Below are 72,089 nucleotides of genomic sequence, written 5' to 3'. Positions count from 1 at the left end.
TCAGCAAGAGAAGTACTACAGTGGGGTCACTCGGTTTACATTTTTCAAGAGCCTGGATACTAGTGCATTTTGGGCAACACAGCCCCATCAGCTTTGACCTAACCGGGCAGTTATCTTCTCTCTCTCTTTCTTTGTTCAAGAAATTTTTAAAATGTATGCAAGCCCCAGGCCAAGCAAAGACGTTTCTCATTTAGAAAGTGGGGTTCAGAAGATAGGGGAGCATTGGATTCAGCAGATCCAACCTTTTTGCTGGCACAACTCTCTTCGGCCTCCTTCAATTCTGGGGTGGAGGTGGAGATGGGGTGAAATTCCAGAGACTCAAAACAATGAGAAAATACTAGGGGAAGAGCAAGCTATATAAATGGGTCAGTCAAAACACACGAAAAAGTTACGTAACGCTGCACCAGATTCATGCAGTTTATATAGTAATACCATGATTATTATGAACAGTACTGTTGCATGAAACTAACACTTCCCATAGGGATGGGAACTGCTTAGTCCTCCCTGCCCACCCACCCACCCCACATTTTTATGTCACTCAAAAATCTCTTCCTCTGCTCGCATTAAACTGCCTTGTTCAATGAGATAAGAAAAGTGATCAGGGTAAGTGACTGGAAAACATCCTTTTTTCCCTTTGTCAGGGTTCCAAATAGCATCCAAAATTAAATCAGAGTCCAAGGCAAAGCATTCCTCCAATTTATTAAGAGAGCCATGTTGGCACAACTCGGAAAACCCGAATCTGAAGACTTCCTGGTTTTTCCACCCAGTTGAAAGTTCAAGATCTTGCCCCCACACCCACAAGTCCATCACATGGTCCAATCTTCCACTGCCATGCTGGCAGCTTCCACCCATCCAGTTCCAGTCAGGTGCAGAGGTTCAAAGATGAAGGATGACCTTGGCTTTCTAGAAAGAAGTTTGTTATGGTTACATATCATCTAACTCAGTACAATCTCCCCTCCCAAATCCCACAATAGAAAATGCATAGTAGAATAATAGGAAGTGTGGCAGGCCAAAGATTAAAAAAAAAGATGGCTGCCGGCTTGACACCCTTGTTTTTCTGATCAATTTGTACTCTCTCACCATTGTTCCTCACCACCTTTTAAGGATGACTTTGTTCCCTACTCTAAAGAGATTTCCCTTTGAACATGTCCTCTGAAGACTGTCCAGGTCAAATCAAGTACTACTATGCTAAAACTATTTTGCAATTTTTCAAAAGTTTTCTTCCCTTAGTGGAAAAAAAAAAGAATTATATTCAAGTCATGCTTGCTTCCACAGCAGATCTATTAAAATTGGAATGCTACAAAATCATTCTCAGGTGTTCTGACAATTTCTTTGAAATATATCTTGGTGATATTTCCATGCTTACTTTTTTGTCGGAGATGTGATTATTGTTTTCCGTTGCACATTGTTCCTTTTCTTTGAATTCTTTCTGGCTACCTAATTTAAAAAAAAAAATCAATGGAAAAGCTTCATGATGTCTTCTTAAAGGATTTAATTGAAATAGTTTTGGGGGCCTTCTGAAAACTGCTGGAGATGGTTACACAATGGATGATGGCACATTCCTAAACTTATAGAAACCTAGGTCAATTCATAATATCAAGTCAAATCTTACCCACTTAGAGTACATTGTGTTTCTGCTTCTATTATAGTACCATAAGTCTTTCAACATGTCCTTCTATATTGGTGTATTTTCATGTGCTATTTGGCGTGTACAAGTAATTGTCAATTTACATCCATAATTAAGACCAGAATTATGGTCATAAGTCATGCTGGTCATTAAGTAGATCACCATGTGACCATGCCTGATTTTAATACCTTTTTTGCGATGGTTGCTAAGTAAATCACTACCGTTGTTAAGCAAATACATTGTATGCAATGAGGGGTTTTTTTGCCAGAAATCTGAAGTAAACAGCACTTTTTGGCAAAGAACATAAATTCAAGCTGGTTGTTGAGCACCAAAACTACAAACACATGACGACAGGGAGGTGGGATAGTTGATGGAACTCTACATTTATATCTTAAGTAGCTCCGGGGAGGTTTGTTGTAAGTTGAAACCTACCTGTGGTCTCTTTTTACGAATGGCACTATTCTGTCTGCTCCCTCTAAGACACAAATGTCAAACTCAATACCCATGGGCCGATCTGGCTCATGGGGTGCTTAGATGTGGCCTGTGGGGCCACCATGGAAACAGCGAAGGACCAGCCCACGGTGCCTCTGCCAGCGAAAACGGAGCTCGGCAGGGCTGTGTGCAGCCCTCATGAACTCTGTTTTTGCTGGCAGAGAGTTGCAGGAGGCTGTCGCAGCCTAAAACAGAGCTCAGGAACCCATTTTCACTGGCAGAGCATTCAGGCACTCCCAACACAAGTGATATTGTGCCATGCCTACCCGGGCCCAAGGTTAACCACAATCCTGATGCGGCCCTCAATGAAATCGAGTTTGATACCCCTGCTCTAAGATAATGCACTTGAATTTTGGCTGTATGATTTTATACATTATATGTGTTCTGACCGAGGCTTCCCAAGTGCATGAAACAAACTCCTTGTCCCGACAAAAACTTCTTTTATTAATTTACTGCTCATTCACAGCTAACAAAGTCTTTCAAGGGAGGATTTACAATCACAGACCTTATCTGCCTTGGAGAGCTGACAGGCTGATATCTGCAGAACTTGACAAGGAGTCTCAGAGAGTCACAAACCAGAGGTGGGTTCCTACCAGTTCGCACCTATTCGGTAGAACCGGTTTGTCAAATCTACCGAACCAGTTAGAAGAGGTTCCATCAGTGGACCCGGAAAGCAGGCCACACCTACAGAAGAAGTTCCAAAAAATTTTGAAACCCACCACTGGCAAGGATCTTGTAACTTGACAGCTTTAAGACTTGCATGCTTCAATGCCAGAGTTTCTGAATAGCTACTTGGACCGACCTAAGTACTAATTCATAATTTCATATCCGGTCACATGGGCGGCAAGCCACTCCCATCCGGTCACATGGGCGGCAAGCCACTCCCACAAAGGAGGCCACACTCACAGAGTAGGTTCCAACAATTTTTGAAACCCACCACTGTCACAAACCAATTAGAGAACTAATTGACTCCTGCAAGCTCCATTCCCCTTTCACTCCTCTTTCATTTCCTCTGGGAGGGGCCATTCATCAGCTGGCCTTACTTCTAAGTCGACCCCTGTTCTTTAGCTGTTCCCTTCATCTGGCAACTCTGTGCATGCACACACTGGGAACAGGCTCCAGCTTTTCGTCTGCCTCATTGATGTCTGACTCTGAAGGCAGCTGATAGCTGGCATACGGATCTGGCCCCCTCTCTGAGCCCTCATTAGTGTTTTCCCCAGACTCTAGGACTGGACCATGTTCCTCCCCAACCTCCCCACTGTCCAAATCGGCTGCCAGCTCTGCTGGCCGCTGGCGGGCCACAACACTATGAGACTACATGACTGAACACAGGTATATATGTCTAATCTGTGCCTAAATGAAAAAGGTGAAAAAGCATAAATTACAGGATGTGTGATGAACTTACAACACAGGTTTGGTCACACTCCCTTGTTCTCTCCTTGAAGATACCTATGTAACTACCGTAGGTGTTTCTCCTTCTCTGCAATAAGTTGTAATTAGTAAACTCTTCCTGTCATTGTATTTCTGTAGCACTCATTTCCTTTACCCATAATCCTTCTTCTGGAGTCACATCTGGAAAAAGGGGGAAACCTTACTTCAAAGTGGCATAAGAAGGATCCAGAAATGCGTAAGGGATGAAGCTGGTGATGCAAAAATTAGGAGCAGCAAAGGCAACCAAGGCCATCAAGAACAGGAGGAATCAACTTAATGGCCACTTCACAACCTTTGGACTTCAACTCCCAGAATTCCTGAGCCAGCTGACTGAGGAATTCTGGGAGTTGAAGTCCACAGGTCATAAAGGGGCCATAGCTGCCCACCCTTAATCAAGTATCCATTGATTTGGAAAGGCAGGGGGGAGGGGAAAGGCAGTGGTCAAACATGTCTGTGGAATACAGCGTCATTGTTTGTCTGCATTAAAAAAAACTTACCTGGCAGACTCTGTCTGCGAGTCTACAATGTAGTAAGCCAAATTCTAAACAAGAGTTTTTAAGTGTCTGGAGAACCACAATTTAAAGCCATGCCAAGGTACATAGCCTAACAAAGAAGTCTCTGACCCTGGAGATGACACCAAACCTAGGCATCAGCTAAATAAAGTGACTTTGCCTGGCATGGTACCAATGCCTAGCTTCAGTTGGTACATCCATCTATAATATGTATATAGCAGAAGATACCCAATACATCCCAGTGATGGTACCTGGGCACAGTATATGCTTTTGCTAACCACTATGTCGTCTGTGCTCCCTTCCTGCCCGCTCTCTCATCCTTTTGTAGTAAATACCCATTAGGAGATATTATCTGCTGCTATGTAGAAAAAAAAACTAATTAGAATTACGTTTAAAGCCAAACTGAGCCTCTGTTCCTTGCTCGTATAATAGTTTAACAGGCCTCCTTTCAGACACACGTTCTGTCAATCTACAAATCTTTTGTTAAGAGTAAATGGATACAAATAGCTGTTTTCCATATGCACAGCAACATCTGTTACTGCCGGGAAAATTTGCATGGCTAAATGTAATTTGTATATTATGTCATTTATCAAAAAAGTGTGTGGGGGGGGGGGAGAAGTGTGGAGAAAGGGAAGAGAAGTGATCAAAAGCTAAGGAGACAAAGAGAAAGGGAAGCGAATGTCCTGGGAAGGAAGGAAGAAATACGCCAACTATCCCAATGTTTTTTTCTGACGGATTTTAATAATGAATGAGGATCAGTGAGGATCACATGTGAAAACTGGTAAAACACTATGGGAAAGGTGAATTCCCACACGAATATTCAGCACAACTTTTTGTTCATGTGTGAATCACACTGTTAAAAGAGACAGACGTCTCACATCAAGGTTCTGGCATCAACAAGTTCTGGTGAGAAATATCCATATTTCTCACTAGAACTTGTTCCTTCTTGTTGCTTAGATCAGAAAATAACCACAAATCAGTCCTGGTTAATAAACTCACCTACAGATATTTGATAAAGGATTTTGCCATTCTTCTAATGAAGGGTTATTCTTTTTCCTCATCCAATTACTAAGCAACTCTGTACTTCTGTGGCATCTGTAAAAACTCTTTAATATGAGCATCTTGAGCAAGAGCATCTGAGGGAGGTCAAAAGAGTCAAGATAGTGGCAGAGACTAGGCAGTTGATGTTCTTGCCCATAAAAATGGTGCCGGTTCCTATCGCCTGTTTGATCAGCCTCTGCTTTTCTGCTGCTTCGGCTGCCATTGAAATGGGGAGGGGGGGGCATGGTATTTGGGAGGGATTTACTACTTGTGCTGGAGGAAGATTCTGGAGTTATACTGCCTGTCTTACTGCGCATGCGGAGGAGGTTTCCCGCCAAGGCCAACGGCACCGACATTCCATCTTTGTGATGCCTTTCGAAGTTATCTCACACCTGACACTTGGGAGAATTATGATTGGACTGTAACTGGGATGCCAAGGGGTAGGGAATGAGTTATTCTATATATCATTCGCTTTCACGCCTAAATAATCAGTCTTCGCTTTGCTACGCTTCTGATCATTTATAATTAGTAAAAGTACACTTGATTTCTAGCAATGGAGTCTCGTGGTTTTCTTTCCTAATTATTCAATGGAGGAGTGCTGACAAATGGGAAAGCACCAGGCTAGAAACTAAAAGACTATGAGTTCAAATCCTGCTTTACCATGAAAGCCATGGGTCTGTGGTTCTTGGGGGGGGGGGGAGAATTAGAGAAGGAAGCAATATTAGGCAAGCTCTGTGCCTTGAGTTATTTATAAAAAATAATAAAGGTGAGATATAAATAACTACATACATACATTCATACATATATACACACATACACGCATGACTGTGGCCGCCATCTTTATTTTTTCACCAAACCCTTCTTGTCAGCAATGCCTCTGATCCTGAGTGGGTTTCAGTACAGAGGAAGGAAAATGTGCGCATACTTCTATGTTTTTTGTTTGCAAGAATAGTTGGGGTATGAGAGAAAGAATGATTGATGTACACAGAATGGAATCAATTCAGGTTATAACTGGGGTACCTTCTTTTACAACCCAAGTATGTGTTCAGTAAACTACATGTATTTTGGAATTGGTGGGGGAAAGGCAACAGTGCATTGGATTGTGGTACGTCGGATTGCAAGGTAATTTTTACAGTAGAGATCCTAGCTGGTGTAAATAACGTGAAGCAAGTATGGAATAAAACTGGGTTGGATTGTGTTTATGGCATTTGGGCTGGTTCTGTCCCTTAGCAATGAATGTTGCCTAATGACAGGCCTATGATGAGGACTGGTAACCTACTCTACAACGTCTCTATTTTACTGATTTGCTTTATAGTGATCAAAGCTATGATGAGCAGATTGGTCACTTTATACATTCATATGGGCACAATTGTATGTTTATGGAAGACTGTGGTTTCCATTCAGGGATGGTTTTCACTTACCTTCCCTACCGGTTGCAAATGTGCATGCTCCCGGCCTTCCGTGCATGCACTTTGCTCAAAAAACATCCCTAAATAGAGCTGGGGCAGGTGAGCAGGCCCACCTGTGATTTCCACTATCGGTTCAGGCGAACTGACCCACGGCAGAATACCACCTCTGTTTCCACTATAACCCATTGGAAAGAAAGTGATTTGATCTTGTGCAATTGGGTAGAATAATACATGAAGAGAAATCAAGGTGATTGTATAATTATAAATGAAAGGGCTAAAATATGTGTCAAGAGGTATGAATACTGTCTAGGAGGTTGTTGTGAGTGCATATGAAAGTAGGAATCAGTAGTTAGGGCAAAGGATGGTAATGGAAGAATCAGAGATGTGTTTTGGGACAGGGGGGATGTGCATGATTCTGAATGAATGCAATCAAAGAAAAATCTTAGTCCGATAGGAAACATGAATAGATGTGTGGAAACAAAATGAGAGTATAGAAAAGGCAATTGGTCCATTTAGAGACCCAAGAGTGAATGAATGAATTAAAGCAGTGATCGGTAAGTAGTTACTTAGGGAAAAATATGTGGTTTAAGCTTCAGCTTACTAATATGGTGCTGGTGAGAAGGAAGGGGCACTCGGGCATGTAATAGGAGACATAGGAAACAAACTCAAGATCAGCCATGAGGGCAGGACTTATGAGAGCAGGACAATGGGTGGAAGCTCATCAGAGGGGAAATTCAACCTGGAAATAAAGAGGAATTTCCTGACAGCAAGAATGATTAATCAGTGGAACAGCCTGCCTCCTGGATATGTGAGTGTTTTATCAGAGGAGGTTTTCCAGAAAAGATTGGATAACCATTTGTCCAGGATGGTATGACTTCTGCTTTGGGCAGGGGATTGAATTAAAAGACCTCCAAGGTCCCTTCCAGCCCTATGAGTCTATGATTATATGAATTTTCAGCAATTGGAAAATAATGATTGGTTTATTTATTTATTTTTTATAAGAAAGACTGCGAGAATTAGTGAAAGGTATGATGAAAGGTTCTGAACATGAGACACAAGACTATTTGTCAAGAGTAGAATCTCAGAAAACAAGGAAAGAAGAAACTAGATTGGCAGTAAAAACAACCACATGAATAGAAAGTATAAGCCTTGTATGGGAAAAAAAGAAGGTACATTAATTGCCGAACAGCATTGTCAGAATTCCAAGTAGTAAGTCAACCCTGAAGCTGACCTGGCTGAATCCATCTTGGAGCTTCAGTGTTGCCAAGTATGATGTAAAGAACAGAGGATATGGAAGCTGCTTAGAATAAAATGAGAAGGATTCTGTTACAGGGTATCGCAAAAATGTGCAGATGGGAAATACGAAGAAAGAAAGATGGTTAATGAAATGCTGAAGTGACAGCAGCTATGGATGAGAAACAATGAATGTAAGAATGAGAGCTGCAAACAGTAAGGATGAGAAATATATTGTATAGTAGGTATCCACTATCCAATATGATGAGCTGCGGTGACACAGTGGTTAGAGTGCAGAACTGCAGGCTACTTCTGCTGGCTGCAGGCTGCCTGCAATTTAGCAGATCGAATCTCAACGGGCTCAAGGTTGACTCAGCCTTCCATCCTTCCGAGGTGGGTAAAATGAGAACCCAAATTGTTGGGGGAAATATGCTGACTCTGTAAACAGCTTAGAGGGGGCTGTAAAAGCACTATGAAGCAGTATATAAGTTTAAGAGCTATTGGTATTGCTTTGTTTCTATCCAGAAGCAAAGAGAGCTACAGACTATGCAAGCAAAGACAATGAGGAATGGTTAATATTAAAAGAGGCAGGAGAAATGGTGACCAATTCTATTGGAAATAAGAACTTGCTTTGGAAATGGAGGATTAAATAAGGAGCTACCAGGAAAAAAAGAGCAATTGAGGATAAAACTGAAATGAGGAAGTGGTAGAAGGATTCCTTGTAAGAGATTGGTGGGGTAACACGAAAGAGTAGAACAGAAATCAGTGCTTTAGTTTTGGACTGAAATCGGCCTAAAGGTTGAAATAATACTTTACTATTCCCTTACACAAGCAGAAAAGTAACAGGAGTAAATGCACAAATTACAGAGGGGTTAGTTGGTTAAATGTACCCAGGGAGTTATTTCACAAGATTCTATTTTAAAGAGTATGCCAAAGAAATAGGTGTGCAAAACTTGAAAGCACTGTACAAACTAGTTGTTCATTCTTCAACAGGCTCTCAAGAATGGTACGGGTGTAAGAAAGTTTATTGTACATTTGTTCGTTTAGAAAAAAAGCATACGACAAAGTGAATGGGCTTGAAATAACATAATTTTAGGTGAATATGGAGTTGGAGCTTGATTGCCAACATGACAGCAATATTATAAGATAGAAATAAAGCATGCATATGAATAAAAGGAATGCTTAATGAATAGTTCCACAGTCAGCAGGAAGTGAAACAAAGATGTATCAGGTCCCTTTGGTTGTTTAATATATTACAGATAAAGAAATGCTTGTAGTGATAGCAGAAGTGGAGCTGGGGACATGAATGGATGTGTACTTTTATACGTAGATAATGCAATATTGTTGTATGAGAACATGAATGATTTGAAATGAATATTAGATAGATTCAGCATCAGAGAGTACAGATCTGAAAATTAATGTATCAGAGGCCAAAGTAGTTTTGTTTGACAGAGAAAATGGAATGAACAATTGCAAGTTATACAAAATGATAAAAATCTAGTGCGGGCTGCTGAATTTGCGTGACTCGGTAGAACATTTACTGCTTCTTTCGTCCCTAGATCACACTTTAAATTGCCAGAATGAAGCCACCTTCTTGGGCTTTGTCATTGGCCAAAAATAAGTCATTATTGGCACGTGTTTCTGGTAGTAGACAACATATCAGTAGGTGAGCTGGGCTCTGTACTGCTCCCCATTCATGCAGCATGTTGTTATCTGCAAAGAGACTCCAATTGAGTATATTGGTTTTATATTTAGATACTCCAACTCTCAACCTATTCAGGTTCCTCCAATAGAATAGAATAGAATAGAACAGAACAGAACAGAACAGAATAGAATTCTTTATTGGCCAAGTGTGATTGGACACACAATAATTTTGACTTTTGTGCATATGCTATCAGTGTACATGAAGAAAAATAAAATACTTTAATGTTATTCCTTGCTTAATGGTCTCCATCTTTTAATTCAATTTTGTTCTTGTGTACATTCTTGAGAACATTTACTAAAGTTAGGGAAGGGGATGGAAGAATGTTAAGCCAAGAAAATCCTGTCTTGGATAATATGTGACCTGTTGTGAGTAATAATGCTTGACACGAGGAGCAAAAATGGCTGTGTGTAAGAGCATGTCCACTTTGTTATATGGAAGTGAGAGTTGAGTATGTCAGAGGAGACATAAAAATAAGTTGAATGCAATGGGAATGGGGGTAGTTAAATGTATATAATAAAACAAAAAGATGTAGAATTAATGAATTTTGAATGAACAAAAGTGGAACACAAGACTGACAGTTACAAAAGGCATATGAGGAGGTTGTATGATTACGTAAGAATACAGGAGGATCAAATCACAAAGCAAATATACAAAGCAAGAATGCACGAGTCAAGAGGAAGGAGATTAAGAACATTCTGTTTGGATTAGTTTGTGATTTTCAAGAAGATGGAGAAGAAATTTAAACTATAAAAGGCAGTGTATAAAGCAAAGGTGTTGTTGAGGGGGGCAGTGTGACTGTCTTTGAATTTGTATCACAGTGTAGACTTTAATCCAGTCCACCAAAGGATTTTTTTGGGTAAATGTACTTAAATGTACTTATTTCGATAACATAACTGTGTGCAAAATGGCACATATTAAAATGAAATTTCAATGCCCGCTTTATATCCACACACATCCACACACACCTTTTCTAAAGCCTTACCTGGTCATGATTTATTAACTGGGGGGAAAAAATACCAAGCTGCTTTTGGAAACATCAGCAGAATAGCTCACTTTGATCTGTACCGCTTATAATTTGTCTCTTTGGCTTCCTCGTTTTTCGCTCACTGACTTTGTCATTGACCATTATTTACCCTGGGTCCTATGTCACATCATTAAGCCTTCCCATTTGCTGATCCTTCACAATGCTCCCTAAAGCCAACTCATTATTTCTCCACATTTTCCTCCATCTTCACAGGTTTCAAATATGAAGCCTGAATAAAAGCCAATACCTCCAGAGTATAAATTGGCAAAAAAAAAACCAAAAACAACTGGCTTGCTAGAACCGAGGTCTCAAACACAAATGAATATGGGGGCCCACCTTCCATAAAATTTGCTAAATAGTGGACCACTTTCATACAAATGCAAACATGCAGCAAATGTTAAAAAAAGAATTGAAAAAGAAATTTGTTATTTAGAACATACAGGATAAAATTAGTTAACATTGTGTCTCTGTTGAGACAACCAACCCCATTTCGCTTTGGCCGGTGATTAAGTAATTTATTGTCCAAATCAGGATACTTTGTAGAGTGCTGGAGGTGCTTAAAAACCCTAAATGATAAAAAATATCAAAATTAATTTTTCTTTTTCCTGTGTTTCCCACTGGCCTCATTTTCTATTCAACAGCACCTCTGGCAGTTAAAGGTGTGGTTCTTTGTATCACTGGAGAGTGGACAAACCAGTGGTGAGATTCAATTTTTTTTTTACTGCTGGTTCTGTGAGGCTTGGTGGGTGTAGCTTGGTGGGAGTGGCAGGGGAAGTGTTAGGAATATAATTCTAACGGTTGGGTTGGCAATATATAGATCATGTAACAATGTTGTCCCTGTTTCTTTAAAGCATACTGTAAAATGTGATTGGTTGCTGTTTTCCTCAATCGGCCATAAGAGGGAGCCAGAATGACTGTTAGTTCTCTCTCTGTTTGTTAAATGTTCGGCTGATCTGATCTGTGTGCTGTGAGCTATTGTAAGTTTTGCAACTGTTAGCAAACTTTATGTACTGATTATATGATTACTGGACTATGTTATTTGGATTATCTCTTATCTCTGAAAGACATTGATGACTGACTGTCTTATCCATGTATGACTTGGATTATTTGAGGGGCTCTGATACTTCTATTTCCATGAAAGTAAAAGCCTATTTAAACTGCAGTGTCTCTGTATGCTGGTTTGTGTGTTCCTCAACACAACTCTCACAATGCTTCGCTGAACGTACTCACTCTCCCAACAGGGAATTTACCTAACAGGAAGGATACTGCAAAATCTCCATTCCCTCCCAATCATCTGGGACTCAGGAGGCAGAGAATAGATGGGAGCAGGGCCAATCAGAGGTGGAATTTACCAGTTCTCCGAACTACTCAAAAGTTCCACTACCGGTTCTCCAGAACTGGTCAGAGCCTGCTGAATACCACCTCTGGGACAAACATTTTGATTCAGGAATGAGAAGCAAAAGGCATTGAAACTGATATTTGTTATGCATTGAATGTATATAATTCTGTTAAGCCAGGGGTGAAATTCAGCAGGTTCTGACAGGTCCTGGAGAACCAGTAGTGGAAATTTTGAGTAGTTTAGGGAACCGGCAAATACCATCTCTGGCTGGCCCTAGAGTGGGGCTAGCCACTCTATCCATGCCCCAGGAGTGGGGTGGGAATGGGGATTTTGCAGTATCCTTTACCTGCTAGGCCCACCAAGCCACGCCCATAGAACCAGTAGTAAAAAAAATGAATTTCACCACTGTGTTAAGTCCTGCTAAAGTGAAACGAAGCTTTAGATGACCCTCACTGTTATTCCAACTGTTTTGGAGGGAAACTTTGAAGATTCATATTTAGGTGGGTTTTTCAAGCATTATGATTGGTTAAGACCCTGTGGGCCCATAGTATAAATTTCAGGCATTTGCCTGCAGTTCCTCAGTTCCAATTTTGAGTCAATAAATCGTGTTGTAGCTATGCTGGTCTGGTTCTTGCCTACTGAAGCCCACTATACAAATATGAATATGAATCTTCAAAGTTTCCTTCCAAAACAGTTGGAGCTAACAGTGAGGGCCATCTAAAGGTTACTTTCACTTGAGCAGGGCTTAACACAAGTATATACATTCAATACATAACAGTATTGGTGAGAGGACCAAGTAAAGGTGATGTCAAGCGACCTTTTCCCCACTATTACCTTGCTTACAATATCCCTGGGCAGCTGTTGTGATTTTATTTTCCATGGCATGGTTTGTACAGCACAAGCTTTGCTTCTCTCCCCCGGCACCAGCTTGCATGGCATTAGCTTCACTATGCAAGTTGATGCTGTGAGACAGAATTGGAGCCAGTGCTGTGCAAGCCAGCACTATGAGAGAGAAGCCAGTGCTGCAGGAAAGGGTGCCTGGAATCCAAAAATCTGGGATAAATGAAACAAAGCAAGGACATCTTTAGCATCTGTTCTTTTGCCTTAGTTGGCAGAAAGCTGCTATGAGAAAAGTTTGTGGTGGCGTAGTGGTTAGAATGCATTATTGCAGGGTAATTCTGCTGACAGCCAACTGCCAGCAGTTCGATCCTGACCAGCTCAAGGTTGACTCAACCTTCCATCCTTCTGAGGTTGGTAAAATGAGAATCCAGATTATTGGGGACAATATGCTGACTTTGGGAAACGCTTAGAGAGGTCTGTAAAGCACTGTGAAGTGGTATATAAGTCTAAAGTCCTTCGGGATTGGGCGGCATATAAATTTTAACAATAAATAAATAAAGTGCTATTGCTGTTGTTTGTGAAATGGAAGCTTGCAGTGAGTACTCATCAGCCTGCTTTAAGCAATGCAGGTGTGATTGAATTATTTACTGCTGAACAGTCCCTCCAATTTCAAATTAACCATTAAATGTGAGTTGGTGATGTGATGGTTGTGGTGACATGAGTGACACCATGTGTCACTGAGCCAAAAAAATATAAAGATGATAAACCAGTTAAGAACTGGTTTGAGTGACCAAGAATGAAATAGATGACCTGGGACAGCAATCACACGAGAAAGGTTGATGAACTGATTAAGGACAACTGGTGGATCACTCAAGAAGAAATTGTTGTCAAGCTTGGCATTTCTCATGTGGCATCACATTATTGATTTTCTTCAATATTGGAAGCTTTATGCTGCTGACACAGAGATGAAAGCTTCAAGAGTTGAAATTTGCCCAGAATTTTTTCACACTACAAGAGTGTAGGGGAGGAATTTCTTCAAAGCCTTGTGACACCTGATGAAACACGGACTCATCATTGTGACTCAGAAATGAAGTGTCCATCCAAGGAACATTATCATAAAGATTTACCTGCAGGGGACAAAATAATCAAACCCCAGGCTTTACAGAAATGTTCATAGTTACAGATTTTTGAGGCATAGATGGGTTATTCTATTTATCTCCTTGAGCCTGGCACCTCTATCAACTCAGAGCACTCTATTGCAACACTCAAAATTTTGAAGCAACAATTAAGCAGTGCCTGGAAGCAAAAGAAGAACATTTTCATGGCGCATGACAGTGCTAGGCCTCACAGCACTGTGCCATTCAAGAAGTCATTGCTGTTAGGTAACGCTCCCCATTGGGAGAGCGAGTACGTTTAGCAAAGCGTTGTGAGAGTTGTGTTGGAGAACACACAAACCAGCATACAGAGACACTGCAGTTTAAATAGGCTTTTACTTTCGTGGAAATAGAGGTATCAGAGTCCATCAAACAGTCCAAGTCATACACGGATAAGACAGTCAGTCATCAATGTCTTTCAGTTAAGGGATAATCCAAATAACATAGTCCAGTATCATATAATCACATCGGTACTCAAAGTTTGCTAACAGTTGCAAAACTTACAATAGTTCACGGCACTTTCAGCTTCCAAAAACACTCAGATCAGATCAGCCCAGCATCTAACGAAACAGAGAACTAACAGTCATTCTAGCTCCCTCTTATGGCCAACTGAGGAAAACAGCAACCAATCACATTTTATAGTATGATTTAAAGAAACAGGTATAGCATTGTTACATGATTTACATAGTGCCAACCCAACCGTTAGACTATATTCCTAACAATTGCAAAGTTGAATGTCACCATCTTTCTCCATCCAATACACAGTCCAAATTTTGTTCTATGTAATTTCTACATTTTTTTCATGAGTACTTTTGTGGAATCTGTTTCACTACAATCGAGTTAATGTTGTAAGCTAGAGCCACCTTGTGGTGAGATGGGCAGTGAGCATGTTTAATAAATAAAAATTAATGAATAAAATAAATTACCGTATTTTTCAGAGTATAAGACGCACCCTTTTCCCTCAAAAAAAAGGGTGAAAATCTGGATGCATCCTATACACTGAATACAGCATTTTTGGCCCCCTGAAACCCTGCCCCCTTTGCAAAAATGGTCGTGCATAGCCTTTAGGAGGCTTCCAGAGTGCTCCTGGGGCTGGGGAGGTCAAAAGTGAGTGAAAAACAGACTGTTTTTTGCTCATTTGGGGGGGCACCCCCAGAAGCACACCCTTTTTTGACAAAAAAATGGCCTGTTTTCATGAAAAATGGGCCATTTTTGGGAGGTCTACAGAGTGCAAAAACTTTTTTAAAAAATTTGCCTCTTCAAAATCTTGGTGCGTCTTATACTCCAAAAAATACCGTAATACTGAAAGAACTGGCATTATCTAGTTGAAGGGACAGAGTATGAAGTTCTTTCCCATTGGCTTGAAAAAGCTTTCCAATCATTGGCAGAAGGAGTGCAAAAAGTGATAGGCAATATGTAGAGAAGTCCATGCAGGCTGCACGGAGATGGAGATGAATTATTTTTCATTCAATGCTTATATATATTTATTTGTCTATATGCTTGCAAGTCAGGCCTCTCAAAAACAATTTCAGTCAGTCATTGCTCAGTCTGAGGTAGCCAATAAGAGTGAATGCTAGCAAATTGGACATAAATAGGAGCAAATAGAAAATAGGAGGGAGGGAGGAGTATTAGGTATGTTTGCCTTCTTGAGTTCGGCGGGATATAAGTAAATAAAGGCGGGATATAAGTAAATAAAATAATCAGTGCTTTCTTTATCAGTTTTAGTTGCTAAGCATGCTGCCCTCAGGAATTCTGGTGGTTAATGAATTAACAAAACATTTCCCCCTCACTCATAAAAAGATAAATGTGTTTCTGTACCCTGTTCCTCAACCCATTTCACCTCAGGTGTCTACATAGTGATTTACAAAATATTCTTGCTGATATCTGGGAGCTTCAAAGAGAATTTTGATTTTTAAGACGTTAACAAAAGCACTGAGAACCTTCAACAGTTTTCTGTTCGATGTGGTGCTGTATCGGTGTTATAGAGAGAAGATGTGTAAGTGACATACTAATGTTCTGTGAAATGCGTTATCCCAGAAAATCTTGAGAGTGTTTTATAGCACCAAATCCTATGAGAATGGCAAAATTACATTTTTCTCCTAGCTGGACTGAATGAAACACTAGCTAGATGAAGGGCCTGGATAATGGGAAAACCCACTACAAGCCCCAAATACAAGGTGAACTTGTTGGAATATGAATTTCATTGGTCTCTGGAGTGAGGAAGAGAAAATGCAAAGGGATTTGCAAGGATAGTGAAATCCTGAAACGCAGAGGTTTGCAATGCATCAATAGTGATTTGCAGACATCATGCAAGCTATGTATGTGCACAGTCAAAGCAACATAGAAAAAAATAGCCCTTGGCAATACTCCATAGCAGTGGTTCTCTACTTTTTTTTCACCACTGACCCCCTTTAAATACATTTTCTGGCCACAGACCATGCCACGAACCCCCAAGACAATTCAAGATTGAAATCATAATGTTTCTTCAAGACTTCATGGACCCACTGTCACAATATCACGGCACCCCAGAATCTATGGACCACAGGTCTGGAGTGGGTTGCTGCCGGCATTACTGCAGATTTGGTGCACACACAATGTTGTGCTCAGGCACTCGCAGTTGCCCATAAATAGGTCTGCACATGCACAGAACATTAAAAAATAGGGGAAAACATGCTGCGCTGACCAAGGAACTGGTTTGGAGGCGTGGCAGGCCTGGGTTGCTGCCAATTCCAGCGACTAAGGCCGGCAAACCACAACCGGTTCGGTCGAACCGGTCCGAACCGATAGGAACCCACCTCTGCCACAGGTTGAGAACCACTATTCTATAGTATAATGAAGCTTTGGCCCTTCAGAAATTGTGAATTACAATTCCAAATAGTGAATCAATGGTGAGGGATACTGGAAGTGGCTTTCAGCAACAGGTCCCTGAAATCTCTATAGACCCACATGTTCCCTGCTACCCCGACAGCAGTGATGGCTAACTTTTTTGTTGTCACGTGCTCATAATACAATGTGTGTGCATTTCTCCCCCCCATGCGCCCCACCCCTTTGTACATGTGACCCCTGTGTGTCCTATTTTGGGCCTAGCAGGCCTCCCTGAAGCCTCCTGGGTCCAAAAATAGGGCCTAGGGATGCACCACATCCCCATGCTCCCCCTGCCCTCCGCACATGTGCGTGCAACCCTCCACCCCGTGCACATGCATGCACTTCTCCCAAATCCCAAATCCCCCCCCCCAGCAGAGACCCCAAAGTCAGCTGGCCAGTGGGAGGGACGTTTGTATAGACAGTGGAGCTGAGATGAGGCAACAGCTCGCATGCCTGCATGCCATAGGTTCGCCGTCATGGCGCTATACCATATGGCCCCTCCTTCTGATTATCTCATTTTCTTACCTCTTTGATTTCCATTGTCTTTCCTTTCGTTTCCCTGTCTTTTTATGTCTCCATATCAAGGTAGGGAAATGTAATGTTCCCTGACTATAATTTCTAGCACAATTCAACCAACATGGCCAATGGTGAAGGATGTTTAGAACTTTGGTTCAGTGGCATCTGGAAGGACAAAGATTACTAGCTGTGCTCTGTATCTGATATCTCTTCCCTAACATTAGCTGCATTGTTTTGTCTTAATCTTTTTTTTCTTAAATCCTGGCCAAATTGCCAGATTTTCTTTGCTTAGAGAAGCTAGACACAAATTCCTTTGTTCTGTGCACTTGATGAAACATCACACTAGCTCAGGCAGTATTGTCAGTTTCGCCATGAAAACATAATAGAGAGAAATCATAGCCTTTTCCAGCATGCATTACAAATGGCTTTATGATCTCGCTTCCCAATCCATTCACAAGCTAAGTTAGGTGAAGAGGAAGTAATGACTTGCTCAAGGACACCTGTGAGCTTTATTGAATGGAAAATGGAAATATGATATGAGCCATTTTGATATCTAAATCGAAATGGCCATTTCACTGGTTTGGCTGCATTTATTTCTAATTCTGTTCCCTTCTATTCACTAATTCCATCACTGAACTGACAGCATAATTCAAGAGTTCAGGGAGAGCCTAGGATAATTAGTTGCTCTCCTGAAGTAAAATATCTAATGGTACTTCTCATAGTTTGGAAATAAACAAAAGGTTGACAAATTGATGGATCACGGGCCGCATCACTCCACTATCCACCCTAGAGTCATTCTACTGAATCTAATTTTCTCTTTTATCTGCTCCAGTCATAGAATCCGAGAACATAAGGTTTGAAAAGGACCCCGTTTCCAAAACAGTGCTAATCTAATGCTGCCCTGGTCACATCATACCAGGAATACAGTGTTAAGTTCTGGTCATTCCAGCACAAGACATTTTGCTGAGGGCTGCAAGAAAAAGAAAAGAGCAGTGAAGATGATGAAGGCTTGGAGGTTGTGAAGAAATTGTGAACGTTTAGCCTAAAGAAGGTTGCAGGGAGACAGGATAGCAATTTTCAAATTCTTGAAGATCTGTCAGAGGCATAACAGAATAACAGAGTTGGAAGGGACCTTGGAGGTCTTATAATCCAACTCCCTGCTCAACCAGGAAACATTATACCATTTCCGACAAATGGTTGTCCAATCTCTTCTTTAAAACGTCCAGTGTTGGAACACCCACAACTTCTGGAGGCAAGTTTATGATTAATTATTCTGTCAGGAAATTTCTCCTTAGATCCAGGTTGCTTTTCTCCTCAACTAGTTTCCATCCATTGCTTCTTGTCCTTCCTCCAGGTGATTTGAAGAATAGGTAACCCCCTCTTCTTTGTGGCAGCCCCTGAGATATTAGAATACTGCTATCATATCAGCACTAATCCTTCTTTTCATTAAGATAGATATATTCAATTCCTGCAATCGTTCTTCATTTGTTTTATCCTCCAGTCCCCTAATCAAATTTGTAGCTCTTCTCTGCACTCTTTCTAGAGTCTTAATGCCTTTTTTATATTGTGGTGACCAAAATTGCAATATTCCAAGTATGGTCTTATCAAGGCATTATAAAAACAGCATTAACACTTCACGTGATCTTGATTCTATCCCTCTATTAATGAACTCTAGGGTTGCATTGGCTCCCCCCCCCCTGCTAGGAATGAGAGCATGAATTCGTTCTCCACAGTTCTCAAGAGTAGGACTAGAAGCTACAGGAGTAGGACTAGAAGCTACAAGAGTAGGACTAGAAGCTACAGGTTTTACAGAGAAAGATCCTCCAAATAAGGAAGAATTTCCTGACTATGAGAGTTATAAAGTAGAGGAACAATCAGCTTTGTGGAGTTGTGGGTGCTTCATCAAGTGGAGGTTTTTATCACAAGACTAGTTGATAACTCGGCGTTGCCCGGTATTTATTTATAGGCAGGAAATGTCTGGAACAAACGCAATTTCTAATGTTGGATTCTCCCCCTTACTAGAGGGAGCCCCCTTGTGGAGTTCTGTGAAGCTGTTACCATGACAACTCCACTGCACTGTACAGTAGAATCCAATTTACGGCAGTACAGTAGAAGCTATTTTAAGGCGAGGGGAACCTTTGCCTTACTATCTTTTTCAACTTTCCAGTCCCACCCATAGTCCTGAAATTTCCTTCTGGTTTTCCATCTGAGTACAATCAGATCCCGAGATTTAATTTGGAGATTAACAGTTAAGTGCTGCAACTACAGTGAAACATACTCATCGTTTCAATCTCTGTGAGACCTAGAAATACGGTAAAACTACACATTGTTTTAGTTCATATTCATATTCCCTGGCATCACAGCTCTGTTCCTTTTCAGGGTCAAAACAAAATTTTGCTAGAATTATGACAGCCTCTCTCAAACTTCAGGCTTCTAGTTGTGTGGGATCACAACTCCCATCATTCCCAGTTAGCCAGACTAGCTCCTCAGCTGACTAAGAAGGAGGCCGCTTAGAAATTTTAGTACATCTGTAAATTGCGAGAAGTGATATTAGATTCTGCAGTCTCTACTAGCAACTGCTAGCCTGCTATTAACTAAGGAACGGTTTGTTTCTACCCAAGCAATCAAGCAGAAAAGGGAAAACACACACATATGCACGCACCTATCATATATATAAACCGTGCAGGTTGATGGCCCCATCAGTCATAAATGTCACCTCCGCCTGGTGTGAAATGTAGGGGCCCAGAAGCAAACATACCTGTGTTTTGTTTGTATGAAAAATAAAATTGATTGCTGACTGGCATATGGTGAAGAGACATGCATTTTATCAGTTTTGGCAAATAGCTGCAGCTCAGCCCTGCAAGGGGAATGAAGAAGCGCAGTCGTGAAAATTGTACACATCTGAAGGCTAGCATCGGAATCTGATTTTATAATGGGGCTCTCCAGAGCAAGGAAGATGGGGTAGCATTCTCCCCTTTGACATTCGAGTCCTCAGAAGGCAAGCCTGGGATTTTATCATAATAGGCAGCTTAGATACTTAGATTGAAAGATCTATATCGGTCTCCCAGGAAAACTACTGATCTTCCTATCTTTCCTTCCCCTACCCCACATACCTCCTTTAGGTTAAACAAATAAGAAAATTAATTGCAAGGCAATGGCGTTTTGAAAAACCCTGCCAGACACACAGATCAGCATTGAGAGCTTGGGCCCCCGGTGCACAAAAGGAACTTTCAAAGGCGTGGGAAGAAGAACACCGTTCTTAGTTAGGAGTAATCCTGCTGTTGTTGTTTTTTTAATATAAATTTTTATTTTTATTACATAGACAACACATACACACAACAATAAAAAAAACAAAGAAAACAAAAAAAACATCATCACATACAGCATGTCGTTTGGTTACAGGTGTTTTAACATCCATATTCTCGAATAACATTTACCATCTCAGATTTTTCATCTAGTATAACTAAATACTTCACTTTCATTGTACAGTATATGTTCAGTTACAATTAGTATTATTTTTTTTCCAGTAAATCATAATTCCCTTACATTCTTGATTGTCTATTTGATAACAGTATACCTTTATATAATCCCCATGTGATAGGAAAAAATTTTTTTTTTACCAACCATTTATATTTGTATATCACTATTTTCAATTATGCATAATTCCACCAATCAACTATCAGGTATGCTTATGTTCATTATTATCCTTGTAAATCATACATTCAAACAGAAATCTTATTCCTTCATTTTTCAACAAAATATTCTAAATAGTCACTACATATATATACCAATTTTCAATTATTCCCTTATTAAAATTATTTATCAACAAGATATCATTGTAATATGTTCTTAACGTTATACATTATATCACCAATCCTCTATTACTATTACTCTATAGGAGTAATCCTGCTGTTTTGAGGCACAGCTGTGGTGGCGCAGTGATTAGAGAGCAGTATTACAGGTTAGTTCTGCCGACTGCCAGGGATTTGATTCTCACTGGCTCAAGGTTGACTCAGCCTTCCATCCTTCTAAGGCCGTGATGGCAAACCTATGTCAGGCGTGCCAGTGGTGGCACGCAAAGCCCTCTCTGTGGGCACGCTTGCCGTTGCCAGCTGCTATTCTGGTTTGTGGCATGCGGATGCGTGCTGGGCAGCTGATCTTTGCACATGCCAAAGTCCAGGAAAGGAATTAAAAATGTAGATATAATTTCCTGAGATCCCCATTCTTGCCAAAGGGGATGCCATTCGAATCCAGGCATGAAGCGCATAGGGCAATGATGGCAAGGATTTTCAGCACCGAGTGCCCAAACCAGAATGCACACATGAGCTGGAACTCCAGAAACTCAAAGGCCAGCTGGCCAGTGCGCATACATGCGCTGGCCACCTAGTCTTTGGGTTCTCAGGGCTCCGGCATGTGCAAAGAAAAGGTAGCCGGTGAACATGCATGCTCTGGAAACCAGAAGATCAGGTGGCCAGTGCATGCATGTGCACCGGCCAGCTCGTCTTCGAGTTTCTGGGGCTCTGATGCGCATGTGCGTTCTGGTTTGGGCACTGTGCCAAAAGGTTTCACCATTACTGTTCTAAGGTCAATAAAGTGAGAACTCAGGCTGTTGGGCCAATATGCTGACTCTGTAAACTTCTTAGAGAGGGCTGTAAAGCATTATGAAGTGGTATATACATCTAAGTGCATTACTATTGCTCTTCTGAGTGCATGGCTCACAGGAGCTCTGATTCTTCAGCTTACCTTCCCACTTTCCAGGCTAATGTCACTGACTTCCTTGCATTCAAACCTGTGGTGACTGGTCTGTTAAGAGTTTCCAAAAGATTGTCCAATTGTCCTTGCTTTAATGTGGCCTTCCTATTGTACATCCCATTTGTTCTCAATCTAAGGCCATCTAGATGGGTTGACTTGTCCATCGTCCCCAGCCAATATTACAAACTCCTGAAATGAGTTGATAAGAGCTACCATTGGATATACAGGTAGTCTTCTACAGGTAGGCCATATTTTTTTTTCACACTTACTTTTTTTTGTTCTCTATATACAATTATAGGTATACATTCACATAGTTATTATTCTTTTTTTACATTCATGGTTCTTATACATTTGTCATTCTATTTATATAATTATAATATTCTATTTGGGTGGCTTTGTTTACCATCCCTCGCCTGTTTTGACACCACCTTCTTCTCCCTTTCTTTTCTCCCTCCCTCCCTTCTCTACTTCCTTCCTTCCTCCTTTCCCTTCCTTCTTCCCTTACCTCTCCCCTCCTCCTCTCTTCTTCTTCCCCTTCCTACCCTCTCTCCTTCTCTCTTTCTCTCCTTCTCCCTTCCTTATGGCCAAAATTGAGCCCAACATTTCTGTTGTTAAGTGAAACATTTATTAAGATGTGGAGACTCTAGAAAGAGTGCAGAGGAGAGCAACAAAGATGATTAGGGGACTGGAGACTAAAACATGTGAAGAACATGTGAAGAACATGTGAAGAACATGTGAAGAACGGACTGAGTATGTCTAGTTTAATGAAAAGGACTAGGAGAGACATGATAGCAGTGTTCCAATATCTCAGGGCTTGCCACAAAGAAGAGGGAGTCAAACTATTCTCCAAGGCACCTGAGGGTAGAACAAGAAGCAATGGGTGGAAACTAATCAAGGAGAGAAGCAACTTAGAACTGAGGAGAAATTTCCTGACAGTTAGAACAATTAATCAGTGGAACAACTTGCCTCCAGAAGTTGTGAATGCCCCAACACTGGAAGTCTTTAAGAAGATGTTGGATAGCCATTTGTCTGAAATGGTATAGGGTTTCCTGCCTAGGCAGGGGGTTGGACTATAAGGCCTCCAAGGTCCCTTCTGACTCAGTTATTCTATTCTTCTATTCTAAGTGACTTTTGCCACATTTCACAATTGTTCTTGCCATAGTTCTTAAGTGAATCACTGCACTTAAGTTAGTAACACGGTTGTTAAGTGAATCCCCTTGACTTTGCTTGTCAGATGGTCACAGAAAGTGGTCACATGAACCCATGGCACTGCAGCCGTTGTAAATATGAATCAGTTGCCAAGCTTCTGGATTTTGTTCACATGACCACAGGGATGCTGCAACGGTCATAAGGGTGAAAAATAGTCATAAGACACTTTTTTCAATCCCGTTGTAACTTCAAACAGTCACTAAATGGACTGTTGTTGTTGAGGACTACCTGTATTGGAAAGGCTGGAGTAAGGTGCTAGTACAGTGTTTCTCAACCTTGGCTACTTGAAGATGTCTGGACTTCAACTCCCAGAATTCCCCAGCCAGCATTCGCTGGCTGGGGAATTCTGGGAGTTGAAGTCCAGATATCTTCAAGTGGCCAAGGTTGAGAAACACTGTGCTAGTATCTCCAGAGCCATTTTGTCAGCCCTCTTCATTTCCTCTCTTCGGAGTCAACGGGGCAAAAACACTGACCCCCAAAGAAGCATCTGAGAGTCTCGAGTCTCACATAGCATTATCCTCCTTCCTTCTTAACTGGCCTTCCTCTTCAGGGACAATAATATGCCCTCCTTTCCCTTGAAAACAAGGAGATTCCCAGCCCCGTCCTGACCTTCCTCGGCACATCTGAACCATCGGCAGCCAAGCAAGCCACGGTCCCAGTTTTGGCTTCTGCAGATCATGGAGCAGGAAGGGAGAGGTGGGGAAGCTGGGTACGATCAATGAAGTCCAAGGGATGAGCTCTACAATTCGTCCTCAAGCGCTCGACTGAAGGATTCAAACCTTGACTTTGGCTCAAAATAACGGGAACCCCCACCCCACTCGCCTCCCCTCTGATGGAATCCTACAAAGACCCCACCCCACCCCAAATAGACCCGGGACCCCTATTCCCGCGCACAAGCTCAAATCCGCGACTACTTTTCTCTCTGACTAGTCCGTGTGACTTTTAAAACTTCTCTTCGCGTTTACTCGGGACGCGAGCCCCGACCCTACGACTCCCCCGTCTCTTTCGCTCGTTCGCGTCCCACCAATCTCCCTTCCTCCACCACCACCCTAAAAAAGGCGGAGGAGTTACAGGGGGACCCACCCCTCCTTCCCGTCCTGGAGGCGGGGGCAGGCGCGTCTGGGATGCGCTGGGCCGGCGGGACCAACTGTGGCAGCCTCAAAAGCCAAAGCCGTCGAGCCGAGGGGACTCCCCAAAGCCTCGCAGCGCGGCCTTAAGAAGGAAGGGCGCAACGTTGAGGAACATGACCTTTCGAATGAGGCAACTCACGCGGTTTCCAACAGTGAGTCCTTCCTTTCTCTCTCTTATCTCCCTTGTGCGGCCCTGGAGTCCTTCGTCCTGTAACTAGAAGAGTCCCTGAATCCCATTCTTCGCTCCTAATCCCTAGATTCTTAATCCTATCTCCTGCCCCATCAAAGCCTCCCCTTCCTTTTCCCTTCCAGTGACTTGTTGCAGGCATGAAGTTTAACAGGTGGTTCTTTCTTCTGGGAGAGGGGAGGGAAAGGACCCAGTTGAGGAGAAGGATGTATAGGTGCCCCAAGAGGAAGAAAAGCGGTGAAATTTCACCCATCTTAACAGGCAGATGTCTGGAATTCCCACCCACATTTCCATCCTCCTCAATTCACACAAGTTCAGGTGAGCTGTCAAATTCTTTGGTTCAGTATCTTGATCCTGGGTGTGCTTCATCGGCTTCACTGCTTCTCTTTTCAAAGGAAGGAGCCCCGTTCATAGGAAAGTTAAAGAGTCTTAAAAACTCTAATACTTTTCCCCCATGTAATAGGAGCAAAAATGGAATTATAAAGCTAAATAATACATCACCAGCATAATATTCCTTCCCTAGTTATTACTTTTAAATAACCATATATAAAAACATTCTCTTCTATTTTTTTTTTCTGTCGTTTTTGATGTGTTTTGTCTTTGCTTGCTCTTTTTTTTTTAAAAAAAAGTTCATAATAAGGCAAAAGCAGAATTGTTCCACAATGTCTTACAATCAGGAGCACAATTAATCACTTTTTCTGGGAGCACTGAATCCATGTTAGGAAATGACATGGCTTTTTATTATTGCTTTATAATATTGTAATAAGGGACGCGGGGGCTCAGTGGCTAAGACGCTGAGCTTGTTGATCAGAAGGGTCAGCAGTTTGGCGGTTCAAATCCCTAGTGCTGCATAACGGGGTGAGTTCCTGTTATTTGTCCCAGCTTCTGCCAACCTAGCAGTTCGAAAGCATATAAAAGTGCAAGTTAGAAAAATAGGAACCACCTTTGGTGGAAGGTAACAGCGTTCCGTACACCTTCAGCATTTAGTCATGTTGGCCACAGGACCATGGAAATGTCTTCGAACAGCGCTGGCTCTTCAGCTTTGAAGTGGTGATGAGTACTGCCCCCTAGAGTCGAGAACGACTAGCACATATGTGCGAGGGAACCTTTATCTTTTTTAATATTGTAATTAATATTTTCATCCTTAAAAAGAATCCGAAGGCAGGATAGTTCCATTTCTTGCCTATCCAAATTTTTCTTGGTGGGAACATTACAGAGATATTCTCACACATGATAGACAATTAGACTATACATATAAATGATATTACGATAGAGAACATATAAATAACAGCCATTATTTATTTATTTATTATTTGTTTGTTTGTTTGCCAGATCACAAACCTTATCACAACATAATGTTTTTGTCGTGGATGTTAAAATTAGCATGTATATGAATGCAGTTCTGCCCATTTTATTATATAGAAGTGAAAGCTTGGTGTGTCAGGTAAAGCACAGAAGTTGAATCTAGTGGGAATGAGATATTTAAGACTTGCATGTGTTATGCAACAAGGGGAAATGGGACCAAAAATGAATGGGTGATGAATAGTAGCAGATTGAATGTGAGTGTGAGTGACTGGTGCAAAAGAAGCAACATGAAATAACTCTTAAGGCTAAAATGTAACCTTCTTGACTTTCCCTAAATTCAAGATAATGCAACAAGAAATTATTCTGAGAAAATTAATAGTCACATTTTTCCTTCAAAATATATTTAATAATAAGGAATGGAATGGAATAGAATTTTCTTTATTGGCCAAGTGTAATTAGACACACAAGGAATCTGAAATCAACATTCTCAAAAAGACAGTAAACAGAAAGAATATGTGCTTGTGTCACATGTGTCTAAAGTATAGATGTGGGTAATTGTGTGGAACAAAGTGTGTAGAATCAGAGAGGTGGCATGAAATAAAGTACATGAGTTCTGTGGAGTAATTATACAAAGGCAAGCTGGCCATATAGAAACACCTTAACCAAATCTAGACCTCTGACATATTTTTCTAATACACTGTACATTTTCTAAATCCTTTGCAGAAGGTCAGGGGTGGGGAATTTAAGGTTCTCCAGATGTTGTTGGACTACAACTCCAATAATCTCAGATGACTGAAAATGTATTTAGTGTAATGGGAACTTGCAGGCTGAATATGGTGGTCTTTCTCATTTAATGTCCTTTGTGCTGTTAGAGCCATAACACAGTGTGTTTCCTTTTTCACAGTAATAGTATAGTATATGAAACCAGCTATTGTAGCTAATTCAATGATTTGGAGGGGAGTGCTCAGAAAGTTAACTACCTTAGGCCAAAAACTAACTTAAACCAAGCCAATTAAGCATTTAGTAAATTGATTATTGGGTATGTATCTACTGTTCCTCTTCAGACACGTTCAAAGCTACAAAGCTATTTTAAGGAACTTTGGGATCTGCAACCAATGCTTAGGACTCCATGGCCCTCTGGCCTCAAACATCATGCAGTTTGCCATAAATTCTAATTCTCCCTGCTCAAACTTCCTACTCTTTGCTCGAATCTTGGTCCAGGTCCATGTAAATAAAAATATAAATATAAAGAGGAAGTGGCCTGCCTTTGTCATCTTCTGAAATTGACTTCCCAGTCTAACACACCTCCCTGGAAGAATAGCCTATGTATTGCTCCAAGAGGTGCTACCAGGAAGGAAAAAAGGCAGCAAGTAACATTTGGCTCTTTTTCCTTTCCTGACTTTTCAAGTGGCAGATCTGCAAAAAGACAGAGAAAGGTGAAAACATTGGCATCCCTAGCTTCTGTATCCAAAACCTTCCACTGGACACCTTTCTAGGATTTTGTGAGAAAGAACCTCCTTTAAGGGACGCAGTGGCTCAGTAGTTAAGACACTGAGCTTGTCTATCAGAAAGGTCAGCAGTTCAGGGGTTCAAATCCCTAGCGCCACGTAACAGAGTGAGCTCCTGTTACTTGTCCCAGCTTCGACCAATTCGAAAGCATGTAAAAAATGCAAGTAGAAAAATAGGAACCATGTTTGATGGGAAGGTAACAGCATTTTGTGCACCTTCGGCATTTAGTCATGCCGGCCAGATGACCATGGACAGTGCTGGCTCTTCGGCTTTGAAATGGAGATGAGCACCGCCCCCTAGAGTCAGGAACGACTAGCACATATGTGTGAGGGGAACCTTTATCTTTAACCACCTTTTGTTACTGGATTTCATGTTGATTCAAAGGACAGTACTATTCATCCTGTCCCTTAAGTATAACTTAGAAGGATTCAGAACAGCTGCTAATTTTCTCTGTGTCTTTCCAAAGACTATTTAATTATTTTCTTATTTGATAGCCCAAATCTTAGAACTCTTTGCTGCCTGCCTCCACCTGGATGGAAAGCTTGTGTATATTTAATGCTGTGTACTTTGTTCCCTAACCCTAGACATCTGCAGCTGGCGTGCACACACGATTGGCAAGAGGGGAGATTTGATGTGTTATTTACCTTGTTATATCTGATGCCTCTAAGGGGTTTTACTACACTCCAGAAATAAATCAACACACAGCAGGTTTTTAGCCTCCCGCTCACACACACCAGCCTTTCCACTTTAAAAACCAGCTTAAGGTTTTAAGGATTTTTTTTAATATGTTCCCAATGTTTTGTCATCTAACTGATCCACAGCCCTATCTCATTTTCAGGATTTCAATGACAGAATGGAAAACGAACAACCCACTCCCCCCATTTTTCCATCCCTCAAAACGATTGTCTCCTTTTCCATCAAAAATTCATGACAGGGATTTTGTTTATAAAAATGAATAAACCCTAATAAATTATATATGCCTCTGAGGCCTTGATATAAATACAATTTCTCTTCTCATGGGCTAAAGAAAAAAGAATGAAAATGGCCCTATTTAATACATGCAAATATGCACAAACACATAACGCAAACAGCTTTTTTTTCATTCCCTGCAAAGTGGATATTGAATACACGAATAACGGATTTTTCTTCAAGGGTCCTTTCCCACCCATCCCCATCATAGATATTTTTTTTTACTTCAGCCTATCTGAGGAGAAATCTTTGTTCAAACATTGGTCCTTGACTTTGAAACCCCTGCCTCCAAAACAGACTATCCTTTTCCACAAATTAAATTGCAATTAAATTACAATATCAGAATTCAGCACTGGGAAGACCATTCTGTCACTGCTGCAGAGAACAGCCTATTTTATTCTCAATACCCTGTGCATATAGAGGACCAACATGTTGAGAGAAGAATTTAAGTTCTCGCTGATACATTAATTTTCTCTGTTAAAGAAGGACTTCTTCCCTTTATGAGAAGCAGTTGTGTGTGTAACTAAGAAAATGTCTCTGTGTGTTTGTGTAAAACACCCTGAGCACAATTTCAAAGAGGCACGGTTTTGTCATCTGCTACATCAACAGAAGAAAAGCAAGAGGTTCTGACACCCTACCATTGGGCATCCTGTTCAAGACTTAGCCAACTGTCAGGGCTTAAAGCAGCGGGAATGGAAGTAATAGGAAGTATAGCAATAGCATTTACACTTATATACCACTTCACAGTGCTTTACAGTTCTGTAAGCAGTTTTCAGAGTCAGCGAATTGCCCCCGATAATCTGGGTCCTCATTTTACCGACCTCGGAAGAATGGAAGGCTGAGTCAACCTTGAGCCAAATTGCAGGCAGCCAGCAATCAGCAGAGGTAGCCTTCAATACTACACTCTAACCACTGTGCCACCAAGGCTCTCATACAGGATGTAGGAAGCTGATAAAGGCAATCCTTGGTTACACTTCCCAACAATAATAAGGCCCTATAGCTTTCCCTCTTTAATTTGGCCCAACATTAGTATAACAGAGGAAAAATAATAAGGTGATGTAGGAGTTCCTTGGAATGGCAGGAAGGAAGGGAGGGAGGGAGGGAGGGGCCAATTACAATAAATTGGGGTTTTGAATGGAGGGTAGACGTGTACTAAAACATTTGCTTTGGTTGCAACTTTATATTATTTTCAGGACCTTGGATAGAGTTTGCCCCTCTCAGTGCCCTATCCTTCCTCTTTCCCCAGTGACATTCCTCTCCCATTTAATCATTTGCACCTCTTGCTCTAGGATCCATAGCCTTACTGTTTTCTTTTCTGGAGTTCACTAGAGTATGGCTACAGCCTAGGAAACTGTCCAGTCTCTTCTAACGATGTTTATGTTTAAATAATGTGTCATCCCACCTGACAGATATAATTCAAGGAAATGGTTTAAGTAATGGCAAGCTTTGATACTGCTCCTTCTGAATACCAGCTGGGTCTTTTTGCTTGCTTGTTTAAGGCAATGTATTATCTTCTGGTTCAAAGGTTAATACATCATGAAGACTAGGCAGGATGAGACAAGGAACCTTGTGGTCCTATCTAATGTTAGCCAAATAGGTGTTAGTAATGCAGACCAAATGATCTAGAAGGGGTAGCCATCCTTGTTTCCAAGGGTTTCATGGCTTTTTTTCAGCATCCTCTTCAGGATTTTGCCTTTAAGGGCATAGAGCTTTTTCTGAAAGGTTGGGATAAAGGCAGAAGTTCTGTTTGTATACCAGCTGCTCTGTTGCCTAGGGACATCTTGGCTAAATTGATTCAGAGCCTTTCAGGGGCTACCAGAGCTTTGATCTGTTGTTCAAAACGCAGACATATTTCAACAGCATGGCAGAAGGGTTGGGATGGAAGCAATGTGCTTTAGAACAACAGTCCCCAACCTTTTTGGCACCAAACACTAGTGTTGGAAGAAAAATTGTCTTCCAAGGATTGGGAGTGGATGGTTTCATGCACAACCTACGTACATCTTGTGCATAGCCAGGTAAAGCTTTGCTGGGCCATACAAGGGACTCACTTGTCAATTATGGGGCCCAGTTCCTAACAGGTCATGGAGTGGTACTGGTCCATGCCCCAGAGGTCAGGGACCCCCTACTCTAGAAGATTCATAGGAAGACAAGCTGAGTTTGGATTCCAGATAACAGATATTTGAGAAATTTGATTATCCATATAGCTTTAAAAATAAGTAATTGCAATGTACTCTTTATGAAATAGCCATTGAAAATCCACACATAGCAACTAGTAACCAATTTTGCATTGATTCCTGAGGCTATTGTATTAATTGTAAAAAACAAACAAACATAATCCCCTATCTCTTCAACCATTTAGTCCAACAAGATTGAGTGAAACTCAGAATGCTTTTATTTGTTGTTTGGGACATTTTTTGTACCATTCTGGATTCAGTAAGCAAAAGGGCTTCAGAAGATTCAGGGCATGGTGCTTTATATTACTAAGTTAAGCCCAAATGTTGTCTCTAGAATACCCTAGAGCAAAATTTTGCATGCAGCATTTTGGAATGAGTAGCAGGTACTGGTATCTGAGGACAGGTCAAGAACAAAAAATGGAAAAGAGGCTAATGGGGGGGGGGGGGAGAGAAATGACTACTATTTCTTTCACAGCCAAAAATGATCCATACACATTTCACTTCATCAGATAGGCCCATCCCTATCTCCAAGGTACCCCAAATTTCCACATAATTTTATGCCAAACGTTCTCACTTGAGATCTTTTAAATTCCATGGTTTAATTACAGAACATCTGTTTAACATGCAGTCAATTTTGGCAATACTGCGGATGAGAAGCTAGTGAGTTCTACCATTCTGCACAGCACTAGCAAAGTTTTTAAAAGGCATTGTTGAATTCCTACCCCCCCCCCCAAACTAAAAAATTGGGAGGGGTCATGTTTACCTGAACAAGGTGCCAGAAAATAAGGGGATTCATCCTGAAAAAGAGGGGTGCTTGGAAATCACACAAATGGTTAATTGAAAGCATCTTTCTTTCTTTCTTTTTTAACTGAGGCAAATGGGGCAATGTAGGCTGCTGAAGAGATTCCTGACACACCATCCATTATCTATCATCAGCTGTTTTTGCACCATCCGTGCAAATCAGCATTTTCACCTTGCAACAGCTTCTCCTGCTGTTGTGTGGTCGCACTTCCTAGGGTGCCCAACTGCCTCAGCCTGCGATTAATGCCAACTCCACATCAAATCCCCACCAAGCCAAGTCCCCAAATATATTTAAAATCCCACCAAATTACAACCTCAGAATTCTGCTGGTGGAAAAGAAATAGAGTAGAAAATAGCCATCTCGATAAACTGAAGCTAGAAAAGAGGGGCTGCTATATAATTTGGTGGCTGTTGATTTTGAGGGCTTCCAACATTGTATCTAGCAAGGGAAAGAAAAGTCTCACCATCTAGACTCACCAAGATGGAAGTCAGAGTTATAGTTTACCTTGCATCCTTTGTATCCATCATTGCTTGGATTGTTTCACAACGTTGTCCCCATTCTCTTAATAGGATAAGAGTAACTGCCTTACTCCAAGCTACACCAGTATCCACCTACTCCAGGGTTGAGGATGTATGTGTGTGCTGATAACTAGTGACTGTGGCTAGTTACAGACACAGTTTCTTTTTCTCATCCATGATTTGTCTTTGATCATCATCCTAATGGCTGCCATTGTAACTTCTGGCACATATAATAATGGAAGTGGGAAGGGTTAGGAAAAATCTCGGCTTCCTTGAAGACTCCGGAAGGCTAAAATCGGCCCTACAAGCAAACCAGAAATACGTTCCTGAATTTCCGGTTTGCCCATAGGGCCGGTTTTTTGCATTCCAGAGGCTTCAAGGAAGCCTCCCGGGAACGGAAAATGGTCTCAAAACAAGGCTGAAGTCAGCTGTCCAGCACGCACATACGCACTGGCTATTTGACAGGGCAATGCCTCACGTGCCCTGACAAATGGCTCTGCATGCCACCTGTGACATGCGTGCCATAGGTTCGCCATCACATATATATGGTTTCCTACCTGAGCAGGGGGCTCAGAAGACCTCCAAGGTCCCTTCCAACTCAATTCTGATTCTGATTCAATACAATGGCACAGTTTCTCCATTATCAGCAATGGTAATGCCCTGTGCTGCTGCTCTCACCACTACCACCCAACCTGATGACAATACCCCAATTCACAAACTACTAACCCAGACAAACAAGCTAGCAGTAAACAGCAGCCTATTCAAGGAACCACCAAGAACACTCCCACCAACACTGACAGGGCAAGCCACTTGTATCTAAACCAAAGCAAACCCCACTCCCTTCTAGTACTGATGATGTTACCTAGTTGGGTTATGAAACATCTGGGGGGGACGAGCTCAGAGAGCACCAAGGACTCCATTGATGACATTGTCTAAGATATCATCCAGTGGTGGGTTTCAAAAATTGTTCGAACCTACTCTGTGGGTGTGGCCTCCCTTGTGGGAGTGGCTTGCCGCTCATGTGACCGGATATGAAGATGCCGACAACACTTATCAGAACCACCTTAAATTACCTCACACACAGCACTGGCATGCATAAGAATATGATGTAAACTTGTTTTTTAAAAGGCATCTTTGGTTTGCGTTAAAACAACTCCAACACACGCAATGTTCTGATTGCACCACAAACGCAGTAGTCATCCTTACCTTTCACAGAGGCACTGAGTTTTATAAATATAAGCATGAAAGTGTAGAATAATCATATCCAAGGACCAGTGGTGGGTTTCAAAAATTTTTGGAACCTCTTCTGTAGGTGTGGCCTGCTTTCCGGGTCCACTGGTGGAACCTCTTCTAACCGGTTTGGTAGATTTGACGAACCGGTTCTACCGAATAGGTGCGAACTTGTAGGAACCCACCTCTGATATCATCCCACACCATGTCCTAAATAATAATGTTTCCTATAAATGGCCAATTGGTGGTTGGTTCCCTTTAGTGTCCTAGAGGCAAACAAGAACCTGTCTTTTAGGTTCCTTTAGGGCAGCAAATCAGTCTATTAATTTATAATGAATATAATTTATATTTATGTAATTTACAGTATTAATTAAGCAGCCTTCATGTTTCACTAGCTTACGCTCTTTGGTTTCAAGATGCTTTCCAGATCTGCAGTTCAAGGGAATTGTGATGAAGGGGGAGGGGATATCCATTCACCTCCGTCCTAGGGAACAAGCAAATGTTGTGGGAGAGAGGCCAAAAGCAAAGCAAAACAAAAGCTCCTTCTTTGCTCTGTATGGTTTCCACCGCTGCTGCCATAAAGCCACGAGAGCCTCCTTCCAGGTAACAGCTTTAGTTAGTTAATTCATATGTTTATTCCCAGCGACTCAACCATCCTCAGATGTTTCCCCAGTATTAATAACCCAGAAGATGCCAGCAGCAGATGGTGAAATACGTCTGTAAACCCTGATGCTCCACAGAGGTGCCAGCAGTTCCTGGGACTGTGGCGTCATTCTTGATTATCCGGTGTATTGTGGCTAGCGGCCACTGCCAGGTCTACCTGGCACAGGGCCGACGCACAGTGCAAAGAAGAAAAATGAGCATCTCCCAATAACTTTAACCTTCTGAATACACTCAACATCTGCCGAAACTAGGGTATGCCAAACTATGTTAATTCAGGAAGATGGTGCCCGAAAGCGAGCATGTAAGTGTTTAAAAAGAACCAGAAATGGATGGGAGGCTGTACACTAAAAACCCCATTGGTTCTTCAAGGGTAGACTGCTTATTCTGGATTTTCTACTTCGCTCTTCCCCTGTAGAAAAATGAGGTCCACGTTTTTCTATTGTATTTTTAACTATATCACTTTCACTATAGATGATAGATAGATAGGTAGATAGATGATAGATAGATAGATAGATAGATAGATAGATAGATAGATAGATCGGAAGGTAGATAGATAGATGATAGATAGATAGATAGATAGATAGATAGATAGATAGATAGATAGATAGATAGATAATAGGTAGGTAGGTAGGTAGGTAGCTAGGTAGCTAGGTAGGTAGGTAGATGTAGGTAGGTGATAGATAGATAGATAGATAGATAGATAGATAGATAGATAGATAGATAGATAGATAGATAGATAGATAGATAGATAGATGATAGATAGATAGATAGATAGATAGATGATAGATAGATAGATAGATAGATAGATAGATAGATAGATAGATAGATAGATGATAGATAGATAGATAGATAGATAGATAGATAGATGATAGATAGATAGATAGATAGATAGATAGATAGATAGATGATAGATAGATAGATAGATAGATAGATAGATAGATAGATATGGACGGACGGACGGACAGATGTTAAATAGATATAGATAACCTTTATTGTGATTTTTACTGGGCACACTAACATACCTTAAAAATGAAATTCTGTTGCCTGCTCTCAAAAGTGTATATATACATAACACACATATACAATTGCTATATATATATATATATATATATATATATATATATATATATATATATATATATATATATATATATACACACACGTACTATACATACATACATATACACACACACACAAACAGTATATATACAGTATGATTACACACACACACACAAACACATATATTTTGCTTCTCATCCAAGAAGCTTCTGAAGAACTGAAGTGCATATACACTGTGTGTGTGTGTGTGTGTGTGTGTGTATACACGCACGCACACACACACACACACACACAAAGGGAAGAGAACTTGTGGCTTGAGATGAGAACTTGAGGTTAATACAATGACATTGTCCACCTTATTCATGTTTGAAACCTGACAGTATTTGCTCTCATTTTACAAAATATGGGAATTCTATGTCCATGAAGATCCTCTGAGTGGGAAACCGAGAAGAAAACAATCTTTGCATTTTTGTAAAATTACAGTTTGCCTCCATTTTTCTGAGCAAAATATTCAGGGCAAGTAGCCATACCCTCATTCTATATGTTTTCACATCTGCTTGTAATTCTTGTTGGAAGGAGACGGGTGTATGTATGTTTGTGCACCTGCACGTAGGCTTGTATGTTTGGTATAAGAAAAGAAAAATGGTTAGTATATTCAGGTGTGGACTCAATTATATAAACTGTAACAATGTGCAGCCAACTAATTTTAATCATAATTCATGTAATTGGATGGAGGGGGAGCTGTTTTGTTCTTCTCTGTAATGTGGCTTTTAGAGACTGCCTACTTTTGCATATTTATTGCAAAGGGGAAAGTTTCTAGGATGGGTTTTAATCTAAGCCCACAAGTTGGGAAGCTGGACATTGCATACTTTTCCCCCACTGTGTTTTCCACTTTTTTTCTGTTTATACCTTTTTGAAGGGGATTAAATACAAGCTCAATTTCTTTTTAGGTAAATAGCTGCCAACCGATCATTGATTAATCTGTGAGGTTTGCCACTTTCTTAACACATGTTTCCAGTGACTACTGGTTAAGTATTTTGGTTCATGTAATGGATTGCATGGCATATTTTTAAAAACACATGGGGGGTGGAGAGAGAGAGGGAGGGTGGGAAGGGGAGAAAGAGAGAGAAAGAGGGAGGGAGAAGGAGAGCGAGAAAGAGAGAGGAGGGAGACGGAGAGAAAGTGAGGGAGGGAGGAGAGAGAGAAAGAGGGAGGGAGAGGGAGAGAGAGGGAGGGGGGGAAAGAGGGAGAGAGGAGGAGAGAGAAAGAGGGAGGGAGAGAGGGAGAGAAGTAGGGAAGGGGAGAAAGAAAGAGAAAGAGGGAGGATGAGAGAGAGAAAGAGAGAGGGAGGGAGAGTGGGAGTGAGGGAGAGAAAGGGAGGGAGGAGAGAAAGAGGGAGGGAGCGGGAAGAGAGGGAGGGAGGGGGAGAAAGAAAGAGGGAAAGAGGAAAGAGAAAGAGAGGGAGGGGGAGTGGGAGGGAAGAGGAGGGGAGAGAGAAAGAGAATGTGAGGGGAGAGAGAAAAAGGAGGTGAGATGGAGGGAGGGAGAGAAAGTGGGGGAGAGAGAAAGATAGAAGCAGGGGAGAGAGAGAGGGAGGAAATGTGGAGAAAGAAAGAAAAGGGAGGGAAGGAGAAGAGGGAGAAAGAGGGAGGGAGGGGGAAGAGAGGGAGGGGGAAGAGAGGGATGGAGAGGGAGAAAGAGGGAGAGAGGACTAGAGAGGGAGAGTGGGAGGGAAGGAGGGAGGGGGAGAGAGAAAGAGAAAGTGAGGGAGGAGGAGAGAGAAAAAGAAGGCAAGAGGGAGGGAGGGAGAAAGAGGGAGGGAGGAGGAGAGAAAGAGAGGGAGGGAGGGGGAGAAACCATTTTGTAACAAAAGCCCACTCTGTACCATATTCTGCACCGATTTCTGCAACCAAAGATTTAAAAAAATCCACATCTCCTCCAAGGGAGGGCTAAAAGTGGTGACCAAATGACGTGTTCTTTCTGCGAATGAGAAATAATTCTGGGTGCCATCACACAGACATCTGTGATCCAACGATGAGCACCCATCTACCGCAGTTTACAGTATTTGCAGAGTGAGCTTTGGTAATCTGCAGATTATTTGAGTTCTAAATAAGCAGCTATGCCTTGAAGGTGTTTATTTTGTTTCCCTCCTTTTCTTTATGGGGCACCTCTTAATTGTTTCCAGGAACTATTCAAACCGTTCAATTTCTTTTGCCCTAAGGACCCCAAGAGAGTTTTCAGTCTCTGTCCTGCTTGCAAGCAGTCTATAATCATCTTCCCCAATAAGGAAGCCCATTAATTTCTCCTCTCGTTGCCTTATTCGGGGGACCATCCTGATTTTCTCAGCTAGGCAACGATTTGCTTTGTTCTTATGGCAACTGTTAGGATTATATACATCTGGCTAGAGGGCAGGGGTGGTGCCAGAAAGTTCATTATACTCCAAACACCTACTTGGCCAGGAAGGGCCAGTGCAATTTAGTAAAGGTCAAGTAGCTGCTGTATCTGTTCGAATTGAGGCTTTCCACTGCCATCCTCTTGAGGATTCATAGAGTAGGCTGGGTAGGAAATGACCTTGGAATTGGATACAAAAAGCTGTTCGCATTCAGGGTTACTTAGTTAAACAGGAACGGAGCCGGGGACCAAGAGTCAAGCAAATATTAGCATTCCGGTAGGTCTTGGGGGATGGGGCTGTTTTTGAGCTGTATGCATCGATTGCAGAAAGTGGGAGAAAAGAGATGCAGGAAACAACTCTGTTGGCCAACGGAGAAGTAGAGTCCATACAGTACAGCAAGAGGGTTATTATATGGTTGGAAAAGAAACCACATTTTTCAAGACAGAGCACTTGCCACCCTCCAGGTGTGTAGGGTTAAGAGCCGTGGTGGTACAGCGGTTAGAATGCAGTACTGCAGGCTACTTCTGCTGACTGCCGACTGCCAGTGGTTCAATTCTTATTGGCTCAAAGTTGACTCGGCCTTCCATCCTTCCGAGAGTGGTAAAATGAGGAACCAGACTGCTAGGGGCAATAGGCTGACTCTGTAAATCATTTAGAGAGGGCTGTGAAGCATTGTGAAGCAGTATACAGGTAGTCCTCGACTTACAACAGTTTTGTGACCATTCAAACTTACAACGGCACTGGAAAAAGTGACTTATGATCGTTTTTTCACACTTACGACCATGGCAACATCCCCATGCTCATGTGATCAAAATTCAGACGCTTGGCAAATGGTTTGTATTTATGATGGTTGGAGTGTCCTTGGAGTGTCGCGTGATCAGCATTTGCGATCTTCTGACAGGCAAAGTCAATGGGGAATCCGGATTCACTTAACAACCATGTTACTAACTTAACAAATGGAATGATTCACTTAACAATGGTGGCAAGAAAAGTTAAGATGGGGAAAACTCACTTAACAAATGTTTCACTTAGCAACATAATTTTGGGCTCAATTGTCATCGTAACTCAAGGACTACCTGTATAGGTCTAAGTGCTAATGCCATCGCTATGTTGGCATCTCAACCAGAGGTGGTATTCAGCAGGTTCTGACCAGTTCTGGAGAACCAGGAGCGCAAATTTTTAGTAGTTCGGAGAACCGGTAAACAGCACCTCTGACTGGCCCCACTCCCATCTATTCTTTGACTCCTGAGTCCCAGCGGATCGGGAGGAAATGGGGATTTTGCAGTAACCTTCCCCTGCCACGCCTGCCACGCCCACCAAGCCACGCCCACCAAGCCACGCCACGCCCACCGAACCAGTAGTAAAAAATGCTGAATCCCACCACTGATCTCAATACCCAGCATTGCAACTAGTGCTGTCTAGGAATTCTGAAAGAGAAGATTCCCACACAGATTGATTCTCTGGGAAAACTTTGTCAGGCCCTTTTCCCATTCAGTTTCATTAGTATTCCTATTCAGATCACATTGTCCAAGTTTTGGAAAGACTACCCAAACCAGCAAAACCTAGGCATCAAAAATAAAAGAGGAATGAGCTATATACCAGGAACTGATCCTTTCTTTAGCGCACCCTAGTAGTAGTCGTACAGCATTCTGTACTGCAGATCAAAAGTTCTACCTTCGGGCAGACCTAAATGGAATGGATGAAGCTAGACTGCTTGTTTGGACCACTGAATAGTGCCACAGGGAACGTCCCTCTGCCTTTCTGGAAAGGAATGGATCTCGCCACTTACTTTAAAGCGCTGGAGAGATCAAGAAAAAAAAAAGAAATAGACTGAGGCCTAGAATAAGTTCCTGAGGCTGGAATAAAGAAGAAGACTGTGATCAAGAATTGATATAAATCTTAATAAATAGTGGATGGTCTGCCACAGGCCATTCTGATGACCAAGGCCGGATGCAGACTTCAAAACATTTCTCTGGAAATTGTGACTGTATTCTTTGAAGCAAAACAACGGCACTGACTATAAGGCTGAGAATACACGGCTGGATATGCAGCTCACAACTCCATGTCAGTCCCCAGCTCCATTTTTGCAACCTCTGGCACCCCTCTAATATTACAGTGTTGAATCTTAGCAACTAAACACCAATTTCAGCATCTTTTGCCATACAGTGAGAAGAATGAGAATAGATGCATTAAACTATAATCCATCCAGTTGAGATGGATACCCCAAATTTCATTCCCCAGACCAAAAAAAAAAAAAAAAAGGTGAAAAGTTCAGCCTTGCCACTTCATCTAACTCACTGCATCATCAGCTATGCTTCCTGCAGCCCCCAGGAGCCATTTTCCTTTTAGAGGAAAGAGATAAACCATCCCCGGGGGGGGGAGTTTGCTTACACCTGGGTGCTCTAACCTTCAGGGCCATCTTAACAGCAATACGGGCCCCAGGCAAAGTGGGGTACTGGGGCCCCTACGATAACTACTCAGAGGAATAAAAATGTAAATGGTTGATAAAATTAAACATATATTTTGCATGCTAGTATTAATTTAAAAAATGCAGTAAAATGTAATAAATAGGTTGCTGTATTGTTATGATACAAGGTGCATTGAAGGGCTAACATCAGGGGTGGGTTTCAACCAGTTCGCGGTGGTCCCCGCGAACCGGTTGGTCGGCGAACCCGGAAGTAAGTAACTTCCGGGAACAGCGAAGGGCCCACCCGCCCATGCTCTTTACCAGTCTTTGAAGGCTTCTGCACTTCCATGCAGGCGCATGGCACATACAGCACCTGCACGATTCTACGTGAGCAGCTGGATGGCACATACAGTGCCTGCGCGATTCTCAGCGAGCAGCTGGAGCATCGCGCAGGCGCTAAGATGCATGTGTGAACTGTGCGCGTGCATGAGGATGCCGCCGGCCCCGTTCCAACCGAACCGGTTGGAACGGGATTAGCAACCCACCACTGGTTAACAAACACAGATTTGTATGGGGCCTCTATGCTTGTGGGTGCCACGGGAAGTGCCCATCAGGCCCATGCCTCATCCAGAATATTTGTCCCTTCCATCAACCCTACAAAAAGCTAAGCTATGAAAAGGGGGAGGAGATGTTAAGGGAAAAGTAGCTTTAGAGCACTCTTTCGCATTATTTGAGAATATGCCTAGCAAAAATCCATACTCCACATATGCTTACAATCCTGATGTGCAAAGTGGATATAGATTGTCTGTTTCTCTCATAATATTAGAAAGCGAGCTAAACCTACGAATAGATTGATAGCAAATTCAGGACCAAGTAGAAATACTTTATTTCACACTCTAACAGCATGTGAAACACAAGGAACTCTGTGTCTCTGTCTGCTGATCCCATCTATTCTTCTTAACTATCTCAACCACCGCCTCCATGTTGGGAGCTAAGATTTGACCGCGCATTGCCAATTTTCCTTCTAGCCAGCCTCTGCACGCATAAACTTTTGATACTTGAAATAATCAGAAAAATGAATTGTCATTCTATAAAATTCTGTAACTCAAAACACTCTCAGAGCATATAACACCTTAACAAAGGCTACCAAGAGGGATTTCTTGTCCGCAAAATTTCAGATTTGTTACTATTTAACCCTTCATTCTACAGTATTTGGTTCCTTGTTTATAATACAGGTAGTCCCAAATTTGTAAGCACAACGGAGTCCAAAATTTCTGTTGTTCAATAAGGCACTTGTTAAGTGAGCTTTGTCCCATTATATGACCTTTCTTACCACCGCTGTTAAGTGAATCACTGCAGCTGATTAATAAATAACCCAGTGATTAAGTGAATCTGGCTTCCCCATTGACTTTACTCATCAGAAAGTCACAAAAGGTCATCACAGGTTCTTGGGACACTTGGTCATAAATATGAATCAGTTGCCAAGCTTCTGAATTTTGATCACATAATCTGCAACGGTCATAACTGCGAAAAACAGTCATAAATCACTTTTTCCCCAGTAACTTTGAATGGTTACTAAACAAACTGTTGTAAGTTGAGGACTACTAGTATAAGTTTTAGAATATTTTATTATTATAAATGGTGAAATTTTCTCTTATTTTTCATTGCAGAGGATATCCTACAAATTGCAGAGGATATCCTACAAATTGACTTAATTTTTTTTTAAAAGGGAATCCCTAAATAAAACAATTTATATACTAAGAAGCAGCAACAGTTGATTAATAGTTTCAAGAACAAGCAGAATTTCAGTTTAAATCATCTCCTTAACCTTGGTGTTTTGAAATTATTGGGATTAGAACAGAGGTGGTATTCAGCAGGTTCTGAGCAGTTCTGGAGGTAGCGGAAATTTTGAGTAGTTTGGAGAACCAGTAAATACCACCTCTGACTGGCCCCACTCCCATCTATTCTCTGCCTCCTGAGTCCCAGCTGATCGGGAGGGAATGGGGATTTTTACAGTGTCCTTCCCTTGCCATGCCCACCAAGCCACGCCTACCAAGCCATGCCACATCCACAGAACAGGTAGTAAAAAATTTTGAATCCCACTACTGGACTAGAACTTTCAAAATCACCAATCAATGCAGACAGATCCAACACAGAGATCGCTAGGAGAATGGACAGAATTCTCAAGGAATTTCATACATTGGGAGCTGTACAAAAGAACTTTTTTTTTTACACTTCTGAAAAATCAAACTTAGATAGGGTAGGGAGTAAAGAAGATTGCCTTGATGAATGTACGCAGAAGTCATTGTCTAGGGGTTGAAACATTTTTTAAAGGCTAGAATAAGATAACATTTGGAAGTGGGTTGGGTGAAGGACTCCCCAGTTCATTAGCTATAAGAAGAGGAAGTTGTAGAGCAGAATCAGACCTGGCAGATCCTATTATTACAGACTCAATGAAAGCGGTTTTGGTCTTCCTGTGGAGTTGATTTCTGCTCTGGTCTACCTTCTGGGTCAGGTCTACCTTGTGTGCTTTGTAGATGTAGAAGTAACTTGACAATGGGTGAGATTTTAAGGCAAGAGATATCTCTATAGACATTCCTGTTTTAGTCATATACGGTACATCCATTGAATCAGCACTGTGTTCCATTGATTTGGGAAGAACAATTTGGGTGAAAGCTGGTTTAGAAAGAAAGGATACTCAGGGGACGATAAGTGAGAGGCTTGGAAAGGTTAAAGAGGTAGAAGAGATTGGAAATTGAACAAGCGGAGTCAAGGGCAGGTTAGTAGATAGTGAAAATCAGTCTGAGATTACATCCGCGCTGATAAAGTAAATGGCATCGTCCATGATTAAATAAAATATCCCAGTAACAATTTTCAGCAGACAGAGGAACTATTTGACCATCCATAGACTTTTCTCTTTAGTCCCCCTGGCTGAAAAGTCCTTCTCCCTTCTCTCCTTCAAGATACCCCCAGCACAGAGCAATTTCTCTCACCAAGACATGGCTATTTCCCCTCCCCTCTTTTAATCCAGTCACTCAAACTGACAGCTACACTATGTACAAGAACTGGGCTACACGATTGCTGTGCCATATTTTCGCTGTAAATCTCCTGATGTGTCAAGAGCTCCCTTTCATTCCCCAATCCCCCTGATAAATATTCATTTTATCTTTTTCATCTCTCTCTCTCTCTCTTTCTTTAGCTCTCCTTAATTCTCATCACTGGATTTGGAGTTGCAGGTGGTCTTTATATCCTGGCCAGGAAGACCTTCTTTGTTCCTGAAGTGAGGTATGTTTCTGGTCAGCAATTACATTTACATTGGGCCAAGAGTCTCTGCAATATTTATAAGGGATCCATTATTTGATCTAAGCTAGCATTGTAGAATCCTCGTGATCTGGTTTGCCATTCTTCTTCACACAGTTGAAGCAAACCGAATCCTGCCAGCATTAGTACAAGAATATCAGCAGGATTGGCAAAGGCGGTCAATTTGAATGTTAAGGACCATGTAAATCAGTGTTTCTCAACCTTGGCGACTTTAAGTCCTGTGGACTTCAACTTCCAGAATCCCCCAGCCAGCACAGCTGGCTGGGGAATTCTGGGAGTTGAAGTCCACAAGACTTAAAGTCACCAAGGTTGAGAATCATTGATGTAAATGCTTGGGCGAGTGTGGGTTGGATTAGATGACCTACAAGGTCCTTTCCAACTCTGTTAAGTTATTAAATCTATTAAATGACCTGGGAAGAGCAATATTGCTTAAGAGCAATAAACTAGTTGTCAGACCAACCTGTCAGGTCAGATTTGACTGACTGATTGATTGATTGATTTAGTTTGTCAAACTTGAACAAGATAACAGGTATAAGTATAAACATAGATATAAATAAAGGAAAGGAGTACAAATAAATGGGGACTTTAGGACAGGGATGGTAGGCACGCTGGTACACTTATGCATGTCCCCCTTTATGGTCCTCTTAGGAATAGGGTGAAGTTCACGGCAGACAGTTTAAGGTTGAAGCTGTGGGGGTTTGAGGATGTAACAATGGAGTCAGGTAGAGCATCCCAGGTATTGACCATTCTGTTGCTGAAGTTGTATTTTCTGCAATCAAGTTTGGAGTGGTTTACCTTGAGTTTGTATCTATTGTTTTCCCGTGTATTATTGAGGTTGGAGCTGAAGTAGTCGTTGACAGGTAGGACATTGTAGCAGACAATTTTGTGTATTATGCTTAGGTCAGACCATAGGTGGCATAGTTCCAGGTTGTCCAAGCCCTAAATTTCAAGCCTGGTGGCATAGGGTTTTTATTATGAGTAGAAGAGTGGAGTACTCTTCTCATGAAATTCCTCTGGACTCCCTCAATTGTGTTAAGGTCCGATATACAGTGTGGATTCCAGGCAGACGAGCTGTGTTCAAGAATTGGTCTCACAAAAGTTTTGCATGCCCTAGTTTGCAGTACAATGTTATTGGAGAAAAATGCTCCCTGGCCCAGGTTATCCTAGGATTTATGTTAGCCTGGAGAGGAGAAAGAAAAGTGAAGAATGAAAAACTGATTGCTGCTCTTTATAGGGATAGAACTGAAACACCTACCTATTTTTCAAATTTAGAGACCACCCATCTCACTCACAAAGTGACTTATCCTTGCTCTTGTTTCTAAGAATCAGAGATCAATGTAAAACCTTAGTGCATGTGGGTATTTTCAGATTTAGGCTTAGAACATCTTACTTCAAGATGTTAATGACAACTCTTCTGCTCATACTAGTGAATGGATCATAAACTCCTTGTCTGACAAAGCCATAGGTTTAGTACAGTTTTGAATAGAACACAGGGGTGAAATCCAGCAGGTTCTGGAGAACCGGTAGCAGAAATTTTGATTAGTTTGCAAAACCAGCAAATACCATCTCTGGCTGGGCCCAGAGTGGGGTGGGAATGGAGATTTTGCAGTATCCTTCCCCTGCCACGCCCACCAAGCCACGCCCACCAAGCCACACCCTGCCCACCAAGCCACATCCACAGGAACGGTAGTAAAAAATTTGAATTTCAGCACTGATAGAACATGCTTTTGAGATTTGAATTTCATTCTTTGTGGCACTGTATTTGTATTACCCAAAGAAGGAAATCTGAATTTAAGATGACACTGGCCCCAATCCCCACACATTCAGTGTCCATATGAACAACAACAACAAAAAACCCCATGCAGTATGTAATTATTTACAATATCAATTGAGAACTGCCAGTTAAAGTTAAAACTATTCATGGTGATATTTCCCTTCCCGACGATAGTACTCATGTGCCACAGTTGTTCACCCTATAATTCTAAAATGGTTAAACTCTAAGATTAATGAAGAAAACAGCTAACATTTTTTAGGGGGGGAAATACAAATTTTGATGAAATATCTTACTGTCATTCCTGGTAATCATAAGATGATTGGTACTTTCAAATATTGGAAGCCAATAATTGTTTTAAAAATTGCTGCTGAATCAGGGAAGAACTCTAAAAGTACAACATAAAAATTGTTGATGATATCTATTGCAGAGGTGGAAGCATTAAACATAAAATATAATAACGGTATTGGAATAAATCTGTAAGTTCTAAAGTTTACAATTAATTCAATGGCTTTGTCAAGGAAGGTTTTAACAGTCCAAAAACTCTGCCAGGATTACTTTGATATATACATTTCTTCATACTGCCTCCTTGGCAAAAGATTTGCTCTTTAATTTTAAAAGTCACTCCATACATGCTCAAGCGTATTTTTGCCTCATTTTTAATTGGAATAAAATCTCAATGTTTCTTACATTTTCACTATGATCAATCTTAGCCTAGTGGAGATGATGCCAAAATAATGATGTTTTCATTCTTGGCTATCTGTTCCCATAAGAGATGTGTAGAATGTCTTGAGAGGGATGCAATGAGCTTGATAATCAGATAGGTTGGCAGTTCAGCGGTTTGAATCCCTAGTGCTGCTTAACGGAGTGAGCTCCCATTACTTATTCCAGTTTCTGCCAACCTAGCAGTTCGAAAGCATGTAAAAATGCAAGTAGAAAAATAGGAACACCTTTGGTGGGAAGGTAACAGTGTTCAGTACACCTTTGGCATTTAGTCATACAGGCCACATGACCACCGAGATGTCTTCGGATAGCGCTGGCTCTTTGGCTTTGAAACAGAGGTGAGCACTGCCCCCTAGAGTCAGGAACAATAAGCACATATGTGCGAGGGGAACCTTTACCTTTTAGAATGTCTGAGCAATATTTTTCCAGGAAGGGAGAAAAACCTTTAGTGACATCTACAAACTCAGGTATGTCAATACCTCCTCCAAAATGTAGAAGTTCCATGAAAACATGGAAGAAGTAAGAAAAGGAAAAAAGATGGATAACTATTGAACTCTTGATCAGTGATACCTGCCTGATAAGCATCATGCTTTGGGCCTCTGGCAAGTGTACTGTGAGTCACCCTTTGAAGATGTCTAATGCTTTTATAATAATATCTGTTTACTTGCTAAAGTGATCACTGATTCAATTTGGCACCAGCTGCCCAAGGCTCTTAGCACAAAAATTATCAGTTGTAGATTTCCTTTGTCTTTGATTGAATTGCAGATAAAAGTGGAATAGACAGATCATCATCAGCCTCTCAAGAGATACAGGCACAATTAGCTCCAGGCTTTGGGGGAAGAGGCTCATCTCCTAGAACTCTTCCATCCAAGTTCTTTCTCTTCTCCCTGGAGTATTCACAGTCAGCCCGAGAACATCAGAAATTAAGGGGAAAGGTTATTCCCCCTGAGTCTGTTACTTCCGTCTCCTAGATTGGGGATGCGTAACTTTTCTTTGGTCATGGAAGCATTTGAACAGGCACAGCACTACAGATTAAATGAATTAAATATTGCTGCTATTGTTTAAAATTAATTATAAAACCACCCAGTTTTAGGACATGCACAAAGTTAGGACATGCATCTGTTGAATTCCACGTCTGAACTTGATAAAGTGTGAGACCAAAAACACCACTTCCCAAACAAACAAACTCTTATTCTTCTCTTCGTTTCCCATACACACAAACAGACACAAATCTCATCTACAAAAAAAAAAAGTGATGGGACAAGGGGAAGCAGAGCGATGATGTGGAGAGCAACAGACTGGGGAACGTGACTTCCTAATGGGCCAGATGTGGTCTTGGACTGCAGACTATGTGCCTGTTTTTGAAATCTGTTTCAAAGGGACCAACTAAGCCCAGCAGTACTAGCAAACTCAGGGGACACACAGCTCTCAGATGAGATCCATCTAGGAGTCTCAGAAAATTCACAATTTGGCAAAAGTTACTGCTAGTCAGAGTAGTGGAGTAAAATCCGGAGCTAGAGTGGAATAAGGACATTCCAAATCTCTTTTTCTGCCTAGGCAACAACCAATCTCTTCTTTTATCAGGATCTGATTCCCAAATGGAAAGTTTGCTTCCTGTCCGGGGCCAAAGTGTTAGAGGAGCAGGAAAGAGTGCATGTGTGTGTGAGAAGGAGTTTCTCGTGGGAACTTTCCCCGCTTTGACTCCAGGATTGTTTTTCTGGCTCAACTTCGCCCTCTCCTGCTCCTTGCCCGATCCCAGATTGTTTCCCCACAGACACCTCAAAGGGGAAGAAAAGGATTAAAGAAAACAAAACCAAACAGAGAGCAAGAGTTTAGAAATACTTGATGTTCCAACAGCAAAAGCAAGAGATTTGGTAGATATTTTCTCCAGCCATCCTGCTCCTGGAAAACTCAGCTTCAAAATGAGAAAACCCCAGGTGTTGGCTACCAAACCCTTCCCATTACAGTCCAATTGCCTTCTGAATTTCAATCTGCACCTCCATGGCTTTCTTTCCCATTAACATACCTAAAATACAGTGTTACGATATTTTATTACCAATACTAATAAAATACTAACTAATGCCATAATAAAATACAATTTTATTATAGCTTTACATCAGGATGACACCAACTAGAATTGCTTCCCCCTATAGAGCTTGTGGACTTAATTCCACTCCCCACTGGTTTTACTAAAGGATGGAATCAAAGAAGAAGTATTTGCCACAGGCTGCCAAATAAATAAACACGGAGGGAGCTGATTTTCAACACTAATACAACTGCACACCTAAGATTAACCAGAACATTTTAAAGTTGTGCTAAACACCCTGACTTTTTATTTGTTTTATTTAGAGAGAATCTGAACTGGCTGATGACCTTCCTCTTCCTTTACAGGTGCAGCCACACACTTGTGTCATGCAGGCTTGCTATAAGCACAAAACTACACAAGTCTTTTCAAAACTATTTCCCCTTGCAATTACAATGATTTTTGTGGGTGCAATGACACTTGATCACCTTATAAACCCAGCAGATATAATTGTGCTGTATTCATTATCATCATGTGACCTAGCATGTGAGTGTGGAGAAAAAAATCCAATCTCTTTCAGACAATATTTAACAGAATAATAACAGAATGTCAGAATAACAAAGTTGGAAGGAACATTAAAAGTCTTCTAGTCCAATCCACTACTCAACTAGGAGACCCTATAAGATCCCAGACAAATTGATGTCCAATTTCTTCTTAAAAACCTCCAGTGTTGGAGCACCCACAACTTCTGGAGGGAAGTTGTTCCACTGGTTAATTGTTCTCAGTAACAGGAAATTGTCCTGCCCTCAGGTACTTTGGAGAATAAGTAGACCTCCTCTCTGTGGAAACCCTTCAAATATTGGAAGATTACTATCAAGTTACCCTTAGTCCTTCTCTTCATAAGCCTACACATACCCAATTTTTGCAACTGTTTGTTGTATGTTTTATCTTCCAACCCCTAATCATTTTTGTTCCTCTTCTCTGTACTCTCTCTAGACTTTCAACATCTTTTTTGTATCATGGTGACCAAAACTGGATGCAGGATTCCAAATGTAGTCTTTCCAGACTTCATGTGACCTTGATACTATACCTCTGTTGATATAGCATAGGATTGCTTTTTTAGTATCTATAGCACACTACTTACACATGCTTAAGTGGTTGTGCACAAGGACTCCTGGATCCCTCTCATAGTTACTGCTGTCAAGCCAGGTGCCACCTAAACTATACTGGTACATTTGGTTTTTCTTGCCTAAGTGTAAAACCTTACTTTTCTACAATTGAATTATGTTTTATTGGATAGGGTTCAGTGTTGAAGTCTGTCAAGATCCTTCTCTATCTTGAGCCTATCTTCTAAAAAGTTGGCTATTTCCCCCAGCTTGGTTTTGTCTGCAAATTTCCTCTTCTATCCTCTTATCTAAATCATTTATGAAGATGTTGAAGAGTTTAATATATCATCCCTAATTTATAATAAATTCATGAAATATCAACTTTTCAAATTTTCATGTCAGCAAAAAGGATTGTGAGAATTTTGCAAAACAGAAAAAGTATTATTTTCACCTTGATCAAATAAACCAACTTAATATTCCTCCCTTCTAACAGTCTTAATATTTAACTCATTTGAAAATTGTAGTAGCATTTGATTTTTCTTCAATTCCTCTTTTTCCCCTCACACAGATTTCTTCAAGGTTTTAGCAAACCTCTTAGGTAGATCCAATGAGAAAATATTTTCCAGGTCATTCTTTTGGTTCGTCAGGTATATTTCCCCTTTAATTTTTAAAACTTCACCCAATTTCTTTTGTATAATCATGGTAGTGGATCTGGATACTTGAGAGACCGCCTCCTGCCAATTACCTCCTCGCGACCAATTAGATCACACAGATTAGGCCTCCTCCGAATCCCATCTGCCAGTCAGTGTCGACTGGCAACTACGCGGAGGAGAGCCTTCTCGGTAGTAGCTCCGACCCTTTGGAACGATCTCCCCGTGGAGATTCGTACCCTCACCACCCTCCAGACCTTCCGCACAGCCCTTAAAATCTGGCTATCCCGTCAGGCCTGGGGCTAAAGATTTAACCCACCCCCACCCGAATGGTATGAATGTTGTGTTCTTTTTAATTATGTATTGTTCTTATGTGTCACTGTTTGTATCCCCTTCCCCATGAGTTGTAAGCCGCCCTGAGTCCCCCCCAGGGAAAAGGGCGGCCTATAAATAAACTTTCAAATTCAAAAAAAAATTCAAATTCAATTCAAATTCAAATGAAGTGTCCTTTTCCAAATCATTCTCTTGGGTGTTCATTTATAGTTCTACTTTCACTACTTTCTCTGTCTTGTCAGACAAAATTTGCTCTACATTAGTCATTCCTTGATGAACATCTTTTTGAGATTATATATAGAATTAGCATCATATACTGATATTGTAACTAGAAATTTATGACTCCATTCTTTAAAGTTCTCTTTTTCTATCTCCAGTGTTATGACCTTCTGTAATATTTTGTACATCTCAGTTAATAAACCCAAAAGCCAGACTTGTCTTTTTTCCACTTACAGTCATTAGTCCCCTCTAGTGTCTGTTTCTAATGTCATAGTGACTTGTTTTTGTAATAGATAGCCAAAATAATTCTGGTTCCCATGAGAAGCTATTTATTTTTTATACTTAATTTTAAAACCTTATAGTAAAAACCAACATTCTAATTTAACTTGACTCTTAATCTATTTGTAACTTTATTAGATTAAAAAAATCTCATTTAGCTTTTTATGGTGTTCATTTCTTAAGTTTGTACACAATTTTTCATTTGTTCAGAGTTGAGGCTAAACTTACCTTTCAAGCTTGTTGTTGCAAAGATCTCTAATAGCTTTAAGATGGTTAATAGGCAATTTCCGAATGTGATTGGCAGTTCTAAGATAACTGATACTATCATCTCCCAGTACTGAAACCTGCAGAAAACTGCTGTTATGTGGTCCCCTAACAAAGACCAGTCACAGCTGATTCCTGGCCACTCTGTGGATAAAAGCTCTTCAAGCTGTCCTATCTCTCACTACATTATGCAGTACTTGCAAATGTGTGGTCTCCATACTTCAGCATGCTGAAATTCCTTATTCCTAGTTTGACTCCAACCTTGAGAAATCTGCAGTCCATATGATGTATTCATTAATATAGCTTGAACAGGTATGAAGACAGAGTACAGCCCTTTTTATCTCCTTTTCCATGGTAAACCATTCAGAGTTCTGATTGTGACTTTTTGGTTGTTGCAGATATTTCTTACCATCTGAATTAGATGCCAGGCTATACCTATTGCCAGTGGTGAAATTCAAAAATGTTCCCTAACAGTTTTGTGGGCATGGCTTGGTGGTCATGTGGTGGGCAACAAGCAGGAACTTCATAGAATCACAGAGAGCTAAAAAAATAAACTATCACACTTTACACAAAAATAACACAAAAGCAACACAACTGATTCACACACAGTGCAAAAACAGCTGGACTTCACACAAAGAAAAGGTTCCTATAATTGCGCAGCATAGCTGATTGTCACAGCTGATGTTGGAATCTTTTTTTTACTTTTTAAAGCATTTTTTACTACTTAGTAAAAAAATTGCTTTAAAAAAGTAAAAAAAGGGGGAATCAGCTGTGCGACAATCAGCTATGCTGCGCGATTGTTGAAGTTTTTAAAGCATTTTTTTTACTACCAGTTCAGGCGAACCAGTAGCATTTTTTACTACCAGTTCAAGTGACCCCGCCCAAACCAATAGCATTTCACCCCTGCCTATTGCATTCCAGTCTCGAATGATCAGTGCTCTCAAAAGCTTTGGAGTAGCTATAAAGCAGATGTAGAGCTCTTTTTTAAAAAAATATTCTCTTGTTGTTTCCTTCATCTACTTAATATTAGCTGTTTGGTCTCACGTTCCTCTGTTCTTTCCAAAGCCTTCTTGTTTCAATTGCTACTTTTATCGGTATGTAGGACTCGGACCACGTCTGCAGAATTTAGAACAGTATCTTCATAGCATATGATATTGGGGGCTAGTGGCCTGCAATTAGAACATTTTAAATCTTTCTTTTGAAGGATTTGGAGATTTAATTTTGCTAGCCGTATTTTTTTCTACATTTGTTGAGAGAGGACTACCATGACCTTTTTTCTTTCCATATCAGCCTCTTTTAAAAGCTCCACAGGGATTTTATTCCTCCACCCTGTGTTTTCCCTTTTTCCAGTTGCTAAGCCTGTCTGACTCTCCGCTCGAGCATCTGTCAAGCTTCCAAGTAACGCCCCTAACGAAAGAAGACTCTGAGGCTTGATCTTCCTCAAAGTTCCATTTTATTAGAAATGTCATATTGGCACATCTGGGAAAACCCAAATCTGAAAGCTTCCAGGTTTTCCCCACCCAAACAAAAGGCCAAATCCCTGCCCAGTACCCACATGTCTGTCACATGGTCCAATCAGGCACCATCACAACTGTAGATGCCTCCTAGTCACACCACTGCAGGTGCAGGGCAAGACGTCCTTGACTCTCTGAGAAAGGGATGTTATTTTGACAATATCTCTCACACTCTATACAATCCCCCTCCCAATTTCCCACAGCATTAAATGTGGCAGGCCTAAAGGCCCAATGCAAAAGATGGCTTCCAGCCTGAGAGCACCACAGGTTCCTCCTCATACTTTTCTCTCTTGAATATGATTTCATCTGAATTGATCTTCTTGAACAGTTTTTCCATGTATTCCTTCCTCTTTTTTTCACGTTATGCTCCATCATTAACTCCTTTCATGTTTGATCCTTATGGCAATGTTTCTCAAATGTTAGCAACTTTAAGATATGTGAGCTCCAACACCTCTTCCCCCCCCCCATCACCAGACACCCAACCAGCTGGGAGTCAAAGTCCACATATCTTGAAAGCTTCCAAGGTCGAGAAATACTATCTTATGACATTGATACAAGGTTGGATGTTGCTGTGGTTTCTCTGGATTTCTTAAACTTATTTGTAATCTTATGCTCTTCTACAGTGGATTCTAGGTTGTATCTCGTAAGGATAGGATCTTTTCTGATCTTTGTGAGTCTGATGTGTATTTCTCTAACCAGTAGTTGATTAATCAGTAGCCACAGACAGTACCAACAGCATTTTGAAATTCAACATAGAGCTTTTCCATCCATTGTTACATAAGATGCAATCTATTTAACTATAGTGTTGCGTGTTTGGAGAAACCAGGGAGTAGAACCATCTTCCTGGAGACATCAGGATGTGGAAACCGATGAAAAAATAACTGGTGAGACAAACACCATTTATTATGCAGAAGCTTATCAGCCTCTTACATCACTATATTTGGTTCCTAGTTGAAATATTTCAACTGTTTTTAATGAAGGTTCTTCTCCAAAGTTTGCATTAAGTTGCCAATAATTATTAGCACATACTTCCTTGGTGTTGGATCTATTACTTGTAATTTCCATAGAATTCATCAACTACTTCTTCAGCATCCATTGTTGGTAGGCAGTTGCCCTGAATCTTGATGAAAATTATTCTGTCGCTGATGGAGTTGTATCTCATTACAGATGCAGTGATTTGTTTTGGAAAGATAATTGTTACACTGTTTTTCCTTTGAGTTTCATTTCTAGGGTAGAAAATTATGAATTTGTCTGATTGAAAATGCCACATGCTTATCCATTTTGATTCATGCACTCTTGGAATTTCTCTCCTAGTCCACGGTAGTTCTGCTTTAACATGATCTTGCTTCCCATGATTCCTACAGCAGATATTCCATGCAGCTTTCTTGATAATTTTTTGGGAAGTAAATTACCATTGCCTTCTTCCCTAGACTGAGTGAGAGTGACTGTCTCAAAGCCACCCAATTGGCCTCCATGCTGAAGGCAGAACAAGAACTCATATTCTCCCGGTGTCTAATCAAGTGTCTTTAATCACTAGCCCAGACTGGCTTTCTCAATATGCTATAGGACATAAAGAAGTTAGCTTGTACCAACATCTTGGAAGCAACTGTAGTGCGAGAGAGCATGGAGTGTGACATTAGTAGTTATCCAGAATGCTCTTCAGTGCACCTAGAATATACTGCCCCACAATCCAGTTTCTTTATTGTGAAGTGAAGATGGATTGTGTACTAAACAAATGTGATTTCTTCACCAAGAATCCATCAAGCCTGATGAAAAACAAAATGACTCATGATTTTCTGCAGGAGCTGTCACCACAGCCTACTACAGGATTCATATTCAGACAATTCACCATTCCTAGTGCGTCTAAATCCAGAGTGAAATGTGATTTTAAGGGTGCCTTCAGCACATGCACATTTGAAACCCAAAGACTGGTTTCAATCTTTTATGTTATCCAAAACTGCAAAGATGGCTCTCTGTTGTAAAACTCAACACTTCCTAAGCATTTTACAAGCCTTCTAGGATACCCCAGCTTCAGTTACATCACATCTAGCAAAATATCTAATTAGCCATGAGCTTGTTGGCACATGCCTCACTGAATTTAATGACCATCCCAAGAACAATAGAGCCTGGAGGTTCACATTTAAAAATGTAGTCAAGCACTTAAATACTAGTGCAAATGAGGAATTGGACTAGTTCACCAAAAAGGTGGGGAATGTGCCTTTTTAGCATTATATTCAGTGATTAGATCACTGACTATAAATCACCCTAAACAATAAATAAAAATAGCTTGAAAAAAATTGAGGAAGTGTTAATAGCAGCCCAGAAAATATAGAACATACATAGAAAATAGTTTTTCTAAGAACTTTAAGAAAGATATTATCCTGACCGGCTCAAGGTTGACTCAGCCTTCCATCCTTCCGAAGTCGGTAAAATGACGATCCAGATTGTTTGGGGCAAATATGCAGACTCTGTAAAATTGCTTAGAGAGGGCTGTAAAGCACTGTGAAGTGGTATATACTGTAAGTCTAAGTTCTATTGCTATTATGAAGTAAGAAAACTTGATGATGTACAAGATTGACCTATGTTTTCATATCTCTGTTACCTGGAAACAGTTTTTGGAGTAAACTCTGTAATTTGTTTTTTTAAACCATTTCATGGACTTCATGAAAAAAGGTTACACAAGGTTCAAAATACAAAAACAAAGAATATGTTGTCTCTACTGATTCCTTTTAAAGTTTATCCATGACCTAGTCAAGACAAGAAAAGATCTAAGTTTTATATTTGAGATGATAACTACAAAGGGTATGATAATATAAGGGCTCACAAATTTCTGCATGACGTTATCTGTATCTTTATAGTTTTATTATAATTCAATTTATTATTTTATTAACTATATCTATATATTTTGTCAACCCTAAATCGAACAGAAAGATAAGCATTATGGACAGATAAGATTCTTTGATAATCAACCCTATTTTCTAAGGAAGTACCGGAGGGGGGGTGGACAGAGGAAAACCTGCAGAAGAATGCAGACAGTGACATAAGAAAATGCTTCGTTTTCCTTCCATCCTTACAGATCTCTTTAATGATTACAAAACAATTATCAAATATGCTAATTGTGGCAGTAAGAAATCAAATCCAGATTCTTCTGCATCTTACAACAAATTGTGGTAAAAGCCGAAATAGGAGTTCTGGTTTCAAAATCTACTAGTAAGAATGTAATACAAGAAGTAGTCTGATATGTTGAGGAAGTAGAGCTGTCAGGCCTGCAACCGGTTCCTTTTGGGAGGGGGAATAGTAAGGAATAGAATGTGATGTCAAAATAAAATTCCTTTCTAGAATCCAAGGTCATCCTTTGTCTCTACACTTCTGCACCCAGTGGTGGGTTTCAAACATTTTTGGAATCTCTTCTGTATGTGTGGCCTGCTTTGTGGGAGTGGCTTGCTGGCCATGTAACCAGGTGGGAGTGGCTTGCTGGCCATGTGCCTGGGTGGGAGTGGCTTGGCAGTCATGTGACTAGGTGGGATTGGCCAAGATAATGTCACTGAATTCTTTGCCCCAATGGATGATCTACAAAAAGAAGATATATAAAAGGAAATTTTATTATTTTGTGCACTTACTACTTAAATAAGATTAAAATAAGTACACAAAACAATAAAAGAGTTACTTACAGAAGGAAAATGACTGTCCTTACCAGTCTTCAATATCACTGACTCCAATGAATGGCCTGCACAAAGAAGAGACACAGAAATGAACTGTTCAATTGCATGCACTGCATTAGGATGAAACCAGCACACAAAACAATAAAGACAGCTACTTACAGAGGAAAAATGTCTGTCCTTCCCAGTCTTCTACATTACTAAACCACACTTGCTCCAATGAATGGCCTGCATAAAGAAGAGACACAGAAATGAACTCTTCCATTGCATGCACTACATTAGGATGAAACCAGAAGAATATAATTCTTTGTCTTATTTAATATCCATGAGCGCAGAGGTGGTATTCAGCAGATTCTGGCCAGTTTTGGAGAACCGGTAGAGGAAATTTTGAGTAGTTTGGAGAAGCGGTAAATACCACCTCTGACTGGCCCCGCGCCCATCTATTCTCTGCCTCCTGAGTCCCAGCTGATCGGGAGGGAATGGCCATTTTTCAGTATCCTTCCCCTGGAGTGGGGTGGGAAAGGAGATTTTACAGTATCCTTCCCCTGCCATGCCCACCAAGCCACGCCAAAATTTTTGAATCCCACCACTGAATGAGTAGGATGTTCTAAACACATTGAACACTTCTGTGGAAGCGACAGAAACAACAATAAGAGACAGTAGTAGTTGAAAGTATCTACTCTCATAGAGTGCATAAGATTGCAACTAGTTTGGGTGAGATTCGTCAGTAAATAATGAAAGTGAAGTCCACAGTTAGTTACCTTTGGATTATGATGTCTGTATCTTGAAGCCTGAACCTTTCTATTTCACGGGAAATAAAAGAAGCACAAAGTCCATTAATAATAAAAACTTCATCTACAGCTCAAAGATTTGATCTTGGATGGTGATAGCAAGAGATGCTTGTGCCTGAGTCAATAAACGCAACATGACCGTTAAAAAAAATGGCAACAAACAACTTCAGACTATGCACTCTTTGCTATATTGGCAGAAATAAATTTGGTTACATGGAATAAAATAATTGTACTGTTTAGAGTACAGCCCAGGGGTGGGTTTCAACCGGTTCGCGGCGGTCCCTGCGAACCGATTGGTCGGCGAACCCGGAAGTAAGTAACTTCCGGGAACGGCGAAGGGCCCACCCGCATGCCTGCACTCCTTACCCGGTTTTGACGAGTTCTGCGCTTCCACGCATGCGCAGGACGCATACAGCGCCTGCGTGATCCTCCAGAGGCAGCTGGAGCATCGCACAGACGCTAGTACGCATGCGTGCGCCGAACCGGTTGGAACGGAGCGAGAAACCCACCCCTGGTACAGCCCCACCCACTCTCAGGAAAATATGCATGGAATAGGTTGGGATATATCTGGAATATGCAGTATTCCAGACCACAAAAGATGATAACAAACTAGCCCTTCAATAGAAGATAAAAGGGTTCATCAAAACGTCTTCTTTCATGTCTAGATCAAACTTTAAAGTGCCAGAATGAAGTCATCTTTATGGCTGTGTCGTTGGCCCAAAATAAATCACCATCAGTGCATGTTTCTGGTAGTAGCTGACATATCAGCAGATGGGTCAGACTCTGTGTCTCTCCACATTCACACAGCATGTTGTCATCTGATAAGAACCTCCACTTGAGCATATTGGTTTTACATTTAAGTACTCACAACTCAAGACAATAAGTAATTCTCTAAACATGGTTGTAGCTGGCTTAGCTTCCATTTTGGGCATTTAGTTGTCAGCTTCAAGTCAACAGAACTCTTCTTGCAACTTGCATTTCTGCATTGCCACATGAACATGAGATAGTATTTGGACATCCTTATATAAACCATGGCTTAGAATGGACTAGTTCCATCACACACAAACTATAAGTAAACTCCAACAGTGGTAAAAACAGGTACACAGACTTGTGAATAGCTTCTAGAATAATTGGAGAGCTCAGTATTCCCATCTCAGCAGAAGTAGCATAAGTGGCAGTCCAGACAACCAATATTAAAGTTGATAATGTTGTCCCTTTTTCTCCTAAGATTTTTATTTGCTTTAATATACAGAAAGAGATATAAGGAAAAATAATAAAAAGAGAAAACATAAAACCAAAAATATTATCAGACAATGAGAAAAAAAGTATTTTTACAGCATTAAATCTTGGCACACAGTAATATTTCATTAGATCAGTAGAAAACAAATTCATAAGCAGAGCGCAAAGACATATATAAAAAAAATCCAAGGTTGTAAGCCCAATATGACACTGCCTTTTCTTCATATCATAACCATTCTATCTGCTATACTCCATTCTCATTAAATCCAGAGTATATTGTCATATATTGACAAATTCCACATTCACCAAATAATTCAAAATCATAATCCACCCTAATATATTTTAATCCATCTTCCCAAAGTTATATGAACAAGCATATGGATATTAAACCAAACTGAACAATTATAGGGCAAGCCTATATTTATACGTGTCATATTATACATTCAGTATGAAGCTGAAGACAAATTCTTTAAGACTCTTAACCATTGATTTATTAATAAGAAGAAGACAACAACTAGCAGTCAGGTAGGTAGAGTCAATTATTGTGGCAATAATCAGTGCACTGTTTCATGTAAATAACTGATCTTGCATGTAAATAACTGATCTTGCATGTAAATAACTGATATCCATCTTAGTCAGTGTTTCTCAACCTTGGCAACTTGAAGATGTCTGGACTTCAACTCCCAGAATTCCCCAGCCAGTGAATGCTGGCTGGGGAATTCTGGGAGTTAAAGTCCAGACATCTTCAAGTTGCCAAGGTTGAGAAACACTGATCTTAGTGGTTGATGGATAGAAAGAGGGATGGGTGGGTGGATTATGTACCATCCAGTCATTTTCAACTTCTAGTGACTATATAGATATTCTCCATGACCCCCTATCCCAGTGATGGCTAACCTTTTTGGTGCCAAGTGCCAAACTGAATCGTGCATGTGCTTGTGCGCATGCATGCACGCCAGAACCTGGAAGAGAGCAGAAGAGAGCAGCTGGCTGATGTCCATGCGCTCGACAGAACCCAGAAGAGCAACTGGTGATGGCGCTCATACCCAGAGAGAGGGCTCTGTGTGCCACCTCTGGCACGTGTGCCATAGGTTCACCATCACGGCCCTATCCTAATCAGTTCATTCAAGTGTCCCAACAGTGCACTGATTGCCACAATAATTGACTCTACACATCTTGCTGCTAGTCGTTGTCTTCTTCTCTTTCCTTCCACTTTTCCCCAGCATTAGAGCCATTTCCGGAAAGCTGGGTTTTTGCATAAGGTGTCTGAGGAGGATAATTTCAACCTGGTCACTTGAGTGAGAATTCTAGGTTGATTTGTTTGAGGATCCATCTGCTTGTGTCTTGTCTGTCCGCATTATTATCAGGAGACTTCTGCAACACCAAAGTTCAAAGGCCTAATCTTGCTACTTTGAAGTCCAACTTTTACTTCCACAGTGTCACAGGAATATAAAACTGTGCAATTCTGATTCTTGTAACCATAGACGCATCATATTTGAATATCTTTTCCAAGGCCTTCAGAGATGTCTTGCCAGATATTAACCTGCCTTAGTAATACTCTTTAATGACTATAAAAATACAACAGATTTTGAATCCTCAAAAAGACATTTAATTGAACACCTAGCGATTCCACAGTTTTGGACAATCCTTATTCCCCTAATAATACCTTGAATGAATGTTTTTAAAATTTACAGGTAATAAGCAGGTGCACATTAATAACCCCTGCTAGACCATGAACTCCCCAAAAGAAAAAAAATGCACATGCTATTTTCAAACTGGGATTATTCTCCCAGTGTAAATTTATGGTGATAATAAGAGTAGCTGCAGCCCAACATTATTCAAATATATTTTAGTCTTTAAAACTGGAAATGCAACTGACTAAAGAAGGAATCAAGCCCTTGCCAAGATATCAGAAAAAACATATTATCACTTAATTGTGCACATAATGTTTTCTCAATTTGATCACTTGAATTCCTTTGAGAAATAGAATTTGAAATATATGACCGGTAATAAAAATAAAGTTAAAAGCCCTGTTATCGTATGTGAATTGTAATTTAGTTTGTTTATACATCCCATAAGAATGTTCTTAATTATTTATCAACCTCCTTAAAATACGTTAAAGCTATTAACATAGGAATCTAATTACATATATCAGTCTTTTTCAATTTCACAAAAATTGTCTTTCCCATAAACTCTTTCTGATTTTTAACCCTCAGTTTATATCAACGTTAATTTGAAATAATATAAATTTGGAATATTTACATTTTCAATATTTAGATTTTGTTTCCCTTTGAAGTAATTATTCTGAAATAGTTAAAGGAAGTCCAATCCCAGTAAACCCTAAACATTTCCATAGATTTCTATATACTTTATTATATAGGACTAATTGTCCTTATTAGAAGTGGAAAGATTCTGACTGGGATCCAAACAACCACACAATGAATTGTGAAAACCTTTGTGGAATAGAATAGAATCATTATTTTAGCCAATGACCAGTCCATAAAACACTTGGATACTTAAATGTCATGTTCCGGCATTCATGTTGAATGCAAACAGAGAGTCAGTTTGTTTGGTGAAAAACTTCATCTCTATCTAATATTACGTGATAACCAGCACTAAATGACAATGATACAAAGGTAAGCAAATCCAAGTCAGTTCTAACCAAGTTAACACCATCACTAATATATATATACCATTACCCCACCCAGCTCCACCCATAACTCCACCCACATGACACCCAACCACCATCACCAATCACCATGAGCCACACCCTCAGCCACACTCCCACTCAGTGTCATTGTAGCCTCCTTCCTGGTTAGCCGCATCCAAGCAGAAGAGTTATGTCAGAGTAGGCAGTTGCACCCAAGTAGAAAGGTTACTTCTGAGGAGGCAGTTGCACCCAAGTTACTCTGCAGAGTGGTAAGGGAAGCCTTACAGAGCTACAGGCAGCTACAGGCTCCAGCAACATCAGAGAGTCAACATCAACGTGGCAGCGTTGGTGGTGTGTAAGCATGGCCAAGCAGGCATGGCGATGGATGGGCTCCCCCCTGAATGGCAGCCCGAGGGCTGACATTAAAATTAATATTGATAGTATCTTAATTAATTCTAATTGATTAATTAGTTTATCATACTGTAACGTGAACACCATTTCCAATTTTCTCACTCGTTTCCTACAAGCAAAGTCACTGGGGAAGCCAGCAGGAGGTCAGAAATGGTGACCACATGATGTTTCATTAGGATTTGCTTAACAATGGAAACTTGAAGCAGCTGAACTGCCCTCACAAATTGGCATGGACTTGTGACATTGTGCTTTACAACCATCTTAGCAATGGAAATTCTTGTCCCTAAGGACCACCTGTATAAATAAGAGACCTTGGCACCTGGTAAATTAAATGCTAACGGCATACATTCTTTAATTAGAGTCTAATGACATGCATCGTGAGAATTTAAAGCATATGGATGAGATTATTGACAATTGAAAAGAAATTAAAGAGACACTTGTTCATAGTTCATAGCATATACAGAATGGACCAAAAATCAGGCCCCAATAATCATATGTTTTATTAGAGTGTTTTCCCCCCTGATAAAAAGTTACTATACTTAGAAATGTTTGAAAGTCATATGTCAAATGAATAAGGTACTGTTAAGCAGAAAAAGTGGTTAAGACTCCAGACTAGAAGAGACTGTGAGTTCAAGTTCCACTTTACGCATGAAAGCTGGCTGGGTGACTTTGGGTCAGCTACTGTCTCTCAGACAGATTCACTTTACAGGGACGTTGTTGTGGGGAAAATGGGAAGAAGAGGACTATTCAGTGTGTTCACCACCTTGAGTTATTTATAAAAATAAAGCAGAATATAAAAAATAAATAGTGATCCATTTCAACATTTGATGTAATTTATATGATAAATTATCTATATGGCTTGACTTTAGGTGTACTCTGTATATGTGGACAAATAGTTGCCTGATGTAGCTGATGTAAGCAGCTTTAAAAAAAAAAAACCTCTGAACTTGAGCACGAAAGATAATCCCAGAGGAATTCAGAGCTCTGAGAGCAACTTTTAGCTGGCTAATTTTATATTTGTTTTGATGCTAGGACAATGCTGACCTATAAGATTAGTAGCCTAGCGCACTGCAGGGACTAAAGAGATTTTTTTTCAAGAGCCTGGAACACCGAGATGGGAGAATAAAATATATCTGACAGGCAGATACATATATCTGCATGGGATCAAATAATCTTGAATAGAGGGCATATGCATACATGGCTAAGGGCAGATGTGGCTACTTCTCCAAGGGATTGTATAAACATGGTTTATTTTCTCTCCTTGAAGCTACCTTCCAAACAATTGAAGCTCTCTGTGGCATGGTCTCTGATGGTCTCCCCAGCGGATTATTGCCACAGCTACTGGATTCACAAGTCTTTCTTGTTAGTTTTTAGTGTTGCTTTTGAAATCTTAATTCCATCTTTTCAGCTTTACACATATAAATATATTTGTTCTCCAGCAGTCTTTGTGACCATAGTGCAGAGAATTTCTTTTGGCATAAATCCTGTCCCTCATAGAAGGACTGGGACTGGTATAATAGAATCTCTCAGCCAATTATCAAGAGTCACTCCGCTAACATCTATGTCTAAAAAAGGATAAGCACTCTGTCAAAAACCAAGTTTGGCCCACAAGGTTCTCAGCTGAATAGAAGATTCTTAAACAATGTTTCTCAACCTCAGCAACTTTTAAGATGAATGGATGTCAACTCCCAAAACTCCCCAGCCAGCCAGGTTGGCTGAGGAATTCTGAAAGTTGAAGTCCACTCATCATAAAGCTGATAAGCTTGAGAATCATTGCTCTAAAATCTGGGGCTAATGCCAATTTTCCAAGCAACCTAGAGAATAGCAAGGGGAAGTGGGGGGACTCACTTCACACACTCCCAGATTGATTAGTTAGTTTTATATCCCATCTTTCTTTCTGGAGCTTGGTGCAATGTATAGCACTTCATCCCATTTTTCCTACCAGATGTGTATATTTTTGTAAGCTCTTCTGCTAGTACTCCTGTAAAGAAAAGAGAGGATCATCTCAACCACCCTGAGCTTGTTATGGGAAGGCCAGGATTTTTTTAAAAAACAATACAATGCTATTTATAAGTGATTATCATTGACATATTCTAGGTGTTTTGTCAGTATTTGACAGAAGATATGCCACAGTTTTACCATTTGACAGCTGAGTTAGATGAGGTTTCATTTCTGACACCTGCCAAAAGTAAAGCAGGCAAGAAATGCCAAAAAACTAGATGCCCAAAATTCTCAAGTAAAATTTCATATGTATACCGACTTGCCTGAACCGTTTTAAATCATATGCCCCTATCATCATTATTAGGCAGGAGAGCCAGGTGGTTTCTGACTCAAAATGAACACAGAAGGATGCCACTTGTCAGGCTGTATTAACTTCACAGACAGCTTCCTTAAGAAGCCATTCCTGAACCCAGCAGCTTTGCATTCTCCTCATGGTTGGCTGGAGAAAGCAGTCATTGGTTCATGATGGCTTCCACCTCTTCTCAGGTTTCTGTAGTGAAGAGCAGTAAAAATGGCCACTTGGATACCACTTTGTAGGGACTGGGCTGTAGAGACAATTGTTCCAATACTCATTTTTAGGTAATCCTAAAGAAGAAGCAAAATTTAAAGACAGGAGAAGAAATGCAGGTTGACTTGTAAAAAAAGAATGCTCAGTAAATAGAAACTCATTTGGTCCTCTGCCAAACAAGGTTACTGGCTCATTCTAGGCCTGTCAGTCGCTCTTAACATAACCTTTAAGATTGTTGTGGGGGAAAATAAGAGATAGCAGCATCATGAATGAAAGAATGATGGGCTATGCCATCAAAATAGCCTCAAAGGGGTGTCTTGAACTCCTAAATGAATTGCCAGCATGCACACAGGGTGACTATGTGAGACAATCCAGGAGCAAATATAGTAAAATGAGGTTTGTATTTAAATAGTGGTTTTATCTAAAAATAATATATACAACTACTTTAGTCAGACCTCAAACAAACAGCAATCAGCAATGCAGCACAGAAGCACAAATGGAGAGATAGATATGCCCCAACTTCTTATTACTGGCTCTTAAAGTGATATCAGTCCAAATACCTTGTTGACTCATTTTCAGTATTACATCATCATAGCAGCTGGTCAGTGCTTTACCTGACATCAGTGGTGGGTTTCAATTTATTTTACTACCAGTTCATTCGTGTGCACGTGTGCACATGACACTTCTGTGCATGTACAGGAGCATGCACAGAAGCATCTAGGGGGGGTGGGCAGAGCCTCCCGCCGCCGCCACTACCAGTTCACCCGATCTGAGGTGAACCGCCAGAAACCCACCTCTGCCTGACATGAATAATGAGACTTAAATCAGATGAGTGGATAGTTTGGCGAATGGGCCCCTGCTCTTACAAGAAACTCACTTGATAAACCTCTATGTGCCTATATTCTCACTCTGATCATACCTCACTGATGCAATGATTATTCAAGGGGGAGGGGGGAATCCATTCCCATTTCTTTTTTCCCTTGAGCAGAGATATTCTTACCTTTTAATCTCTGTATGCTCCTTAGGGGGAAAAGAGAGAGAGATGCCTGCTAATAATACGTGAGTAACAAGTGGATAGAAACAGCTGCCATCTTTATCATCATGGCTCAGGACTTCTGAGTCTAAATTCTAGAGGAAATTCAGTTGCTTCTTCACACTCAATAGCTTCAATTTTCCCCATTGTTCTTCTTTACAATTGTATTACATTTGGAAAGGTGGAGTAGTTTCAGTCCCGACCTGAGAAGTTAATTCAGCCTCATTTGAAGAAAAGAGGGCTGCATCTGACAGCGAGATTTCCATCCCTTGTCAGGCCTTGGTATCATGTCTGCCAATGTCCTGGATATTAATTTAAATGGAAAGATGCAGGTTATTTCCCTGTGGGCACCTTACCACCATCTCTGATTATTGCCTGACAGATAAATATGCATTAAAATGCATTTGTCAAGTCTATACTTTACTTGGCTTAAACAGCCCGTAACCAAAAGAACTGAGCACCCTTTAATATATTTTTGCACATTTATTCCTAAGCATATATACACATATAGTCAATTCCTTATCTTCATGCACTGCCTTTGTTCACAGAATACATGTGTTCATTGCAGCCGTTGTGTTTAACATTGTATTTGAGAAGATACGGAAAAGGAAAACGGTCAGATTTATAGTGCTTGAAAAGATTATGTTTTAAAGAATTATGAAATTCTCACAAGTGTAGCACAGATATGGAACAAGAAACAGGATCATATTCTTTCATCCTATCTTTTCATCCCCTTGTGTTTGTTATCACCATATAAATACCGTACCAACATTCATATATGGTGAAGGAAAGAACAGATCTATTTCACTGATACATTTGGTCTCTACAAACCTCTATTATGATTCTGGTTGGTTGCACAATCAGCTGTTTCGACTGGACTTGGCATTTTTTATCCAGCTATTGAGTCCTTCCCAAGAATCTGGGATAGGTAGATGATGTTGTTTGATTGCAGTGTGTAAGCTGTCCTAAGTAAAGCTGTCTTTTGCAATCAACTGATGTGTCAACCCTGAAGCCATTTTGGAGCATCACAGTAGGGCTAGCTAGAGCTGTGGGAACAGGAGGGCAGAGATAGAGATACTGGGGAATTGTAGCAAAAATAAATTCTTTCTCCTGGGAACTAAGGACGTTCTCATCCGGTGCTTGGGAGGCGTGGACTGAAACCAACTGGAGTTTGGATGGTGACTGGATTGGACCATGTAACAGACATGGACTGGGGGAAAGAACTTTGAATTTTAATTTGGGTGGGGAAAACCGCAGGACTTTCAGAGGCAGGTTTTCACCAGATGTGCCAATATGACATGCCTAATAATTTTGGACTTTGAAGAGCACCTAACCTCAGAGTTTTGATTCCAGTGGTGGGTTTCAAAAATTGTTTGAACCTACTCTGTGGGTGTGGCCTCCTTTGTGGGAGTGGCTTGTCACCCATGTGACCGGATGGGAGTGGCTTGCCGCCCATGTGACCGGATATGAAGCTGCCGATGACACTTGTCAGAACCACCTTAAATTACCTCACACACAGCACTGGCATGCATAAGAATATGATGTAAACTTGTTTTTTAAAAGGCATCTTTGGTTTGCGTTAAAAGAACTTCAACACACGCAATGTTCTGATTGAACCACAAACGCAGTAGTCATCCTTACCTTTCACAGAGGCCCTGAGTTTTATAAATATGAGCATGATAGTCAGTGGTGGGTTTCAAAAATTTTTGGAACCTTTTCTGTAGGTGTGGCCTGCTTTCCGGGTCCACTGGTGGAACCTCTTCTAACCGGTTCGGTAGATTTGACGAACCGGTTATACCGAATAGGTGCAAACTGGTAGGAACCCACCTCTAGTTGGGTCTGTTACTTGGAACCCTGACATGATGTTGATCTGTCAATGCCATTGGTATCCAAGTGATGCTCCAGTTGTTTTGGGATTAGTACTATTTCTATTGGTATTATCTTTGCTTTCTTTTGCCACAGTTATTCTATATGCAGGTTTTTCTTTACATTTTTTCTAGTTGTTCTCTTATCTTTCTGCTGTCTTCAGGTATCACAAAGTGCACTATCCAGACTTTTTTGTCTTTCTTATTGTTAATTATCAAGTCTGAAGTATTATTATTATTATTGTTATTGTCAATTTTTGACATCTTGCAACTGCCTGGACTAGTCCCTGCAGTTTTCTTGATAGGATTTTGGAAGTGGTTTGCCCTTGCTTTCCTTCCAGGGCTGAGAGAGAATGACTGGCCCAAGGTCACCCAGCTAGTTTTGTGCCTAAAGCAGACTAGAACTCACAGTCAATGTTCCCTCTAAGCTGTGCAGGTGCGCAGCCACACATGTAGCAACAAAACACCACGCACCAATTTCCAATTGCAGTGCAGTGGTTTTTGTGAGACGCCTTCCATGATAATAGGAGAGGAGAGCCAGCCTGGAGACAGCAATCAGTTCTAGGTCCACAAGGCAGAAAGTAGCTGAGAGAAGGGGTGTGGGGGTTGGAAGAAGGCAAGGGGCGGGCTCCCAGCAGTGGCTGCTCGGATTTGGCATTTGAGAGAGGGGGGGAGGGAGGGGGGAGAGGGAGAGCACAAGCGTGTGTATCCCTCCTTCTTTCAGCCCAACACTCTCGCTGGCATCCCGGCCAGACGAGAGGGACTGCAGAGGGTCTCCTCGAGTCTAGGACAGCGAGTCATTCGATGGGAAAGTTGCCTTTTGGAAGGAATGTCCCAACTTGGCTCCTGCCTCGTATCTCCTGCCTCGTCTCTCCTGCCTCTTTGCTTCTCCGTTCAGTCATTGGGCAGCAGATTGAAAGCGGGAGCTAATACAGGTCATTCCTTCCAAGAGGCAAGTTTCTCATCGAATGACTCGCTGCCCTAGACTCATGGAGACCCTCTATAGTACCTCTCGTCTGGCCGGAATGCCAGCGAGAGTGTTGGGCTGAAGGAAGGAGGGATACACGCTCTCTAGGAGAGAGAGAGAGAGAGAGCGTGAGTGAGTGAGTGAGTGAGTGAGTGAGTGTTAGTGGGCAGACTTAGCACTTCATTAAGTTTGTTTCTCTATGTGTTGTGTATATACATGTCTCCATGGATGCAATTGTGCAAGCATTTTTTTTCCTCTTTAAAAGAATTTTTGGATTCTCTTCACCAAACCTTTAAGATTGAAAGAGAGTTGAAATATAAAGAGATTGTCAATCACCATACTGTTAGATTGATAGGCAATTATGGACTATCTTGATTATATCCTCCTTAGAACGAATATGCTACTGTATGGTTGAGAAAAAGATCAAACTTTTTCCATGGAAACCCAACAAAGTTCATAGGGAGGATTTCTTTCTATGATGGACTTCTTGGGTCAACAGTGAATATCAGTTATCAAAAATGTCAGTAGAAAATTAAGCAGACAATAGGCAATTACAAAAAGGGAAGCCAACTTTCTGAATTCCGTTTCTTTGCACTTAGTGACTTATAAATAGACTAATGTTCTGAAAACCTGACCTAAATTACTATATATTTTAAATAGCTGTAAAGTTATGCTGAAAAAGTTGTTCTCAAGGTATTGTGATAAAGTCAATAAAAAGAAGGGAATTCTTGATGAACTTAAGGAAAAATGAGAGTATTGGATAGTAAATGGACAAATAAAATTACCATTCAAAGCGAATATTTGCACCTCAGTGTTGAAATGAGATGTTCTCTCTTACTCTTTCCTCTTCCTCTCTTCTCTCTCTGTCTCTCTCATCCTCTTTTTCTTTGTCTCTCTTCTCTTTCTCCTTCTTTTCCATTCTTCCTTCACCTTCTCTCTCCTTCTCTCTTTGATGCAGATCTGCTGCAACATCTTCTCTCTCCTCTTTTTCTCTTTCTGTCTCTCTTACCCTCTTTCTCTTTGTCTCTCTTTCTCTCTCCTTCTTTCCCACTCTTCTGCCACTTTCTCCTTCTCTGTCTCTTTCTGTCTCTCTTCCCTCTTTTTTCTTCCTCTCTTCCCTCTTTTTTCTTCCTCTCTTCCTCTCTCCCACTCTTTTATCACTTTCTCTCTACCGCCCAACCTGTCCCCATACTTATCTTCGACTGATCATGTTTGCAATAATTTACCTTTTCTAAATAGGCGCAGTTCCCTTACCAGATCCCTCGCTCACTCAAAAACACATACACATACACACACACACACACACACACAAACAAACCATTTTTCTCCATTCCAATTCAGATCCTATAAATCAATTGCTCTGTGAAACATCTGTGAAAAAAATTCAGGTGCTCAGGCATAAAAATGTGCCGCTCAAACACTATACTTTTCAGCACCACTGAAAAAAAATTAGAGGGAACATTGCTCACAGTTTCCTGTTTTCTAGCCTGATGCCTTAATCACTACACCAAATTGACTGCTACTTTGAGTCCTACTTAATTATGATCCCCACTAATCACTGAATTGATTTCATGGATGGGCATAGACTCTATTTTCATTGTAATTCAAAAATGGGCAGGCCAGATGTTTTCTCAGGTTTCCCTCATGGCCCCTTGCCCATACACAACCTGAGATGGTCTCATGCTTGAAAAAAAGTGAGAAAATTCAAGGCAGAATACAAGGAATTATGGAATTCAAGGAAACACACAACTACCATCAAGGAAGGCATTATGGGGCAGAGGCAAATCTGATTCAGGAGAAGCTAGCCAGCAGAAATCAATAACAGAAAATCCTAGTAAATTATATCTCAGAGTTAAAAACGTTCCATTTTATATTTTCTGTCTCTGAAATCAAAAAAGCTAAAAGAAAGCAAAAATAAACACATAAACCGTATGTTGGTTTCTTATAAAGTTCATCAACTTTTGTGAAAAGGAAGGAGAACACGGAACAATATAGAGCTGATTCCATAACATGAATCAGAGGTGCAGGGCAATTAAAAACATATTCAGACAAAATTGATGAACATGAATAGAGAATTTGGAAGTGTAAAGAGTTAGTAATATATGATCTGGCATTTACAAGAATGGAAATATATTGATGGGTAGCATGGTATAGTAGTTAAGGGGTTAGATTGTCACTGAGGGACCTACAGTAGTTTCAAATCCATTCTCAGTCACAGGAGTTTACTTGGTGTCTGCCTCCTGACTGCAAAATGCTTGCAAGGGGTTCCTGATCAGATTTGCTGAAAGGTTACAGCAATCTCAACCCTTAGAGGATTTTAACTTTCAAAAGCCACTTTTCTCCCTTATCCTGCTAAGGCGGGATTCTTTCCAGCATCTTAACCACAACCTACTTATGAATTGTCAGAAAGACCATTCTTTTGACTAATAGAATAGGAATGTCCAGATGTCCAGAAAGAGAATCCTTCTCAGGCTCTGATCATACCATTACACTGAACAACTCTGAACCAGGCATTCTCTCCCAGCCTGACTTAGCTCACAATGTTGTGGGGAGAAATGAAAGGTGGGAAGTGCAAGCGCTTTGAGCTTATATAATAAAAGTGGGATATAAATCTTACAAAGAAAGAAATCACAAATGAGAAGTCGCTTATTATCAATTATAGACATTTAGTGATTTCCATAGGACCGTGATGGTGAACCTATGGCACATGTGCCAGAATTGGCACGCAGAGCCATCTCCCCGGGCATGTTAGCTCTGCTCTTCCAGGTTCAAGCATGCTAGCCAGCTGGTCTTCACACATGAGGGGGCGCTGGAAACTGGAAGCATAGCCCCCCCCCAGTGCACATGCGCATGCCGGGAAGATGATTTTCCAGTTTTGGCATGCACATACACACCAGCCACCTTGTTTTCTGGTGCGCATACACATGCAAAGACCAACTGGCCGATGTGCATGTACATGCCAGAAACCAAAATATCATTTTCCCAGTGCATGCATGTGCAGAGGGCGGCTGCTCTTTCGGTTGACAGCATGCGCACAGGTACTCCCATTTTGGCACTCGGTGCTGAAAAGGTTCGCCAGCACTGCCATAGGATGAAAAGAGAGGCTTGGAGAGTTGAATTTTATGATGTCTCATGTACAGCAAAGTTAATAAGAGCAAAAACATTTAAATTATAAAGGATCAAAGAAGGCATTTGTTGTTTAGATCTCAAATCAATGTTCCCCCCATCCTTATGTCAAAAGAAAACCTTGCTAACCCATTTAATAGTTGCCATAATATACCAAGGCCAGTAACACAATTTTTAAAAAAATAGTAAACACTCAGGTGAGATTCTCTCTTCTCTTGCGACTTCAAATATTTTTTCCTAATGCATATATTTGGGACCCATTTCATAAGTTGCATACTGGGATCCAGTTTGATCTCTTAATTCTTAATATACAATTACTGCACCTAGGAAGATATTCATTTAGGTAGATTATTCACAGATCCCCCACAAGGTTAATGAGATCACACAAGAGAGGAGTAGAAATTTATTGGAAAGAAGAGTGACCTTATACTACCAACAGAAACTAAGCTACATCTTTCAGTATCAGGCAAGAAATAAATCTGTTTCTTGCTTTTCATTAGTTTCTTCAGTGCGGTAGGTAATTTCACACAAGTATAGTAGAAATCTCCTTCTGGGCTCTACTTAACTTTCCCTGTCTCAGTTATTCATTCTTCAACAGAGTATTCTCAATGGGCTCAACCAATCTAGTTTCCCCAGAATTTCTGCTATCATTTTACCAAATACCAAATCATTTCTCTACAATCTCTCCCACTCTTGCTCTCTCACAATTGGCTGTTTCTTTCGGGGGTTCTAAAACCTTATCTTTTCAGAATCTTATCACAAAGCTCAGTAGCATATGATTACATCCTAGGACAGAGACAATCCATAAAGGTGCCAGTGATGTAGTAGTTAAGATGCCGAGCTTCCCTTGGGGAGATCTATCATGTAAAGCTGCCTTCAAAACGAGATAATCCATTGCCTCACCTGATTCAATGCAGTACTGACAGTCTTTGTTTAGCAACCGTAATTGGGAAAGCAACTAAGTCATTAAGTAAAGCAGCTGCTACGTAAAACTGCAGCTGGGCTTATGATCTTCCTTCAGCTTTCCTTTGTTTTACAGACTGGCAAAGGAGGTAAATAAAAGCATTGATTGGAAAGTTACTTTTTCATTACTGTTGTAACTGCAAAAGGTCACTGTCCGAGGTACTAGTAGCTAAACAAGGGCTACCTGAACTGTCAAATAATACAGTTTACAGAAGGCCTATAAAGGCTTAGGGAGAAAGGTTTCTTTCAAAATTTAACTTTCCAGACTACTATATGAAAAGCACACACCCAAATGCTTTCTTGCCTAGCATCCTTATACTATGTAACCTATGACAATCCAAAACATAAAATTAAATTCAATATCCCATTTTTTTCTCACCAAAGAGTTCCTTGCAGAAATGAGAAGACTATTAATTACATTCAATTCTGAAGTTTTAACCATTTTAAATTTGAATGAAATATTCCATCTATCAAGCAGAATACTTTCATTATCTCTGCTTTAAGAGAATTTTAGAAATAACAGGGATTGTACCTATAACACTGTAAGGCAAGTCTTAAGAATTTAAATATAGACATAAAAAATATTCTTTAACTAAATTTCCTTTTCAAGTATCTATTTCACAATCTTTGTTTGCAACATTTAAATACGGCTATTACTCAAAAATAAAATTTGCAGTTAAGAATGCTGTTAGGCTTTAAAATGTTATTTCAAAAAAATGAAGCAGGTTGGTTGTTCTTACTAGCTCAGGATTTACTAAAAATGGTTTTAAAAAATTAGAGTTCAATAAAGAGCATCCAAGTTGATTTTGTATTTAAAAAAAGGATGTTTTGGCAAAGTTGCCCATCATGCTTACTATGCAGTAAGCTCAATTTAAGTAAACATCCGGTAGGACTGAATTACGTTAATTGCCAGGGTCTTTTGAACCATTTTACAAATACTTCTGTGCAAAAACAACTTGTTTTTTTTCCCTGTGACTTGAGACAAGGATTTTCCAATTGTTTTCTTGTTCACTTGTAATACTTTTACACTTCAAAAGGCAATTTGGGGCAAAAAAAAATAAAATAAAAAAATAAAATCTCTCTCTCTTACACTGCTCATACGGTTAGTATAGTTGACGGAAAAGGATTGTAACAAGACTTGGCAGGTTGTGGCTTACAACCATAATCTTGTTAGCTCATTGC

Source organism: Thamnophis elegans, chromosome 2, assembly GCF_009769535.1.
Source record: "Thamnophis elegans isolate rThaEle1 chromosome 2, rThaEle1.pri, whole genome shotgun sequence".
Lineage (NCBI taxonomy): Eukaryota > Metazoa > Chordata > Lepidosauria > Squamata > Colubridae > Thamnophis > Thamnophis elegans.
Note: the sequence above shows the minus strand (reverse complement) of the source record.